Genomic DNA, 70311 nt, shown 5'->3' with positions numbered 1-70311 from the left:
CCTGGCCCATGAACCTTAAACCTCGACATATTGATTCATGGAGAGGATAACCACCCTAGAAACCTCGAGAGAGTGGTTATCAATTTGTTATCCTTAGTAAGTGAAGTTTTAATATCTCACGACTTGAATTTCAAATGAAGGATCAGGCAGTTATCACATCACTTCAAACAGAATATATCAGGAGCTCTATTTACATTGCCCACGTATGACCATTAGGGGGTCCTCTTTCACACTAAGGAAATAGCCATATTATACTGACTTAGGGATAGGAGGCATTCCCACGAACCCCTAAGACCTGTCTTTCTTTGGTTGTAAGTGATCATGTGGGAGGAGCTATGAAACACATCAATAACAATTGGTGTCGTCTGTAAGATTCTTATTTCTTAGCAACGTGGTTTTCATATGCCTGCCACCATGCGATCTCAAGCAACAAGGGATCAGGAAGCCACTTCGGTCAATATGGAAAGCAGGATAACGGAGTTGGAAGACAAGTTGAAGAAAGTAACATTAGAGCTGGAGGCTTTACAACGAGAAAAATAAGGTTCTTAAACGAAGAGATGGAGCTTCAAGAAAGAATGTTGCACCAAGTTAGGTGGATAGAACAGAAGGGGAGTCCAAGAAAACCTCCTCACGAAGAAGAGGCAAAGAAAATGCACCATGATTTGCAAAGTTTCATGGATAAGTATGAAGAGATGGCGAAAAGAATAGGAGCATCTTCTTCGGTGGATCAACTGCTGACTAGCACAAACCTGCCGTACAATGGAGGAATTATGGCGGTTCCTCTCCTGCAAAAGTTCAAAGTCCCAGCGATGGAGATGTACAACTGCACCAAAGATCCCATTGAGCATCTAGAGACTTTCAAGGCCCACATGACCCTTCATGGGTATCCAAGTGAAATTGCATGTCGCACCTTCCCGTTGACTCTGAAAGGGGTTGCTTAAGGGTGGTTTGAAGCCTTGCAGCCAGGATCTGTGGATGGTTCCGACCCAGTTTATGGCGAGTCAAAGAAGGAGGAGATCAGCTGGGTATTTGCTAACTGTCAAGCAGAAAGAAGACGAGAGCTTGAAATTGTACCTCGCACGGTTTAATAGGGAAAGGATGACGACTGATGATCAGGACGAGAAGATAACATTGGCAACTTTACTAGGAGGAATATGGATAAGGAGCCCGCCCCTTCATGGACGAATTAGCCAGGAAGACTCCAGCCACTTTGCTTGAGTTCATGGACAAAACCGACGACTTTATCAATGCAGAAGATACATTGCGGGCACTAATGACACCCTGACACTCTGAGATGGAACGATCAGAGGACGATGTGAAGAAAGGAACTTTGAAAAGGGATCGAGATGGAAGCTCAAAAACAAGCCAAGAAGGGTAAATATGATGAAAGCCAAGAGACGAGCAAAAAGGCAAACTACCCTCGAACTCAGTATTCCAGTATGAATGTAATGTGTAGGAAAAGGCTCGGGAGTCCTGTCAAGATGACAATCGAGGGCGATAGTTGCAAAGATTCTACTCTTATCACAACACCAGTGGACACCGTAAGGAGGACTGCCTAACATTAAAGTAGATGATTGAAGAGATGCGGAACATTAGAGAACTTGAGAGGTTAGTAGCTCAGGCCACCCCCCCCCCCTAAGGCAAGGACCAAGCGAAGGATAGGTCGAGACCAAAGGCATAGGCAAAGCGAAAGCCCTATGGGCAGAGGATACGTCAAGAAGACCAAGATCCAAGACAGAATGCAAACCAAAGAAACCTCCCGCTAGGTGAAATTCGCACGATTGCTAGGGGATTCGCAGGTAGAGGACCTACTTCTTCGGGCGAAAAACTTATGCCAGGTAAGCTAGGTACAAGGAAGTTTTTAGCATGGGAAGACCAGAGAAGCAACCCAAACGGCAGTCGCCCATCACGATATCCTTCGGCGAGGATGACTGCAAAGGAGTGGTTTACTCACATGATGATGCTTTGGTAGTCACCATGTTAATAGCCAACTATACCACCTGGAGAATCTTGGTAGATAATAGGAGCTTAGCAGATATCTTATTCTGGGACCCGTACAAGAAGATGGGAATTGGGCCGGTTACGCCTAGCCCCTATGACGTTAAAAGGTTTTTCTGGCAAGATAACTCAACCTGTGGGATCCATCGCCTTACCAATCACAATGGGGTCTAGCTCAAGCACAACCACCAAAATGACAGACTTTCTTGTAGTAAGAACTCGTATAACTTACAAAGCCACAATTGGTCGTCCGACGCTGAATGCGATCAAGGTGATAACATCCACCTATCATCTAAAAGTGAAATTCCTTCAGAAGCGGGCATTGGTGAAGTATGTGGCAAGCATGTGTTAGCTCGAGAGTGTTATGTACGAGAACTTCTACAAGGTGAAAAGGAGGTAAAGATGACCAAGAAGGAAAACCAACGCACTGTGGACTTCATCCTGCCACCACCAAAAGAAAGAGCACCCAAGGTGGAAACTAGAGATGAAAGTGCATTAAGACGAGGTGAGACCCACAAGCCTCTAGAATTAGTCACACTCGACTCGAAATACCCTGAAGCCACTATCAGGATCAAGACCAGGCTGAGTAAGGAGGAAAGGCGACGGTTGAAGAAACTCTTGGTAGAGCACAAGGATGTCTTCGTCTCGAGTCATGACGACATGCCGGGAATTGGCGAAGACCTCATAAAGCATTAGTTGAGCATGAGCCCTAAAGCTCGGCCAGTCAAGCAAAGAAAGAGGAGTTTCAGCACCGAGAAGTATGCGGTATTTGCCGAAAAAGTGGATCGGCTGCTAGCAGCAAGATTTATCAAAGAAATTCAGTACCTCAAGTGGCTTTCAAATGTAGTACTGGTAAAGAAAGCCAACAACAAATGGTGAATGTGCATGGATTTTATGGACCTCAACAAGGCTTGCCCCAAATACAATTTTCTCCTACTACGGATAGACCTTATTGTAGATTCAGCAGTGGGACATAAGGTGTTGAGTCTCATGGATGCATACTTGAAGTACAACCAAATTAAGATGAGTCGGAGAAAACGTTTATGACTGACCGAGGGCTATAGTGCTATAAAGAGTAGATAGGTCATAACATGGAGGTTTACGTTGACGATTTTATAGTTAAAAGCAAATAATCAGGGTTGCATGTCAAAGATCTAAGATAGGCTTTCAAAGTGCTAAAGTGTTATAAAACGAAATTAAACCATACCAAGTGCGCATTCAGAGTTTGGTTGAGAAAATTTTTGGGCTTTATGGTTTCAAAAAGATGAATTGAAGCAAATCCTGAGAAAGTGCGAGCCATCACCGAAATGAAATCGTCAAGGAACTTGAATGAAGTTTAACAGCTAACGGGAAAAGTGGCAGCACTTAACAGGTTTGTGTCCCAATCGACGGATAGATGTTTGTCGTTCTTTCGAGTATTGCGGAAGGCTCAAAACTGGGACAACGAATGTGAAGAAGCCTTTGCATAGTTGAAACATTATTTAACCAACCCTCCATTGCTAAGTCAAACCAAGCGGGGGGAATCCCTATTGTTGTATTTGGCGGTCACACCGGACGCAGTATCAGTGGCTCTATTGTGAGAGGAAGAAGGGGTACAACAACTAACGTATTACATCAGACAGGCCTTAAGGGGAGCAGAAACCCGATATCCAAAGATTGAGATGATGGCTTTGGCAATGGTAACAGCTGCCCGACGGCTACAACCTTACTTCCCATTCCATAAAGGTGGTAACGAGGTCATCCCTTCAAAAAGTGTTACAACGGCCAGATATCTTGGGACAATTGATAAAATGGGCCATAGAATTAAGCGAGTTCGATATCACGTACATTCCAAAAATGGCAGTGAAAGGGCAAGTTTTAGCCGATTTCTTGGTGGAGTTCTCCAAGTTCCACGAAAAGGAACCACATATGCCTGTTGGACGACCATGCCAGTTAGAGGAGGAATAAGAGTATACATAGTAATGGGGAGTGAGACTGAAAAATATTACTCCATAAGATTCGGGTTTAAGGTTACTAATAACGAGGCCGAGTACGAAGCGCTACTGGCATGGCTGGCGATAGTCAAAAACCAGGGAGTAAGTGAAGTAGAAATCAAAGTAGACTCACAAGTCGTGGTAGGTCAACTAACCGAAGAATACTTAACAAAAGGCGAAAGATTAAGAAAGTATTTACAGTTGGTGCAAGAAAAGCATGATCGGCTTTGGTATTTCCAAATCGCACGAGTTCTGTGATCTGAAAATTGGAAATCACACAAAATAGCATGAGCTACGTCGGCGAAGGAAGATGAAGCTTTGCCTTGAAATGTAATCATACGAGTATTGGAGATGCCAGCCATCGGGGTTAAAGTGTTATAGATAAGCGCAAGCACGCCCAAGTGGGCAGACGACATTATTAGAATCCTGACGATCGGAGAATTCCCAGTCATTAAGGAAGAAGCCAGAAAGGTCAGAAGCAGAGCAACTTGTTTCACAATAGTGGAGGGCACATTATATAAGAGGGGATTCTCAAACCCCCTCTTAAGATGTGTGTCGAAAGAGGAAGCCATGTACATCATGGAGGAAGTACACGGGGGTGTTTGTGGAAACCATGCAGGAGGAAGAGTCTTGGATGTAAAAATCGTAAGGGTTGGGTATTACTGGCCAAATGCCTTGAAAGATGCAAAGGAGTTCACCAAGAGATGTATGTAGTGTTAGTTGCACGCCCCTGTCTCGAGCAAACCACCCGAGGACTTGGAATCTGTATTTTCCCCTTGACAGTTTGCTCAGTGGGGGATAAACCTGGTAGGCCCTTTACCAAGTTGCAAAGGGAGAGGTAAGTCTATTATCGTCGTCATCTATTACTTTACAAAGTGGGCTGAAGCTAAAGCTATGATAAAGATAACCTCTCAGAATGTCACAAAATTTCTGTGGAAGGCAGTGGTGTGCCGATTTGGGATACCCCAGAGTATCATCTCTGACAATAGCAAGCAATTTGACTCTGAGCACTATTAAAGCAGGTGCACTCAACTTGGAATCAAGGTCAAGTACTCATCTTTAGGACATCCACAGGCAAATGGTCAGGTTGAAGCAACGAACAAGACGATATTAGGAATGTTAAAGCGAAGGTTAAACAAGAAGAAAAGGGCATGGGTGGAAGAGTTTCTAAGAATCCTGTGGGCATATAGGACAATGGCCAAAACAGCAACAGGGAAGACACCTTTTGCCCTAGCTTAAGAAAGTGAAGCAATTGTACCGGTCGAAGTAGGAACTCCAAGTCACATGACACACAATTTTAACCTCGACCAAAATGTCCGGGTGCTAGAAGCAAACCTGATCAAATAAAAGAAATGAAGGCTGACACGGAGATCAGGGCAGCCACCTACAAGAGGAAACCAGAGCAATACTTCAACAAAAGGGTTAAGCCAAGATCCTTCAAGATGGGGGACCTGGTCCTCAGAGAAATCGGAGTTACCACGGCAGAGGAAGGGAAGCTCGGACCTTGATGGGAAGGGCCCTACGTAGTGACAACTAGCAACTGTCCGGGAAGCTATTGCCTTAAGGATGTCGCTTGAAGAGAACTGCCACACCCATGGAATGCAGAACACTTACAGAAATATTTCACATGATTTATTCCATATAATTATTTTTATGCAATAAAAGATGTGGCAGGAGTTGTGGCTATTCTCCAATGTTTTGCTTTTCACAATTCTTTCTTATGCGGGTTACTCGCCCATAACTAACGCGATCGAGGCATTCTCCTGCCAGACTTAGGCGAGTAACATGAGTTTACTCACCCATGACTTATGCAGTCGAGGCGTCCTCCCGCTAGACTTAGACGAGTAACATGAGTTCACTCTCTCATAACTTACGCGGTTGAAACATCCTCCTGCTAGACTTAGGGAGTAGCAAGAGTTTACTCGCCCATAACTTGCGCGGTCGAGGCATGCTCCCTCCAGTCTTAGGTGAGTAACATGAGTTTACTTGCCCATAACTTAAGCGGTTGAGGCATCTTTTCGCCAGACTTAAGCAAGTAACAAGAGTTTACTCGCCTATAACTTGGGTTGTCGAGGCACCCTCCGACCAAACTTAGGTGAGTAACATGAGTTTACTCGCTCATAACTTGTATAGTTGAGGCATCCTCCGGCCAGACTTAGGCGAGTAACACGAGTTTACTCGCCTATAACTTCTGCAATCAAGGCATCCTCCAGCCATAATTAGGTGAGTAACAAGAGTTTACTCGCCCATAACTTATGGGGTCGAGGCATCCTCCTGCCAGACTTAAGCACCACAGTTAAGCAGCCTAAATACGCAAAGAAATTATACGGCGACAGCCAAAGGTAGTAGATATGGTGACAACCAAAAGTAGTAAATCAACACACGAATGACAACATTAAAACATTCCTTAACAAATACAATGTTCATGAACATCATTTCGACATGCTTCCTAAACTAAATACAGAGATAAAGAAAGTTTTTCAAGAGCGACAAGGAGGAAAGGCGTCTGGCATGGTGTCTCTCCCAAGGGAATAAAAAACATGGTAAGTAGAGGAATTGGCACGAATCGACTTCCAATCCAAGGCGCGAAGATCTATCTCAGGATGGTCAAGTAGCAATTTCCTCAGTTGTTTGATCTTGAGCTTAAATCCAAGATCCCAAGCCCGGCCTTGAACGGTATAGGTAGCTATTAATTGAGGGAGAATGCAAGTAACTTCACTCTAAGAGCGAGCTAACTCGACATTCAGCTCAATCACTTTCATCTTCGATTCTGATAGTTGTCTCTTGTTGGATTCCAAGATCTGGTTCAGTTGCAAATAATGTTGGTCATGTTCTTTCAACTCCTTTTTCACGGCCGCCAAATCCTGTTCCACATTGAATTTCTCGCCCTCTGCTATGCTCAGCCGAGTATTGGCTTCTCGACGCCCTTCCTCAGAGTTCAACAGGAGAGCAGCATAATCAGTTTTCGCCTTCTTAAGTTCCTCAACCTCTCTCTCCATTTGGTTGAGGTGTGCGACTTGACTGTCCCGTTCAGCTCCACTAGCTTCTGCTTAGCGTCGACACCAACTGGACTCCTCTGAGGAGCTCGCCACCTCCGATCTAAGCGAATCGACCTAACTAAGCAAGGAGGCAACCTCATCCTCGAGCTTAGGAGAGCAGGACTCAGCTCGGGATTAACTCATCTGCCATCGCCTCCTACTCGGATCGTGCGGCGAGGACAACCCTATGAGCACTGCCAAAAAAGGATAGCATGGATTGAACCTTGACATACTGATTCACGGAGAGGATCTTCTTTTCATACTAAGGAAATAGTCATACTATATTGACTTAGGCATCGAAGGCATTCCCACGAACCCCCAAGACCTATCTCTCTTTGGTTGTAGGTGATTGTGTGGGAGGAGCTACGAAACACGTCAATAACACTTTCTTAGGCCATTGCCTGCTGTAGAATTAGGAAAACATCTTGGCTCCACTTTCAAAGATTTTGGATTCAAACAAGTAGCATGCTTCGTAGACAAGTCCAAATCTTTAGCCTTCAACTTTTTCCTTTTGGCCGAAACTTTTTTTTCCACAATACTTTTTCTGTCAAATGGTTGTATTGACACTTCCTGTTTAATACAATCAAACAAACCCACATGATTTCTCAACCAGCAAGACCGACCAAATCATCCTTCAACCATTTGCTAGAGCCTAGAACTAATGTGATTGTAATTGGTATGCTGACACATAATTTTCAGATTCAACAAATATCCATTTTGAAAAATTCAGTACATCGATATACACACTTTTCATATTTGCTCTTTCAAAACCAATGCAAACATATAATGTTCAAAGTCATCATCCATTGATGACCAATCCTCTATGTAAATGATTATAATCACAAATGTCATAGTAACAAATGGAAGATAGGTAACTTTCAAAACTATCAAGTTTCTAATGAACTATAATTGTTAAGGTGGCTACTGCATATCCAAAGAGCTTCCTATCTATCTATAATTGTTAAGGTGGTTGCTGCATATCCAAGTTTCTATGCTAATCAAAGCTAAACACATATCTCATGACAACCATCAAAGCACGCAATAGACTCTAGTGGGCATTAAACTCTAGTGGGTATTGTACATTCTTTCTATAGAGAAATAAACAAAAAAAATTATTAGTGAGGAGTTTAAATGTAGAGAAAAGCACAAAAAATCATTTTTCTTGATGAGAAAAGTACAAAAAAAATACCAAAATTATTGTGATTACTTAAGTTGGACGTGTTGGTAGCATATCATTTGATTCACTTACGTTAAGGGGTTGGGTGGAAATTAAAGGTGAGTGTCAATATAACAAAATTGCACGACAGTAAATTTAAAACCATATATAAAAACACAGTCACCTTTTATTTATTGCCGTTATTTTTCTTCTTTTTAATAATTCTCTCAACCGTGCCCACTTTGAGTTGTGTTGGCGGCCTCCTTTTACCTGACACAACATTCAAACTGAGGACCCTTTTACCCTTCTCTACAATTGCACCAATATCTCTTTGTTTTGGAAGCCTTGGTTCAGACATTGCGGCACCACATTGGGCTTTTACATCCAGTAAATGGTCAACCATATCATTGTACTGCTCCTCATCTCTTGAAATAAGTGGTACAACCTCAGCATACAACCTCATAAGATGATCATGCATCTGTGTATCAGGGTTGTCATATAAATCGTCATAACTGCTCTTAATAAGTGTGTATTTGCGTGTCAAGTCCTTCCTCCAATGGTCTAAGATATACTTAGATGGTAATGAAGTATAATGACCTTGGGCTATAAACACGGAAAAGACATGCCTACACAAAATGCCCCAAGCCTCGAATAATGCAAAAGTACACTTTAGCTCGAGTTCCTCGATATTGAAATAAATGTAAACATTTACGTCTTTGGTGAAGTTCTCAACTTGCACAGTGTCAGATACCTCATAAGTTGAAATCGCCCATCATTTCGTACAAATGAGCAGTTACAGTAAATCATTCTCATTATCTCCTTTTGCACCTCTTTGAATTTCTCATTGTACACATTCTGGAACCGCTTCCCTATTTTGAAAATTGGAATATGTAGTATTGTGGCATTAAAGGAGTTAAAGTCAGCAGATTGCTCATTCTCAACTTTTTTCCTAAGAACATTGTCAAATTGATCAACAAACTCTTTAAGTGTGATACCTGAATGTACGAACCCATCGAAAAAAGAGTTCATGCTTTCGCTTTGCTTAGGGTGCTCATACCAATCCAAAATACATCCTTCAACTCGTATAACCTACTCAACCATACATTATCATGAACGTTGTATGCATCTAGTAGCATTCTCCAACTCTCCTCAAATTCAACACGTGTTTGGAAATCATACACACCCCCGAAAATAGAGGATTTTAGACCACAATTGTACATAGAATGTGAGCCTAGATTTTCTAGGACTTTTTTCAATATGTGTCATAGACAATATCTATGTCTAGTTTCTGAGAAGATAATTGCAATTGCATTCTTCATTGCACCATGATTTTTGCTAGAGCTCGGTCATCCATACACTTCAACCACGCTTGAAACAACTATACAAATGTCTCTGTATCTTAACTAGATATCAACCTTACACCAAGAAGTATAGATTGACCATGACAATTTACACCGACAAATTGTGCAAATGGCATCCCGTACCTATTAATCAAATAAGTCGTATTAAATGTTACGACATTCCCAAAGTATAGGTACGATGCCCTACTTCGTGCATCAACCCAAAATATATTTCTTAATCTATTTTCTTCATCCAAGTTCATAGTGGCGTGAAAATCACAATGCATATCATGCATCCTTTTAAAATATTCCAAGAGTGCCACCCCACCTCCTTTGTCAAGGCAAAGTTGTCTTACCTTATCAATGAAATTTCGGCAATCTTTTTCTGTGAATTCAAAGTTCTCATAGCCTCCCGCTTCAACAACAAATGTACCAAAGCTCTATTCATCATTATCCCAACTTTGTCATTCAATTCTAGCATCCACTTAGCAAGCTAGTCTATTTTTCGATGGCATCTAAAATATCTAGATTTGTGTGAGTTCAATCCATGATGATGTGCAAGTTCTACAGTATTTAAGCACCACTCACCATTAACAAACCGAGCATTGATTTTTACCTTACATTCTGTCTTTATTGTGAGACATGGCTTCAATACATTACTACCACTACTTGTATGCTTTCCACCCTTTGAGCAACCAAGTGTTACATATTTCACTCTCCCTCGTTTAGTCTTTTGTGTCCTCACCCCAAATCCATCTTGCTTTGCATAACGCTTGTAATAAGCATTTAGTGCAACTTCATCCTTGAAAGTCATCCCAGATGAGGGTTCATCAACAAGTGTAGGTTCAGAATTTCTCACACTACCATTCTCATCAATACCCTTCTCAGCACCCATCTCACAATCTTCTTCTGACATTTAATAACAAGCATATATAGTTAAACAACTAAGAATTCAATAAGGAATTTTTAAAATTTGAAATCTTACAATTGACTCACAAGTTTGAATAGTGCAATCCACATGCTCAATATCATGCTTGCTTGAGTGGAAACTTGTACCTTCATTACTTGCGGGGAGGTCCACCGTCACACCTTCATTAATTGTTTGTGAAGTATCGCCATGCCCACTTTCAGCAAATTCCTCAACTTTTCTTAATGTATCCATGCTACGTGAGCCAAATGGTTGGATAATTAGGGGTTACAAAGTGGTTAAAAGCTAATAAGTTAATTAACTTTAACGAACCTATTAAATAAAGTTAAAATTTGATTAATAATATTATGCATAATAAAATAATCAAAAAATGTATTATATATACGTGACAACCCCATATATAGAGGTAACAAGTTGAAGGAGCATTGGTGCTTGAAGATAGAGCATTATGTTTTCTAGGAGTAGCACATGGGTTTGGAGGTTGAGCGTAAGGATTTAGCTACATATATAAATTTTGATTAGCGTATGGAGTTGGACCATATGAGTTTGCAGGATAGGGAGCTGGATCAGGATAGGGATTTGGATGGGCATTAGGGGTTGGAGGGAGAGGATCAGGACTTGGTGCAAGATATGGATTTGGATGGGCATTTGGGGTTGGAGGAGCATATAAAGGTTATAGCCCAACAACAGATGTTCTGTACATATCATCATAAGCCTAGATAAAAAGCAAAAGCAATAGCATTAGTTTCAATTTGCCAACAATAACAAGAAAATGTTGACAAAAAAAACCTATAAACAAAACCAGGACCTTCATAGAGTTTGAACAATCCGCCAAGGATATGTTTGGCGAGTCATTATAACCCTGCATCTTATCTTCCGCTTTCCCCATTGAGCTTCACGCTAAAAAAAATAGCATACAATATTATCGTCGTTTAAAATGCAAACAATTTAAGAACGTCAACTTCTTAAGAAGACAATCAATTGATTGAGTGCATGACATTCAACTATTCTTATTTTCTCCCCAAACTTTTTAATCAGCAAGATGCAGAACAATTCTTTGATTGGTAACCCATCAAACATCTAAACCGAATTAACAAAACTTCAAACGTCGCAAAATAAAAATATACCAGTAAAATCTAATTGATAAGAATTTGATAAAGTCAAGATGAGAATCTACACAATCATTATTATTGAAACATAAAAATAAAAACAAAATCATTTCAAAACATCATGAAACTAAGATGTCTGCAAATCGGTAAATTCTATGACATACAAATAGGATTTAAAAAACAAAAAAAAAAAAAAAAGGTTTGCTTATTGTGTTAAAGTGTTATGTGTGTAATTGTAATATGTAATTAAGTAAATATAGCAAGGAACCTCTAAACACTTAACAATATTTTGGATGAAATTTGATGTCTTTCATTAATGATCAAGTGTAATATTTATAAACAATAACAATAACTGACATTAGACTCATTCAACCGACACTTACTGGACTAAGGAAATAATTGACGACTTAAGGGACTTAACTAACCCACTAACACATAAATCAACCTTTCTAGATGTGGCCCATGACCAAGTCCTATCATATAAAAAGAAATAAAATAAGAAATTACAAGCGTAACCCTAGACTAATTACAATTGCCCCCTTAGACATAAACTCGATTCCTAATGCTTCTAGAATCATAACATATTCTCCCCCTTCGAAAGACCTTGCCCACAAGGTCTAGAAACTTCCTCCGATGCTCACCCAATTGTTCCCAAATAGAATCTTCCCTTGTGAAATCTGATGGACTAATTCCTTGTAACGGAACTGATTTTTCGTATCATAATAAATTTCACAGTAAGTTTAGTGAAATCCCAAATAATTGGTCCCAACTGATAGAGCTAATTCACGCCTAATACAAGGTCAAATCATGCCAAAGGCAATGAGTATAAATGTGCAAAAAAGATTGACCTTATAATTGAAAGGGGACTACCTCACAACATCCCAAACTTAGTACCTGCTCTCCATTTGCCTCCACCACTGTCAGGTTGGGACTCTCATCAATGTAAATATTTGCCCTCCTTGCCACCTTCGGATCAATGAAATTGTGTGTGCTTCTTGTATCAATTAGGGCAACCACTGATTGGTCTCCTACTACACCCCATAATCATATAGTCTGCAGGAATGATGTGCCTGAAATAGCATGAAGGAAAATTCCTAGCAACTCTCCTTTTTTAGTGGGCTCTTGGACGATTCCTATCACCTGTTTGGGAATACCCTCAAGTACTTCCTCTTCTCCTTTTGGTTTTAGTCCTTCCGACAAAAATAATTTAAGTGCTCAACACCTATGCCCTGATTGGAATTTTTCATCACAGTAATAGCATAGTCATTTTTCTCGTCTTTCTTGCATTTGGGCTGGGGAGATTCTCTTAATAGTTATGGTGGGTCTTATGTTGGGGATAAGTGGTGAGTTGTTAGCCTGTGAATTTCTTGCTTTACGACTTGGTTGAGGTGGGGGTAGCCTTAGTATGGGTGCAGGTGCAGGTGTAGGTATTCTAGGGAGTATTGGGTTGGGGGTAGGTCGGTAGGTTTTTGGTGTTTGAACTTATGCCACACCTCTTCATCCTGTAATCTTGCAAGTCTAAAAGCAGCCGACAACGTTGTAGGCTTAAACATGGTCACCACAATCTGCAACTCATCTCGTAGCCCACTTAAAAAAGTAATGATGCGAAACTCCTCAATAAGTCTACTAATCCTATTGGATAGTATCTCAAACTGTTTGTATTCCTCTACTGAGTTTGTCTGGCGGAGCTATGTGAAAGCCCCAACCAGATCCTCAAAAGCCAAAGGCCCAAAATGGACCTTGAGAGCCACCACAAATTCCTCCCAAGAATGAACTAGACTAGAATCCATCAACCAACAATACCATGAGAGAGCCTTACTTTCCATATGTAAGGAAGCAATTTGCAATTTGTGTTCTTCCGGAGTATTACAGTAAACATACAATTATTGGGCCATGAGAATCCATTCCACGAGTTCCAAATCATCAAACCTTGGATAATTCAGCCCAAGTGTCCGCACTTGAATCCCTGTATTTCCATCAAACAGGAGATTATTACTGATTTTCATCACCAATCCAGATGAGCCCTTGCCTAAATTATTAGCCCTTATTGTAACAACCAATTGATCGTAGTTAGCTGTCAAATTACTAATATGCTTCAGCATCGTCTCCAGCAACTGTTGTTGTCGCTCATGTTCCTCTCTCAATTGAGTTATCTCGCCCTCCAGAATAGACACTGCATCAGTAAGTTGAGCGTGACGAGTACTATCCGCCATTGCATAGGAACGTGGTTCTAAGACCACTTGTTATGTGCCTAATTATAATATATAATTAAGTAAATATAGATAGGCACTTCAAGGGACTTGACCTCCAAACACTTAACAATATTTTGGATGAAATTTAATGTCTTTCATTAATGATCAAGTGCAATATTTATAAACGGTAAAAATAACTGGCATTAGACTCATTCAACCCATACTTATGGACTAAGGAAATAATTGACGACTTAAAGGACTTAACTAACCCACTAACACATAAACCCACCTTTCTAACGGTGGACCATGACCAAATCCTATAAGATAAAAAGAAATAGAATAAGAAATTACAAGCATAACCCTGGGCTAATTACAATTGACTCCTTAGACATAAACCTGATTCCTAATGTTGCTAGAATCATAACATAAAGATTAAAACTTTGGACTGAGTTTTTTTACCCCTATAAAAAAGTAGTACTAAAATCTGAAGTTTATATGTATTAGATGCATATTATACATTATATATAAACACTAAGGTCTATTAGCCTCTCTCTCATACTTGCAAGAGAAATTTGAGTCTAGATTTGTCTCATCTATTAATTGATATTTTCAGTAGCAATGTAGCATATTTCTTGACATACCTCTATGCATGTTAATAAAGGAATTAGATTGTTATTAAAAAAACAAAAACAAAAAAAGGAACTAGATTTACCCAAATTGCAAGAACTCGTGGCCAAAACTTTGCAATCCAATTTGGGAAGCTTCTCAGCAGTCGATTTCAATGGCAGTCTCAGCAATGCTGTGCAGTCGATTTCAATGCCCCTACAAAAAGAGGGATTTCTGGAGAAGAGAAGAAACGGCGGTTGGGGTGGGGGGTCCCATACGAAACAAAAAGGAGAAGGTGTTTTGTATGTGATGTTAGAAAAATGAGAAAATTAAAATTTTATTATTTTATTATTATTTAATCCAAGTCATCAAAAAATCTTCCACATAGTATTGCTTTTTTTGCTCAATAATTTTTATAGAATTTATTTAATGTTCTTATCAGACCTTGAAATTCGGTGAATCACCGCGGATTTAAGTGATGCAATAAACATTGAACCGGCCCAAACCCCCCACGCATCTGTGGAAACTGCAAATCGGGTCGTCGAAACTTTACTGTTCGCATTTTCAAAATCATGTAAATCATGTACTGTTCGTCGTTGTCTATTTTTTGATAAATTTTTTATTTTTTATGATATAATATTAAATAATTAGAAATTATTTATTATATTTTATATATAAATTTATTATTTAATATCTCGCTTAAAATGATGAGAGGAGTGAATGATTAGCAGATTTTTTTATCAGGAAATCTGTCCCTGACGGACCTCTTTGGTTCCTGCTGCGACATTTAATAGCTTTACTCGCTTCCTTCCACACCGAGAAATCCAAGACTCGAGCCTCAAATCTTAATTCTCAGTCTCACAGGTTTGTCATCTGTTCCCCCCAAAACTCCCTTCTTCTTTTGGAAAATATTTTGCGATTTTACACCTTCCGTTTGCCTCGAGTTTTCTTATTGTCTTTACAATTTGGAGTTTTTTATGCGATAGATAATATCTGTACACCTTCTTTTCGATTGGCATGTGCAATGTATGAAATTATGGTGGCTTTCCAATCAATTAGCTGGATAATTTTTTCGATCGGTTTGGCTGCTGATAATTCGTCCTGGAAAATAAATGAAAATTTCACCCTTTTTTCCAGCACTTGGTTTGCGCTGTCCGTTAAAATGTACTGCCATCTTTCTTTTTTCGTTTGATCGTTTCGGAACCAAGCAAATGATAATTGTTTGTTTCTTTAATTTATTAATCCGTTGAACATATAATTGGAATGAAACCCCGGATAGACGCCTCCCTGATCTGAAAAGAGTGGCTAGTTTACCAAAACTTTTTGAATTTTCTTTTTCATCAAGAGAGAGGTTTTCTTTGAAAGAAATTTTTCTTAGAATGCGATTTTTATCTTCATAACTCTGTGTTTCGATATGCTGAGTGGTCTCGTGGGAATGTGGAAATTGAATTGAGTTCATCGTGTTCTACATTTTTGGATTTCAAATCGTTTTTTAGATTTTTTTTAGCAGTTGAGTTTGTTTATATATCTTACTATTTTAATTCTTGGGATATCTCCAAATGCTGAAACTTGAATCCTATATCCTTTTTGAGCCCCAATTTGATTAGGATTTGGTTTTGCTGCTTATGGATGAGATAGGGAGGTAAGGAAAAATCAAGGTTTCATTAATGTAATGGAGATTTATTAGTCTATATGAAGAAATGGATAAGCTTTACAACTTCAAATCCTATGTTTCCTATGATTTTGCATATTTTATCAATAAATTACAGGATAATTTTCATTCAATGAATCATAAGCCAGGGCACTTAGTGTCTTTTCTGTCATCTATCATACCACTGAGGATTTAGCATAGTCAAATTGCAAAAACTGGTTTAGGTATTGAAGCCCCAAGCATGTGGTTGGGTTGTCAGGTTCTGCAAAATGCTGCATGTTTGAGGCTTATGGTTCTTTTTCACAACTTGCAGGCTTTCGCCCATGCACAGTATTGCAATGGAACATCTAGATAGTGGATCAGACAGTGTCAGTCAAGTAGAATTGACTGAACCACCTCTTATATGTGGACTTCCAGATGACATTGCTCTTCTCTGCCTAGCAAGAGTTCCTCGAAAGGACCATACACAGCTCAAGTGTGTCTCAAAAAGATGGAGAGACCTAGTTTGCAGTGAAGATTGGCATTCTTACCGCCGAAAGCATAAACTCGATGAGACTTGGGTTTATGCACTGTGTCGAGACAAGTTTGATCGGGCTTGCTGTTATGTGTTGGACCCCAACTCATCAAGAAGATGCTGGAAACCCATTGAAGGGCTTCCACCTCGCAGCTTGAAGAGAAAAGGGATTGGTTTTGAAGTATTGGGAAAGAAAGTATACTTATTGGGTGGCTGTAGTTGGTCTGAAGATGCTACCAATGAAGTCTACTGCTATGATGCTTCAATGAGTTCCTGGAGTGAAGCAGCTCCATTGTCAACTGCAAGGTAACACTCCTCACTTGCACTGCACACTGGTAAATGTCGTCTTCTTCACATTCAATTGAGCTTAACCTTCTGAAAGCCTACTCTTTATGGAATCTGTGGAAGTCGTAAGATTCTGTTCCTCATGATTAATATCATTGGATCAGTGGCATTAATTTTGTCCTAAAGATATCGGGTGTCTTTGGTGCTTTTTTAATACAGATTATTTCACTTATAAAAAATGTTAATATCATTGGCTAGCTGTAACCTGTTGACACAGTGAGACATGAAAAATAGGATTGATTGCTATATCTTTTTCTGCATCATGTCATATATAAGAACAATATTTTCTTTTTTGAATTTCTTTTGGGTCAGAAGTACAAATCATCCAATTTTCAGCATCTTACTTTCAAAATTGGGTGTTTAAAGAGTGTGTGACTCTTGTTTATGAAGTGCTGAATTCGATAGGGGCACTTTTGCACTACAACTAGCAGCCCCATTCTTATTATTAGTAAGATAGGTTCGGAACTCTTATTATTAGAGAAAGGAGAAAGGGGATTCCCTTGTCAATAAACCAACTTACAAATAGATTTTTTCAATCTATATTGTGCAGTTGGGTTCAAGTTTTGTTTGCTTGGATTTAAACATTTGGGGAGGGGTGTAGTAACAATAAAAGGCACAGTTACCTACCCTCCCAAAAAAAACCTCCTTGAATGGGCTTTCCAACATCTTCTTGATGAGTTTGGGAAAGAAAAAGGGTTGGCAAGAATTCCCTTTGTAAGTCCTATTTTGGAAGCCCTTGCATTTTTTTTCTTGGTTGGGAAAAGTCCTTTTAAAAGCCCTTGCATTCAATCTTTGATCTCTGATATCTCTCTCTCTCTGTGTCTCTCTCTCACACACACACACACGATACAATGTCCGCTTGTTGGATCTGGCCTTTTTCCCTTTCTGATTTGGCACGAGGCAGTTTGATTGACCTCAAGAGGACGATGAAATTCTTTTCCCTGTACTCATTTAAGTGATTAGATGAATATTACTCTTTTAATAGCTATCTCCCAATGAAACTCTGGTCAGAGATTGTTTAGATATCAAGTTTATTTTTATTTTAAGTTAATTCAATGGTCAAGCATGATGCATGTACACTAGTATGTGTTTCCCTGTAACTTTGTTTCTTCCTCAAAGATCATTTTCCTTTCCCTGGCGCTGGAAGACTGGAAATCATTTTGAAGTTTCATGTATTCAGGTGTTATTTTGCTTGTGAAGTTTTAGATGAGAAAATCTATGCAATTGGTGGGTTAGATTCAAATTCAAGCAATCCGCAGTCGGTGGATATTTATGACCCGCATACAAATGATTGGAAGTCTCAACCAGACCCAAAAATTATTCCTGAAATTGAAGATTCCATAGTCATGGATAGGAGGATTTATACTCGCAGTGGCACTTCTGCTGTAACTTCTGATGTGCATGCAGTGGTTTATGAACCATCAAGTGGCAGGTGGCAGGATGCAGATGCCGATTTGGTGTCGGGATGGCGGGGACCGGCAGTTGTTTTGGATGGGACCCTGTACGTATTGGATCAGAGTTCAGGAACCAGGCTGATAATGTGGCAGAAAGAAACCAGGGAATGGGTGCCAGTTGGTAGGTTGTCACCTTTGCTTACAAGACCACCCTGCCAGATAGTTGCTGTTGGGAAAAGCATTTTTGTTGTGGGAAAGGGGCTGAGCACCGTGATCGTCGATGTTGGCAACGTGGGGAATATTGGTGGGGTAATAATAAGTTCTTCTATACCGAAATTAACTACTGATGATGATGTAATTAGCTGTAAATGTTTAGCACTTTGATTCTATACGTGAAAGTGGTTAAAATTAACTGTTGTTTGATAATCTGGATATATTACGCTATTTGGCGGCACATTGGAGCACATTCGACATTTGTTTATACTTGTTTAAAAAAATGTCTCTCGTGTTTTGTATTGATCACTAAGCTGAAGGGGAAAATAGCGATATTAGGCGTTCGGTAACCGGTCTGTTTCCGAAACCAACGGCTGTAAAGTGTTGTCAAACGGCAGCTTCCCTATCCAAACCAACCGCTGTAAATTTGTAAAATCAATTCAACAATTTCCACTGAGAAATGGAAAAGAAATGTAATTTGACTACTAATCCATTGAGGATGCAATGTAGTTTCATCATATATTTAAGAAGCAAGCAACAGAAGAAAGAAAAATGGATAGTGTAAAATATATAAACATCCTTCAATACATAGCATCGTCTCTTCATTTCTTGTAATGAATCAATGGGTGCAAGGGGAGCTCTGTGGATATTATCAAACACAATATGGTACAGACCGAAAAGCAATCCCTTTCTGGAGTAATTACAGTACAAGGGAAACTCTGAAATCCATTGTAGGAGAGACAACACTTTGCAGTATATCCCCATCACTTCCAACGCTGGATGCCATGTCCCCATTTAGCAAATTAAGTGGTCAATCATTTGAACACCCTTGACATTCCTCTTCAAATCAACTGGTATATGTAAATAAAGCAAGCATGATAAAATTGTCAGCTAGTCCCTTTCCTCTTGAATGCAGGATGCACAATTCCATTGTAAGAATCCAATTTGTCAATCTTAGATAAACACTCTTTCATCCTCTTCAGAACAACAGGCATAGCTGAGACATTGTTTGAAATTTTTTCTTTAAGCAACCGTATTTTCTCAGTAGCCTCTTGATCCCCTTCCAACTGTTGTGCCCCATCACTAGAACTGACCTGTCCTGCATCTGTATCACAGATACAAGGTGAGTGTCTCAAACCACTCCAGAGGGAGTAACTGAACTATAAACAATAAGGAAGTCACTGAAGCCTTAAAAAGCAAACACCATCGGATTAAAGTTCAATTCTAGTTTAAGAAGTTTGCTTAGGAAATATTTTAGATATTTTAGTAGGCAAAGGAAGAAAGAAGAAAAAAACTGTTATTAGTAATTCTAATTGCAAGTGCTACATTCTGGGCTACCATAGATAACATCTGCACACGATCTCAAATCTGATTTCTTAAGAGCAGAGTTATGAGCAGGCACGGGATTTAGTAGGACTGAGAAAAGGAGTCCCTTTTTGAAGGTCAGCTTGGTTGCTCTTAGAATTTCCACCTTCAGAATCAATTCTCCAAATTCCACTTCAAACCCTGTCCACCTCATACAGATTACATCACATCCAACTATTTATCACGCATTCCATCCTTATTCCAATACTCTCAACTAAATAAGAAATCAAATGAAAATACCCAGCATCTTCCCTAAACCAAAATTAATAGGTACTTCATATCCCCTAAACAAATAATCCCTCTAATCTCCTTTCTCCCAGTGAACGTCTACAGTTACATTTTCTGGTGGCTAATGGCTAACCAGGCCTCTTTGTTTCAAAGGACGGATAATGGCTGAGCTACACAATCAATCAACCCTACTCGACTTCTACAGTTAAAACCTTCAACAAACTGAGTTGATCTTTTTTGATAGGTAAACCAGCTGATTTGAACTAAAGCATCATTTTCACTTGCACCAAGTTTTTGTTGTTAAGTAATTTTTTTTTCCTCAAATTTCAATATTAATCAATCATGTTCTTTTCGAACTAAACCTTTTTTATCATTATTTCCCATTTATGACTACAAAAGAAAAGGCTGAAAATTCCCCCCTTCTTTTTGTACCATAGAAAATATGCCAAGACGGGAAATTTTCAATTGTTTTCACAAAACTTTTTCTTTTACGATTTTCAGACTTTCATTATACAAACCAAGGTAGCCACATTTGCAGTCACGTGAGCCTATTAGCCTAGAGCCTAATACACCACTCCACCGAAAAATTTTCTTCTACCTTTAATTTGGGAATAGCAGAAAACATGTAAAAATAAAAAAAGCATCACATTTTTTTCTCATTCATTTTCTCGGCTACCAAACAAGACCATGACCGAGTACCACCGTGCTAAATAAATATAATTACGCAAAAAATAAAAGCTAGAAAAACACGAAATATACCAGAAATAGGACCTCCGGATGGGGCTGGTTCCAACCCATTAGGGAAAACGGGTCTCTGAGCTGCGAGGACCGAAGAGAGAGTGGTCCGGAGCTGATCCGGGAGAGTGGCTCTGTAATCGAGAATCTTTTGCGCCATTTCCATCACATCGGACTCCAGCTGCTCCAGCTCATCATCCTCGCCCTCGGAGTTCCGAGCGTCTTCTCGAGTTCCGAGTGTTTTGTTCAACAAGGCCATGATGTATTGGACTTGTTGCAAGCCACCACAAATTCTCTGCGTGACAGGGAGAGAGAGGGAGAGAGATTCTGCGTGCGTCGGTTGGAGGGTAACTGAAATTTTGGGGGAATTGGGGTTTAATTTTTCTTGCAACGTGGTTAGGGTTCTAAGAAAGAAAAGAGGCCTTATTTTGTTTCACAAGCCTTCAAACAATTTATCTCATTTTAACATTCAATCGTCGTTTAAATATAAATATTTTTTAATTTTTTATCTAATTATTACAATTCTATCAAACTTTCAAATAAAACATAAAAAATAATTTAATTTTTTAAAAATTTCAAACAAAAATTATATTTTAACCATCTTTCTAAATATATTTATTATCTCATTGTTCACACATATAATTAAATAATTAAATAATTATGAATATTTTTTTATAACTCAATTGCTATCAATGATGAGCAAGAGGATTTGAATTAATTGGAGAGACGACACATAAAATAAATCTAAAGACATTTATAATTAGTATTAAATATACAATAAATATTTTGAAATGGACGTGAAATATCTTTCTCAAATCCACTCTGAATCAGATTAGTAGGGCTGTATTTGGTCAGGGAAAATTGAAATGCACTACTGTTTACAATCTTTTTATTATTATTTACAAGTTTTTTTTTATTTACAGAATATTTGAAATCATCTCTTAGTTCTAAAAACTCCAAAGATGTTTATAATTCAAGAAAATGATGGGTGGAGGAACATGGGGATCTAGGGCTCCCAAACTAATGGGCTATATTGAAGGAGAAATAATTTGTTTAAGTCTAAATAGACAAGTCTTATACAAACTTTTGTACAAAAGTAAATCTCATCTTAAAAAAATGTAAAAAAAAAAAATTATTTTTTATTAATGTGACGCACTATTTTACAAATGACTTGCATATAACTTGTTTATTTGAGACTTGTAACTAATAACGATCAATTGGGGGTGTATAAATAGGAGAGGGTATATTAGTAATCTCACAGGTCTCTTATACACGTGGGTAGGCATGGATGCATGTGGAAAGCAGACATCTTTTTAGATATTGAGGTGATTTTGATCTACAGTCATTCTTCAAATATTTTGATCTACAATCATTCTTCAAATATGAAGTAAACTGTAGCTCAGTCATTTTATTTTTTAATGAATATTTCTCACCAAACCCACTTCTCCTCTCTCCACTTTGTTTCTTTCCCACACATTTCTCCTCCCCCCCCCCCTCTCTCTCTCTCTCTCTCTCTCTCTCTCTCTCTCTCCACTTTAGTTTCTTTCCCACGCATCATAAATTTCACATTTCCCTTTTCTTCCCCCACACCAATCGCCACTATTAGCTCCCCCAGCAGTATCCTCATCCATCATCGCCGTTTCAACTCCGACTAAACCAGTATCACCTTTGTCAGTGGCATCCCTTCTACGGAGCCCTCTCTCTGCCCCCATTTCAAGCAACACAATTGGATTGAACATCACCACTGCCCACACACGACGGTTTCATTTGGTCTTGAAGGCACCACTATAACACACCTAATGGGTAGTGTTTGGATAACTAGAAAATATGAGAGAAAATGTAAAGAAAATGGTCAGATTCGACATTGACCTAACCTCCAATAGAAGAGAGGTTGAGAACAAAATAGAAAACAATTGTATTAAGATTCTGGATGATTCCTCAAAGCCTAATTGCTCATTACATATAATCCACATATTGGACCTAGCCTAAACTAAACACAAGATAATAAGACTAAAATCTACATGCAACTAGTTAATGCTACGAGCCTAAGCTCATTACCTGTTACAATCAAAAGGCCCATAAAATAATCTAAAACCAAAACATGGGTAGAAAGAAGTAGAGTAAAAGATAAGGGTGGCCCATGGGCTTGAGCTGAGTCAAAGTTAGTTAGGCTTGTTATAGCCACCGCACCACCCTTTCTTCTCTCTCTCTTTCTCTCTCTCTCTCTGATCCCACTTTTTCTCTTTCTCTCCCAGTTGGATAAGGTATTTGCTGTTAAAAAAATAGGTCTTTACATTTCTTCTTCCTCACACATTTCTTCTTTAAAAAATATGTTTTTTCTCTCCAGTTCATCCCCATCTCCATAAACAACTCAATCCAAGACAATCCATTTATTCCTCGTCGCCAACTCCTTCTTCGCATTGCTCACACCAAAGCCCCTTCTCACATGTGAGTTTTCTCTTACTCTTTTTCTTTTAATGTTTCATGTTCTTGGGTGAAATTCCTTGTGTGAATTTTGGATTAAATTCGTGAGTGAAATTTGGGTGAATCTAGCTTGAGCTTAACTACTAAAATTTGGGTGAAATTTGTTGGAATTAGTGGGTTGGTGGGAATTAAAGAAGGGTCGTGGTCCATGGCTGAAACAGAGTAATGGACCTGAGGTTTGTGTTGTAAGGTAACAAGAAATTTAGTTGAGCAAGCTTGAATACAATGATGTAGCTTATATAGAGAAAAGATTCTAACTAACTAACTATAAGCACCATATCCTAGATGACAACTGTAATAAAAAACAAAGGAATGAAATGAATAAGAAATTATCTACGACAACTTTGTACAATAAGCATTTAGATAATACGACTTGTAGCTTATCCTTTATCTTCTAACACCCCCCGCAAGATGGAGAATAGAGGTTAATTATTTCCATCTTGGACAAATGTGATTGTAAAAGGTAAGCTAGTAGAGCTTTAGTGAAAGTGTAAGCCCATTGTGTTTGAGAGGAGACATGGGCAGTGGTGATACTTTCATCTTAAATTTTATCTCTAATTAAGTGGCAATCGAGTTCAGCGTGCTTAATGCTCTCATGGAACACCAGATTTGTAGCAATGTGGAGTGCGACCTGTTGTCACAAAAGAGAATACGACTTGTAGTTTATCCTTTATCTTCTAACACCCCCCCGCAAGATGGAGAATAGAGGTTAACTATTCCCACCTTGGACAAATGTGATTGTAAAAGGTAAGCTGGTAGAGTTTTAGTGAAAGTGTCAACCCATTGTGTTTGAGAGGAGACATGGGCAGTGGTGATACTTCCATCTTGAATTTTATCTCTAATCAAGCGGCAATCGAGTTCAATGTGTTTAGTTCTCTCATGGAATACCAGATTTGCAGCAATGTCGAGTGTGGCCTGGTTGTCACAAAAGACAAGGGCAGCTTGTGAATGATGAATTCCAAGATCTGTGAGGAGATATTGAAGCCAAGTTAATTCTGAGCAAGTGGCAGTCATGGATCTATACTCAACTTCAGCAGAAGAATGTGATATCACAGTTTTTTTCTTGAATTTCCAAGAAACCAATGACTGTCCTAAAAGGATGCAATAGCTTGTAGTTGAGCAACGAGAGTCTGGACAAGAGGCCCAATCTGAATCACAATATACTTGGAGTTGAAGTTGAGATGAAGAAAATAGAAGAATGCCTTGCCCAGGAGTTGTTTTAATGTATCTCAAAATTCTGTATGCAGTAACTAGATGAGTAGAACTAGGCTTATCCATAAACTAACTTAACAATTGGACAGCAAAACAAATATCTGGTCGAGTTATTGTGAGTTACAATAGCCTACCAATAGCCTTCTAAAAATGCTTGGATCATGTAAAGGTGTTCCATCATCTTTGCTAAGCTTGAAATTTTGATCTATTGGAAGTTTGAGTAACTTACATCCTAGCATGCCCGAATATGCTAATATGTCTAAAGCATATTTTCTTTGACATATATGGAGTCCTTTAGAAGACTTAGCAATTTTTAAGCCCAAAAAATAACGTAGACAGCCAAGGTCTTTTATTTTGAACTTATAATTGAGAAAAGTCTGAATAGAGGCAATAGAGGCATTAAAATTGCTAGCAACTAAAATATCATCTACATAGACTAATAAGGCAATGAAAGAGTCTCCTTCTTGTTTAGTAAACAAACTGTAATCAGATTTGGATTGAATAAAACCAAATTCAAGAAGGGAGGATGTCAACTTGGAATTCCACTACCTTGATGCTTGCTTAAGACCATAAAGACTCTTAAGCAATTTACAAACTTGATGAGGTTTGCCCTTATTGTATCCAAGTGGTTTCTTCATGTAAATTTCTTCTATCAAATCAGCATTAAGAAATGCATTGTTTACATCAAATTGATGTAAATGTCATCCTTTAATTACAACAACACTAAGCAAACATCGAACAGTTACAAGCTTAGCTACTGGTGAGAAAGTCTCAACATAATCTATGCCCTCTTGTTGTGTGTAAACTTTAGCTACTAACCTAGCTTTTAGACTTTCCAAAGTACCATCTGAGTTGAATTTAACTATATAGACATACTCAGTCTATTGTTGTTTTCCCTTCAGGTAAATCAGTAAGTATCCAAGTTTTATTGGTTTCCAAAGCCTCGAGTTCAACCTCCATAGCTTCAAGCAGGATCCTTTATGGCCTGCCTATAAGAGCTAGGCTCGGTTTGCAATGAAATGGAAGAAGAAAATGCTTGAAAAGCAGGTGCAAACTTATGGTATGACAAACAGTTAGTTAAAGAAGAAAATTTACCATTTGAGACGAGCATTCTTGGAGACTGATTGTGTAGAGTGAGTACGCAAAGTCTGTTGACAATGAAAGTCCTTGAGGTATTGAGGAGCTGTTCTAAGTTGAGTGGATCTTCTAAGTGCAGGTGTTGTGGACAAAGGAACAATGGGGTTGAGGGAAGCAGGAGGACATAAAGAGATGCAGTCAGGATTAGGTGAAAATGTGTTATCAGGAAGAGAGATAAGGGGAACAAAATTGGGGGGTAGGGTAGTAAGAGGAGAAGCAGGTGAAGAAGATTGAAACTGAGGTGGGTAAGATAAGGAGGTGGAAAAAATAGGTAATTGAGAGTTCTATGAAGAAGGTAGTGGAGATGAAAGATTGTTTTGAAATGGGAAAACAAACTAGTGAAAAACAACATCACTTGAGATGAAAATGGTGCTGTTGTGAAGGTCCAAAAGTTTGTACCATTTAGTGCCAAAAGGGTAGCCAATAAAAACACACTTACAACCTTTAGGTTGAAACTTGGTTCTGCCATGTGAAAGGGTAGCTGCAAAGCATAAGGAACCAAAAATCCTCATATGAGCATAAGCAAGTTTTTATTTGAAAAGAAGCTCATAAGGAGTTTTATTATTTAAAGTTGGTGTGGGAAGCTTATTAATGATATATATGGCTGTCAAAACAGCTTCATTCCAGTAGGTTAATGGCAAATCAGATTGAAATAAAAGGGCTCGAGCCAGATTAATCAAATGTTGGCGTTTCCTCTCAACAATACCATTTTGTTGAGGGGTTTCGACACAACTTGTATGATGAATAATTCCTTTTTGATTAAAAAATTCCTTCATTTGAAATTTAGCACCATTATCACTTCTTAAGATTTTAATCTTCACTCCAAATTGTGTTTCAACAAGATTATTAAAAGATTCAAGGCATTTGTTTCAGCTTTGGTCATAAGTAAGTAAAGCCATGTAGTTCTTGAAAAATCATCTACAATTGTTAAGTATTTTGAAGTATTATGTGCAATTGTGGAGCAAGGACCCCAAATGTCACAATAGACAAATTCAAAAATCCGAGAGGAAAGGTGACAACTATCAAAAAAAGGTAGTCGATGAAACTTTGCTAAAGGACAAACAATGCAAGGTGTTTTATTAATGGAAGAGCTGTGAGTCATTACAATAGGATCAGAAATTAGGTTGAGTCTAGTAGAGGATAAATGACCAAGGCAATAATGACATAGGTTGGAAGTGGTATCATGTTGTGCTGCAGAGGCAGAAAAATGAAAATCTGTAAGTTGTTTGTATAATGACGTGGGAAATGAGTTGACAAGATCTGTGGGAGAAACTTCTGTGCAGAGGAGGTGGTATAGACCATGCTTAAGCTCACCCTTCGCAATCGTTGTCCAAGAGTGCAGGTCCTGAATAAAACAGTAAGTAGAAAAGAAAAAGAAATAACAGTTAAGAGATTTGGTTAATTTTGGTATTGGAATTAAGTTGAAAGAGAATAAAGGCACACAAATAACTTCTCTGAGAATGATGGATTTGGTCAATTGAATGGTACCAATGTGTGTAACAGAAACTGAGCTTCCATTGAGAAGTTTGACAGAGTATGAAACACAAGAAGTAATTGATGTGAACAAGGAGGTGCTGCAGACCATTGTGTCAATAACCCAACTTGTATTGGAGAGATTAAGTGGACTTGGTGTGTGTGTAGAGAGGCAAGTAATTATACCAATCATCTTGGAAGAAGAAGCTGGATGGAGAGATGGTTGAGCTGAATGGTTGGAGTGCAGAACAGTTGTTGAAATGGGAGGATCCTGAGGTTGAAACAAAGCTAACAGTTGCTGATATTGAGGCTTTGTCAGCCTCACCTTGTCATCACCAATATCTTCTGAGTCAGTAGCAACATACAAAGTAGATTGGTTAGCATGAAAACTATGATGTTGTTTAGTGTGGAACTTGTGGCCTAGGGGTAACCAACTAGTTTGTAGCATTTCTCTGTTGTGTGGCCAGTCAAAGAGGTGGTTCAACATTGCCAAATTTGAAGCAATTTTTCATAGTATGGCCTGAAATTTTGCAGTGGTTGCAATAGGGTCGATCTTTCTTAGGTGGATGGGGAACTCTTGGAGTGAACTTCGAAGGGATGTGTGGTTCCTTAATAGCCAATGCCATGGTCTCAGAAGAAGGGAATGAGAATATATTTGATGGTGTCTTTCTTGCAACTAAACAAGAGAAAACACTTTGTAAACAGGTGAGATGGGGTTCATGAGCATAATCTAGTCACGGATAGGGGAGTAGGAATCATGCAGGCCCATTAAAAATTGAAGAACAAAATCACGTTGATATCTGTCCAGAAGGATTTTCATAGTGCCACAATTACAGACTGGGATAGGGTCATATATAGCAAGTTCATCCCAAAGTGATTTCAATTTTTCACAATAGATACTCACCGAATCATGGTCTTGGGAAAAGGCAGCTAAAGCCATTTTCAGTTGGGAAATTCTAGGTCCATTCTGCTAAGAAAAACACTCTTGAAGGTCCACCCATATGTCCCGAGCATTATCAACAAAAATAACACTCGATTTGATAGAGAGACTGATAGAATTTTGGATCCAGGAAATAACCATATCATTACAATGCTCCCAAAGGTCAAGTAATGGATTGTCTGGATCAATGGGTTATGAGAGGGAGCCACTTATGAAACCGAGCTTTTTTTTTACTCGAAGGGAATGACGCATGGTGCGGGACCAAGTTGCATAGTTGTTGGTGGTAAGGAGGTCAGCAATAAGGGTGTTGGCGGGGCTATCGCCGTGGTCTAGGCGGAAGGGGTTGGTTGGGTCAGAGAGGTCTAGGTATCGGGACAAGATGTTTGTATTAATGTCTGAGCGAGTTTTAGGTGGGCTAGGTGGGGTTGATGGTTTAGGGGTCTCCATGAATATGTGCTATCACAAGCTCTTGATACCATGTAAGGTAACAAGAAACGTAGTAGAGCAAGGAAGAAATAGAGAGCCAGTAATGAAGATGGAAAAGATTTTTGTCAATTCCTCTTATTAGCTTGAATACAATGATGCAATTTATATACATAAAAGATTCTAACTAACTAACTGCAAGCACCATAGCATAAATGACATATGTAATAAAATACAAAGGAATGAAATGGATACGAAATGATCTACGACAACTTTGTACAATAAGCATTTAGATAATACAACTTGTAGCTTATCTTTTATCTTCTAACATGTGTTGCTGGAAATTTGTTGGGAAAGAAGTACGAACAGAGTAATGGAATGAGAGACAGGAAAACGAAAATGACTTCACCTTTGCTTACACTACGGCCAAGGTTATTATTTTCTTTTAATGGATCAACTATGTTAAAATGCTTCGGTGGAAATGTCCTTGTGTTAGGCTCGTAGCTCCTTGAGGAAACTAGAACATTTCTAAACATCGCTTGAGAAAATCACTACTGAGCAGTAGATCACTGCCATCATTTTCAGGTGTTTCAGCTGCAAAAAGGACCAAACAATGACTAAGAGGCATCTAAACCAAAAAGTGTGCCATGCATGCAAAATGATGTTGCTCACCCATGAGGTTAGGCAGTGAGGATATGCAAACTGGACCATTCAAGTTGATGCAGTAGTTTTATAGGAAGTAGGAAGTTCGGATGCATAAAGTATCAACCAATAAAAAAAAAATCCGAGCATTAGGCTATAATTGAAGAACAATAGAGGCACATGGTACAAAGTATAAAGAAACTGTTGGAAATTATAGGAGGATTAATTTTTTGTGATTCTTAATACGCCTAGTAAAGGTATATATAATTTTTTTCTTAACAAACTGACCTAGTCGATGTATATAGATGATGACAGTTATATGCAAAATTGTGTTTTTGATTTTGTTGGAAACTGGAATTAATGATATATTATCATACATACATTGTTTTATTTTTTAAGAGAAAATATTTTTTTCGAGTATGTCAATAAGATTCGCATGATATGTTTATTGTAATCCATATTATTTAGATGTTTATGCTTATAATTCTCATATATAGAGAGGTAATGTAATGACTTAAAGCAAAGTTGGAGGAACATCTCATTAAGCTTATATTTGAAAAGTAAATGTTACACATGAATCTTATTAAAATAATAATTCTGCCCTTCCAAGTTGTTTGTTAATTTAAATCTCAGACTTTTTGTTAGATATGAGCTCTTATACAATTTGTAACAACTCAAGGAAACTTTAAAGCATGTATTTAGGGTTATACACCAAAAGAACTCATTGTTACAATTAGAGTCCTTGTAGTTATTATCAATTGTAAGAAGTAATATGAGATCTCATTCATACTTGCTAAAATAGTCCAAAATTTTATATGATACCTGAAGAGAAAAATATGCTTAGTAAATTCACATAGGATGAGCATGGAAACTGTCAAAAGTTAGGAAACTTCTTGGTTTTGTGCTAATTTTTGTGGGTGTTGCTGTTATATTTTGTGGGTAAAAACTATAAGTAAAAGAAACTTCTTGGGTTTGTGCTAATTTTTATAAATTTTGGGCAGCAACTATATGCTTCTGTTGTTATATTTTCTGGGTTGTTGTGTGTGGTTAGCAACTATGAGTTGTTGTTATGTGTGTGCAGCATCTTTTTGAGTTATTGTTATGTGTGTATCATATTTTTGAGTTGCTGTTATGTGTGGGCAGCAATGTGGTCAGCAACTATGAGCTATTATTATGTGTGTGCAGCATCTTTTTGAGTTGTTATGTGTGGGTAGCAATAGTGGTCAGCAACTATGAGCTGTTGTATGCTTCTTTTTAAGCTGCCAGTTCTTTTTCTCTCTTTGTAAAGCTTGTGATTTTATTTGTAGTTGTCTTGAGAAGTTTTGTTTGTAGTTGTAATTTTATTTTATCTGTAAATTTTGGGCAATAATTGTGTAAGTGCTAAAAGTATAGATTGTTGGATTGTGAACAATAGTGGTAGTGTTTAAATGATAGTAGTAGTAGCATAATTTGTTGCTCAACTAGAAATGTTTGTGGGGGGAGTTGTGAAAATAAAAAAGAAAATAATTATTGGGGTTTGTTGGGGAGAGTTGGAGATTATAAAAATAAAAGTAAATAAAAAAATTAAAGAAATAAAAAAAATTGTATTAAAAAATATATTTAAAAAATAATAATATTTTTTTATTATAAATAATGAAACTACTAATTCATAGAGTGGGAGTTTTGAGTCTTTAATCAAAAGTCAAAAAATAATCATATTAGCTAAATTTTGACTTGGAGATAGCTATTTCAATGTGAATGCTCTAAGAGCACCAGTTATGGGCTCAACAAAGTTAAATTATAGTCAAAGAATAGCTAAAGTGCAAGATAATGTGCTACAATTGGCTCAACAAATCAACAATGATTTTAATTTCAAGTTAAATCACTAGCCAAATTTATTGAGCCAAAAAGCTAGCCAAATAATTTTTTTAGACTAAAATATTCACTTGAGTTGAAGCGAATAAAATATTTGAGGAAATGTTATGTTTTATAGTGAAATAATATAGCCGTTGGAGAAATATAGTTATTGGAGAAATATATCCGTTGAAGAAATATAAGTTAAAAAAATATATCCGTTGAAGAAATATAAGTTAAAAAAATATATCCGTTGAAGACATATAGTCATTGGAATAATATAAACGTTAGAAAATTAATAGGTAGTTTTTTAATAACGAATAAATATTTAAATTACAATTATAACTAAAATAAATGAAAAGTTTAAAATCAATATTTTATTAAAATAGTGAAAGATTTGTTGAGCCTGTTATTTGATAATGTTAAAAAGTAACTAGTTAAATTTATAAAAGTGAATTTCTTAATCAAATTTTAGCTAAAGTTTGATGAGCCATAACTAGTGCTCTTAGACTAATCCAATGCTAGCAGATTTACCCACAATTCTTCATATTCGACTAAGCACTGGCATTTAGCTAAGCCAAGCCAGTGCTAAGTCCACTATCATCTATTCTAATTTCTGTCTCAGGAAAGTGAAGACGAGCGTGCGGCAGAGGGAAGAGAGAAGGGCGAACCGGCGGAAGTGAATGCCACTCTCTACTATCTTTTTAGCCTTCGGAAAGCTGACTCAAACCCCTTAAAGGTATGTTTTCCGAAGGCAATAAGGACTCTGCACTCAATGATTTTAGATCACTCTACCAGTTTTGTAACTCGTCTTGCTTTGGAGATTTCGCGATATGAATAATTATGTTTTGATACTGCAAAGTAACAGATTGTTATTGTGAAATTAGTTTCTCTGGTATTTATTGTGGTAAATTTTAACTTCACGTTGAGAGTACTAAAGTAGCTATATTTGCCAACCAGACTTCGGATTGGGGCGTTATATCGGTTGCAGACTTGGCGCTCGAACTGTGCATTTTCTCGTTTGGTTTTTCTCCAAAAAACTAGAGAAAAACGTTATGCAAATTCAAAGACTTTCAATTCCAAATCACACTCTCACACCACCAAATTACTCGCCCTCTCCTCATATTTTCCCGTCCTTCAAACTTGTCTCCAACCCAAGTTCTCAATCCGGGTTTTGCAATTTATTCATTAGGGTCCCCAAATCACGAACTACTTTGAAAAAGCGTACTGGTTTGATTAGGGTCAGATGTGGAAGAATGGCACAAGATAATGATGATGGGTTTTACATGAGGAGGTGTGTGGAGCTTGCCAGGAAGGCAATTGGGTGTACCAGTCCCAATCCCATGGTGGGATGTGTGATTGTCAAGGATGGGAAAATTGTTGGGGAAGGGTTTCACCCAAAAGCTGGACAGCCTCATGCTGAGGTAAATAACTCTCTTTTATTTCTTCATGTCTAAAGAAAATGAAATGTACTTATTCAGATATTCTGTTGTGCGTTTTGTGGTTTTTTTTTTTTTTTTTTTTTTTCTCTTCTCTTTTCACATTTGCTGATGTAAATAACATTATAATTATTTGATTTGTTTCATCAAATCAATTAACAAAGACTTGACTGATGGAGTATAATGTTTAAACACAAAACTTCTCAAATTTATCTATTTAAGTTTGTATTTTATGGTAGTAAATCGTTTGTTGAGAGTGAAGTTTACATATATAAAGAGTTCTTTGTTTCTGACATGATATAGTAATTAGAGGGAGAATAATATAAGTCTTGTTGATGTACAACCTTTGCTGTATATATGGTATCAAAAGATGAAATTTGCAGGTGTTTGCTCTGAGAGATGCTGGGGATTTGGCTGACAATGCAACAGCATATGTGAGCTTGGAACCATGTAATCACTATGGGAGAACTCCTCCCTGCACTGAAGCCCTCATTAAAGCCAGAGTGAAAAAGGTAGTGGTTGGTATGGTGGATCCAAACCCTATAGTGGCTTCGAAGGGGGTGGACAAACTGAGAGATGCAGGAATTGACGTGAGTGTTGGTGTGGAAGAAGAATTATGCAAGAGGCTTAATGAGGCCTATATCCATCAAATGTTGACTGGAAATCCCTTTTTAACACTCAGGTAAAGTTACCTTTTTTGAGATGATCTCCAGGCTGGTTGTTGAGTTGCATTTATTTTTCTGGTTACATTATGGTAATCTGGATACATTTCTTCTGCTGGCTGGTTGGATTTATATACAAGACATCTGCATGTACTGGTTGTGTCAGGTACAAGGTGCTTGTGGTTTGTTTGAGCATTGTATTTGTGGCATACTCGTGTTGGGGCTTTGCAGCTTAGCTGCTGCATGCTCTAGCAGGTTGTATTCCTTGTGGTATTGCAGTGTTGTAACCTCTAGGCATAGGAGCCTACCTCTTGTTCATGCAAAGTCGGGGCTTGTTTAATGAACCTGAACTTCCCCAAAAAGTTGCATGTTTTTCCTGTAATGGAAATAATGTCTGAGCTCATGAAATAGTTGGTTAAAGCCTTCAATTGGTTGTTTAAAAATGTTGCTTGTTGGTTCTTATATTCTGAATTTACTTACAACTTGCATTTTTAACTCAATTCTGTGTAAATATAAAAGATTAAGTTCAATTTAAATGACACTGTGACCTGCAGATACTCTCTCTCGGTTAATGGCAATGTGTTAGATCAGCTTGGCAAGGGAGTGAAAGAGCCTGGTGGCTACTACTCACAATTGTTGCAGGAATATGATGCAGTTGTACTCTCTCCCACCTTATTAAATGATAAGTTCTCCATTCCGGCATCCCAAGAACCTGGAGCCAAGCAACCCCTTTGGATTCTAACACCAAGAACTTCTCATCCTCCAATCAAAATTCCAAGCCTTTCCACTGAGGAAACTGCTAAGATGATAATCTTCACAGACAAAAATATGGATGTACAGCAGGAAACGGTTCTACAGGGAATTGAAACAGTGGTTTTGGATCAGATAAATCTGAAGGCAATTCTGGAATATTGTAAGCGCCAAGGGTTTTGCAGTGTTCTGCTGGATGTGAGGGGGAACTTTGGGGATATTGAAGAGCTTCTCAAAGAGGGTATCGAGCAAAATCTATTGCGAAAAATTGTGGTGGAAGTTTTGCCCCTTTGGCATGGAAGTAATGGCGAAAATCTGCCAGTGGCAATAAAGAGTATAGATAAAAGATTAAAAATAAAGAATTTACAGTCCAGAACCTCGAATGAGAATGTGGTGCTCGAGGCTTATCTTTAATGTAAGTGACTAGAGCTCATTTGAATTGTAACAAATGTGACAAATGGTAAAAGTTTGGGTTTTCATCTTCCAATTGATTGAGAGAAGGAAAAAATTTAGCTTATTGAGCTTTCCCACCTCACTTTTGTTTACAATGGACAAGGCCAGCATGGTTCTCTGATCTCAGCATGCTGCCTCATTAGCAGATGTATTTCCTCACATTTGTTTCAGATGTTTGAAGATGTATTCTATGATTCTATGAAATGATAATGCAGGGGTTTACCTAATAATTTCAGAGGGCAAATTCGGCTCAGCATGGTAGCTATTGAATTTAAGTCTAGTGGTTAAAGCATTGACAAACTTTACAGGACTAAGAATGCTTGGTGAGAGGCTTGCCTGTATAGTTACATACTTTGTAAAACATTATAAGAAATTGTCTCTATTTGAATTTTGAACACACAAAATCAGAACTAATAAATAGCCGTAATGGGACGGTTGGCACAAAGAGGCAACTTTGGAAGTAGAAATGACCAGAAAGGGATTTGGGTCTATGATTTTGGTTTAAACGAATTACAGATTTTTACTTAAAGTGAACTGCGGTGTTTTGGAGAAGTTTTGGTGATTTAGGAAAGCTCTCTAGGGAGAATATGGGCAAGAATCTGTGGTAGAAACTTGAGATGTAAACTGTAGGAGTGTAGAAAGGACTACTGGTGAACAAATTATGCTACAAATCCTTGGTGAGAGCATTTTGCCTGCTGCATATTTCTTTATTGAAAGTGATTGTAATACTAGGAGACAGACAGATCAGGGATGAAGTTACTCTCTATTCGTCTGGAAATCTCATGAAGGATTCTGTTAGCCTCATTCTCTTTCTTTTTCTTATGAAGGAAGTAAAGAGTAAGCAAGTTGACAAAATACCCTTGATAAAAATAAAAAACTTCAAAGACCAAAAAGAGAATTTTTAACTTTTTATATTGACTTTTTTATTGTGTCAGCGTTTAGTTTTTGGTTTTGTTTTTCATGCTGTTATTTTTTTATCTTTTTAATTTTAAACTCTTTAAACCTTTTCTATTTGCTAGGTTTTTTTTTTAATTTATTAATTTTTATCCTTTTTTTTTTTTAATTTTGATTGTTTGATTTCCTTCTTTATTATTCTTACTATTTTTTATTTTTTTAAACTTAAAAGAGGTATTTTGTATTTTTTAAGAACTTTTAGGAATAATTTGTTTGTCTTTGTAAGGGGTAGTTTAATTGTTGGATGGAGGACTCTTCTCACCCACATGGTGGCCGCGAGCTACCCCACTAGTTTGTGGAGGGCCTGGTTTCCCCTCCACAAGATGACCACAAGCCGCCTCAAGCGGAGACCTTCTCATAATGAGGTGCTTACGAGTCACCTTGCAAGATGGAGGATGTCACCTCTCCCTTCAACCCTTGCAAGATGGAAGGAACCGCCTCTCCTTCCGGAGGGTAGCCATGATCTCCATGGTGACGGACCATCGACGGGTGGCTCTCATCGGTAGTGCTACGTTTAGGTAGTAAGAATACTTGAGAAGTGTTGAGAATGTTTATGAATAGTAATAAAAAAGTAGTGAAAAAGTAATAATAGAATAATGAATAGTAGATAAAAAGTAATGAATAGTAAAAAAGTAGGTGAAAAGTAATAATAAAGTAAAGAATAGTAGTGAGAGTACTTGAAGTACTCTTGGTACCCAAACATACTCTAGTCTACCCTAAAGATAAGAAGTCCCCCTTTGAACATGATGCGGTGTAAAGTCATGTTTTACACCAACTAATAAAATAGTGACACGTTATTCTTTTCATGATTTTTAAATAGACAATACCGCATGAGATTTTTTTCCTATTTTTCAAATAAGACTGGGTTTAAATGTTGAGCTGAGTTCTTTATGAATAGTAATGAGTTGAGTAGTAGATAAAGTTATGTGAGGTCCATCTAAACTGAGTTTAAAGTATGTTTGGATGTTAAGATGAATTTAATATTTTTATGAAAAATTGAAAAAGGTTCTGGATCTCACGAAAAAAAATATTTTAAGTTGAAAAAAGGTTGTAGGTCTCACGTGTAAGAAGGTTTTGAGTTTGGATGAATTTAGTAATTTAAAAATTGAATGTTTAGATGTTAGACTCAATTTAAAATTAGACTGAATTCAGTTGAGTTTAAGCTAAGTTTGGGGACAAACGCAGCCTAAATCTCCCAGCGCTTCATACCAAAAGCTCTCATCTGTGTTTAAGTCTGAGTTGCTGCCAGCAGTGATTATTCTCGTCGACAACCCTCCAAAGCACCTTAGATCAAATTTATGCTAGTCATAAATTTTCTAAATCCAATTATAGATTCCAATTTTCTGAACTTACATTTTTTTCAAGCAATCAAATAGAATCAAAAGCAAGTTCATCGACAAGATCAAAAGCAAAAATGGAAAAATTAAAGGAAACCTTGAATGCTTGGATAGCATAGCTAGAGCCTAGAGCAAAGAAGGGAGGTGGGCAAGTTGTGGCTCATGTTTTCCAAGCCATCGAAATGAATGAAATTATGATAACCAATTATCATTTGATTAAGTTCGATGAGATGAGATGGTTTTAAATAAAAATTAAAAATTGAATAAAATATTATTAGAATATTAGTTTTTAATATTATTATTGTTTTGAGATTTGAAAAAGTTGAATTGTTTATTATATTTTGTGTGAAAATTAAAAAAAAATTATAATAATGAAATAAGATGAGATGAATTGAAATAGTTTCTCAATCAAAACGGAGCCTAACTCTCTACCCATATACCAAATATCATGATTTACAAGGGAAGACACTGGTGAAATGTTTGCTTGCACACATATCTCATATTGGTAGTGGCTGAAAATGAAGTAGATAGAACTATCATAGAAGAATGAGAGTTGCCTTCATTACTAAAGATTTGAGCTCTTATTTGCACAGCTTGACAAGTATAGTGCTTGAGAGGTGGTTTTCGGTTGAGTTTCTTCTATTGAAGAATGCGATGTTCAGCAGTAAAGACTTTTAGCCCTTTTTCAAAGATGGAGGACTTCCATTAAAATCAAGAGCTACCAATACCAAAGGTTTTTTAGCCCTTTTCTAGATATTTAGATAGTTTTTTTTTTTTTTTTTTTTGCTAATTCAGAGAAAGAGATAGCAAGAGACAGAAAGAGTAATGCTACTCATCATCTCAATTTCTATCATCCTTCCATCATTCTATGATGTGGCATTAGGTGATTAAAAATTATTTATTATATTTCACTTATAAACCTATCATCTAATGCCACATAATGGAATGATGGGAGTTAAGATGATGAATATATTTTTTCTATAGGAAATGAGATATTCAACTTGTAATTGGGGTCTAATCCCGTGTGATAGGCTCCATCTTCAAAAGCAATGAAAGAATAAGGTGTCAGCCTCTTATTGGGTGGTGTGAAACATGGCTTTACACCACATCTGTTTTGAAGATATTCTCTTAAAGATAAGAAGACACAGAAAATAAGTAATTAGAAAAAGGGAAATTCATTTGTTGGTCCAGAGGGTTTCAACTTTGAAAAATGATAAACACATATCACTTCTCATAACACTTTACACAACAATGTTTTAAACCAGTCCCTCCATCTAATTTTTGTTAATTATATGACGAAAAATACTAAAAACACACAGGAATTGAACTATCATAGAAACTAAAGAGGCATTTTCTGCTTTTGAGGCACAAGACAATGAAATCTATCCATATAAAAAGATTGTAATACATGCACTGTTAGTAATTAATCTCCTTTGGAGCTATGGAAATAATCTAAAACCAATCAATAAAGAAACTGATAACAGCTCATATTGGAGATTTAATTCTATTAACACATTACTATTATATACATATATACACCATAATCCAAAGCAAATTTTTGGGACTAAACCATATCATATCTACATTCTTTAATGCTAAAGCCCCACCACAGTATGTAAATTAGATGACAGAAGATGCAGGTAACCAGCCACCACCGCCACAAACAGGGAAATCTAGAGGCACTATGCTCTGTGGCCAAAATTGTGAGGGAAAGTTGACAGACAATTCACCTTGCAGCAACTCCAAAGAACTGTAAAAAAGAAAAGGGTTTCCAATCCATCTAAGAATTAGGCCAACCATTTGGTGAGTGCTCCTTAGAGTGATTCCTTAACTTTGCAGTCAGCTGAGCTTGAATTATTTTGTCAGTTGCAATTGCTTCCTGAATGTTGTTGTGAACCAGCTTGCAAAGGTCGTCAAGTGCAAGCATTGGAAATGGCTCCTCAATCAGAACACCAACCTACAGAAACCAATTCTCATCGTGTTAGAATATCAAATCTGTACTTACGACCCGTGTGTTTGGGCTGTGCTTCATTTGAAAAATATGCACGGGAGAGAGAAAGAGAGAGAGCATGTTACTAAAATCTATCCTTCAGACTGCCATAACTTCACATTACTATTAGTTTCTATTGTTCCCTTGCCACATCAGTAGTGTCAGGGATAAAATTTAGTTATAACGACAGCATTTCCATAATAATGAGAAGGAAAACTGATTGAAATCCAGAGTCATTCTTACTGTTCAAGAAATTAAAAAAGGCAACCACATGACAATGAACTTCTCTAGCACGTAAATACAATAACACATTAAATGGCAGACAGCAGAGGTACACATACTTCTTCTATGCAGAACAATGATGCAGCGCTAATGAAAGTAGCGGGAACCACAATCCAATGGCAATCATCCCACAGTATGATAGGGAGGGTGAGATGCCAGAGGACCAGAAACCTTGAAGTCAAGCGAGTGTAGGAAAGTGGGATAGGTATACCCACAAGTTGTTCACAAACACCAATTCCTTCGTGCAAACAAGAAATCTTTGACTCCTGCATCGCATGTAGAAAACTAAGATGTCGATTAAAAAAGATATTAAAGAAAGCATACGGCTTTGGGGGAACTTGAGTGTACATAACTGCATAACCATATCCAACATCATGGGATGAAATAAAATATCCAATAGAAAAAAGCAGAAAAACACTCTGGATCACTTGTAGAAACTTTGGTGGTTGAAATGGAAGGCTTAGAAAACTTATTTAACCCAAGAAGAAAATTACCAACAAGTTTCTCCTTGATTCCTCCAACTTTAGCAACCGGAGGCTTTGAGAGATGAACTCGATAATGCAACAGGGCCGATGCTTTGAATTGAGTACTATTTCTAGATCATCTACTTCAAGAAAATTTTGGAGGTCTTGCCTAGCATTTGAGCCATAAATCACATGACACTGCATTTAGACTGTTCACATCAGTAAGTTGTGTCACCAACCTAGACGTAAGCAAATTACAATCGCTAAACTGTAAGGAGAAATGAATCTGAAATCTTCTGTTAAGCGCAATAATATCAAATTCATAAATTTGCACATCTTCTGAATAAGCGAAAAAAAAAAAAAAAAAAGCATATGTTTACTGGTCGCCGAGAAAACCAATTAAGTAGAGCATGATACCAGCAACAGCAAGAGGAAGAAAGTAAAGGGGAAAATTAGAACCAACCTTAAGCGCAACTGGAAATGCCATAATATATTGCAAAAGCGCCTTCTTGAGCGGCGCATGATTACCCGAAATATCAACCCCAGAAATCACCTGCGTTGCTAAATCGTTGGTCACCGAAATCACTTTGGTCCATGCCTTCCTCCCCTCCTCAAACCTCGAGTACGACGCCTCGGTCCGAAACACCAACAAGAGAGCGAGCGCCGGTGCCGTCAACTGGTACGGCAACGACGAGGTCTTCAAAACTGGGAAGAAACCCGGCAACCAGTGCAACGACACCGCAGAATTATAACCGGCGATCAACACAGCGAAAGAAGTGAAGGCGATCACGGGCGGCACCAGCGACAGAATCACTCGCGACGACAGGCTCGAGAAGACGTGGCGCAAATGGCGAAGCGAGCTCCGATGGTGAACCCATTGTTCATGGTTGTAGAGGGTGCGGCTTTGCCGCATTCCGCGCTCTTTTACGCCGTCGGCCCAATCGGGTATGATGCGGAGGACGGAGATCAGGGTTTTGGTGAGATCAAAGGAGGGAAGTGGGTTGGGGTTCTGGGGTTGTGAGGAGGACTGGAGTTTGAAGGAGTGGGAGGTTTTGGGTATGGAGGAGGGAAGGGATAAAGGGTGAAGCTTGGGGAAAGATTTGGGAGCAAAGGAGGAAGAAAGAGAGAGTTTGGAGGTGGGTTTGACGGGGTCTGATGGTTGAGTCATTTGTAGAAGTCAGAGACGGACAGAGACAGAGCATATTATGTTGTAGGGTTTCAGATTTCTGAGTGAGAGAGAGAAGAGTACAGGGAAGGACACACAGTGAGTGGATGGGTTCGTTAGAAACGGTTATTCTGTGAAGGAGGTTTTTACACGTTCTTTCTTCCTTGTCTTTTTCGTTTTTTGGATGGATAAAATGGGAGTGAGGTGCAAATTTGCATTGAGGGCGGGCATCGTGTACGTGTATATTTAAGACGGTGAGCATCAGAGAACCGCACCGAAAGTCTGGAACTCATGATCTTTCGTTCATTAAATTATATGAAATTAAGTAAACATAGAGTTATGAGATTTAATTTAGAGGTACACCTATTAAAAATACTCGGGGAAAATTTTAAGTTTTATGAATCAATCATATTAAAAGAAATTTGATTTTTTGAAAATTAGGTAGTCTCTTATAATTTAGGACCATGCTAAATCTACCGAAAAGAGATATCGAGAAAAGTCACCGAATGTGTAATTATTTTTTTCCAACCATTTTTTAAATTCCCTTAAAAACATTTTTTATTTCAAAAAATCACGAACTCATTAAAAACACTTTCTTAACAATTAAGTTAAAAATAAAAAAACCATACGCACACAAACAGTAGTCTTTCTCGATAGCCACTCTCGATAGAAATAATTTATTGCTAGACCAAAATCCTTAATTGTATCATGGATTTAAATATAAGTTTTATTGTCCATGAACACGAAAGAATGTCCTTAAAATTCTTGATGACCTTGAGAGGGCGGAAGAAATACCTAAATTTCAAACCATCTATAAAACAGGTTCACGACAAGGGACTAAAATTTTCCTAAATTCTAAGGAGTCTAGAGAAATAGATATATAAAATGGATCACACAATATTTAATGTTATCCGAAAACTACCGGGATAATCATAAATGTTGTGAAACTTTGTATGTCTCATTCTTCAACTCTAGACCTTTAGAGATGGGATGGTTACTCTGTGGGATCCATGTGGGAGAGCTTAGCCACCATAAGTAACTTCGTATCAATTTGTATAATGAGATAACCAAACGAAAGCTTTCATGCCATAGTGATAGATACAGGTAGTAACACAAAGAAAACGAAAATGCTGCTCTTTCTAAGCAAGCAAATTTCATTAAAAAAAGAAAATATGATACATGAGGAGGGGTGAGGTTTCCCAATAAACACCCCAGTACAATAACCACCGTGCAAAAGTGATAGAAAAAGGAAAATAAAATAGATTTTGAGACACCTATGCCCTACAAAGAGAGCATCATCTTAAAAGATGGTTTTTAAGTAAGCCACCGTTGGAGGAGGTGTAAGCTATGAATACACTGCAGTTTGTTATCTTAGGATATTTTTTGGAGAGATCCGTAATCCATTTTTCAATATCATCGGTTAGGAAAAACGATAATATAGTAGAAAGACCGGCATCGGATGGATTGATCTGTGGCGGATCATCTATCTTCCCATGCCTCTATAGTGGCACGTGGAGGCCACACGCAGATGGTTGGAAAGTGAGGTGGGATAGATTTGAAAGATAGTGAGGTGGGGAATCTGCTGGTACGACGCATATAGCAAGCGGAGTCGTCGGGACGCAGCAGCATGTGGAGACCACGCACAGAAGCAAGCCACACGTGAGGGTCACGCACCGATAATTTTGGTGCGATTCCACGTCATCACAGTAGATCGGTGACGCCGACAGTAGGCTACTACAGAAGCATATTCACATAGTGGTAGTGGAAAGAAAATGGAGATGGACAGGAGGGTGGAAAGCATATTCACAACTCTCACCCTCCTCTCCGGCTGAGACGCTCGGAGTGATTTGGACTTTCTAGAAAGAAGGAAGAGCTTCTCTTTCTAAAGAGAACGAAGAGGTTGGGAAGTTTTTGAGTGTCTAAATACCTCCAACACTCCCAGAAAATTTCACAAAATTTAATAACTTAATGACCCACCAACCAATAAGTTATTATCCCCCTCAAGTCTTGCACCTCAAACATATGAACGCTTTTTTGACACGGCCCTCAAGATTTTCTCATACTCCTCTTGGATTGAACTATAAAAGTTGGTCTGAAAATGCAGCCTTCTTATTTCATCAAAGCAACCTTGGAAAAAGAAAGAAGAGTAATACTACAAACCACACCATCTAGCAATTCTTTAAATTTGTTATTTCATACATAATAGTTGATCTAGTAAAAGATGGACAATGCTACATTAGTAGAGTAATGAGAGTCAGATGAGAGTATAATATATAACATTAACTCTAGAGAACAGCAAAACCCAAAAGGAAAAAGCTTCAACAAAATGTACATGCTCTCCAATCCGTAGCATGTAATGTCAACATGATGTAAAGTTTTGGTTTCAGCCAGAGATCCGAATATATGAAATCCATGAGACAAAATAAAAGATGTGCCAAAGGCCCAAAAGAACTACGTTCCATATTACATACAACTTTCAAATACTCGACAATTCTTGTAAGAACCTCTCTAAAACCCATAAAGTTCCCTATACAAAGTGAACTGCCGTTAACTAAGGATGCTCCTTGGTGCCACGGGATCCCAGCTTCCCCAATTGACCCTCTTGAGACTCCTTCTTTGGTCCAAATACGTACTCCTTAACAGAATTTTGTGCTGACATTATTGCCTTCTTAATCTGCCATTGAAAATTTGTTTCATCAAGAAGTCCAAAAGAAAAACAAATCTTTAATGTTGTGTGCCTATGTGTGACTGCACACGTGTGTGTTAGAGAGAAAGAGAGAGAGAGAGAACAAAAGAGGAAACAAGTATATCAGTTCATAAAGATTGATACAAAATCAACATGTATAAAACACAGAAGTAAAAGCAGCTGAAAATCTACAGGGAAAAACTTCAAGTGATTCACTAAAGATTTTGAACCCCAAATGTCATCTACCAGTACTATTATGAGAAATTTGAACTCAGAAACTACCACTAGCAATATTTCACACAACCCAAACGCCTAAATCCTCCTCAGGAGGGAAAATCTAATGGTAGCTGAAACTGCAAGTAACACAGATTTCTATAAACATTATTGAGGTATAGTAGTGTTCATCTAGCACTACATTTCCAGGACAAGTTCCTAAATTTTCTCTTTTTATCGATGCTTAACCTTTCTTGCTATCAGAATATCACAATTAGCATATAATTAGAAAGCATCCTCGCTTCTGATGGTCATATATCAAGGTTCTGGCACCTGTAATGCTTGTGTCAGGAATTCCATTCCATGCCCCTATTATTCAAGGCAACCACGACAAGGTGAAACAAAAAGGTTGCATCAATATATTTATCACTTCCAAAAATAAAGGTCCTACAGTAAACGGGGTAGTAATCTGTAGAACCAAGATGAATCCTAGATTAAACTAGTCAGTCTGGTCAACTGAGGACCATTTCAGATGCTATATAATCCTGACTTTCAGTCTCCAGTACTCTTGTTAGCTAGGATGAGACTTTGCATCGCATTTGCCATGCAACCAAAAAAAAAATAATGCCCCTTTACAAAATTCTGTCTCTAGAGTGATTTTTAATATTAATTAGACAAACATGTTGCAATCAATCATAGTTTTGGTAGTTCTTTCATTTCGCTCTTCAAGTTTAAATCATTCCACTTATCCTAATGTTGCACCTCAGTACACTAGAAGCTACTCAATGATTCCCATTACACATCATGACCAAGCAAAAACGTTTTCGCGTTAGATTCCAAATGTTTTACACCCCCAAAGAGATTAAAAAGCACAGAGTACGAACAAAAAAGGGATTGATCACTTCTTCTCAAGAAATCCCCATCACTATCAGTTCTGGTTGATCAATACTAAGAATGCTGTGCCTCTTAACTCTTTTTTTCCCCTTTTTATTTGGGGTGGGGGGAGAGGCTATCCTGTCTCTGTGTCTCCGATCTTCCATATGTAGGCCATCGTCTTCTTGCTAAAGTTTACCTTGTAAGATCCTCCCCACATGGATCTTCAATGGACGCAACCAAACCATTCATATCACTTCGTAAATCTCATCCCCAATTTGGACCCATCCATTATGACTACAAATATCTGTCTTTCAACATCTTCATCATAGCATTCAATTATTCTCACTCTTGAAAATCTGACATTCTATACAAGGCATGGCTAACAATACTCTAGGCACTGCAGTCTCTCATAGGCAGCACTTGTTCCACCCCCAGTATCCAACTATCGCATTGATGTATCTATGATGGAGATCAAAACTAGTTGCCCGAAGAAAAAAAAAATCTAGGTTATATTTTTCTAGATTGAAATGGACAAAGGATAAAAATCCTATATCCCCAAATTTGCACCATAACTAGAAACATTAAAGAAACCCAATATATATATATATAAACCCCAAATTGTGAACTAAATAGGATATCCTGCACAGAAAATATCAAAATTTGCAAGAAATATGCTGCAATTGAGGAAATAAAGGCAAGTGTGAATAGAGATGATATCAAGTAAAAGAATCCAGTATACATAGAGAAAAAATTGCAGAAAACCCATATCATAAATTCTAAAACCAACCCATCCAAAAGCTTATGCTTCACTCCGATGCTAAGAAATTGCAGAATTACACATGTATAACAACAACAACACAGTTTCATTTCATTTATTTGCAACCAAATAACCCTTTGAGATAAATAAGTAAATAAAATTCTTATAGAAAAAGAAAAACATACAGGATCGAGAGCGTTCGGTTCTGAGCCATAGTCAGCGGTCAAGAGAAAATAGGAAGCAGTGACAGTTGCCACCATGGTTGTCCTTCTCACCAGTTTGTCTGTCTGTGAATTCATCATGCTTGTTCAACTCCAAGTTTGCACATCAAAGACTGTGATACACGCAGAGAGAGAGAGAGAGAGAGAGAGAGATGCTTTTATATGAGAAGTAGAAGAAGAAGGTTTTCGAAGAGCTTGGTCTCTTCGCGGCGAAACGGTCCCGACGTTTTGCAATAGATAGCCCCGTTTGGATATAAACATCTCGTCTTATCTCATTTAATCATTATTATTTTTTTAAATTTTTACATAAAATATAATAAATAATTTAATCTTTTTAAATTTTAAAATAATAATAATATTAAAAAATAATATTTTATTCAACTTTCAACTTTTATCTAAAATTATTTTATCTCACTGCCCAAACCGACGTCAATACATTCGAAATAATGAGTAATATTAGATACAAGCTCTAAATAGATAAACTTCATATAAACCTTTTATAAAATAATAAGTCACACTAATAAATAATAATTTTTTTTACACTTCTTTAAAATGGGGTTCACTTTTTTATAAAAATTTATATAAAACTTATTTATTTAAAATTTGTACAAATCATTTCTTCGGGATATTATCAGGTCGTTTCGAGATACTCATCTTTTCACGTAATTTTGTTCTGTTTAGATTTCTTTTTTCCAAATAGCTTATACTCTACTCGACAGAAATTAGAAGATAAGAATTCATAAGAAGACGAAGAGTCGCAGGCATTCTCTTAAATCATATTTAAGAAACTTTTGACATTATGTTAACGACGTATTCCACATGCTTTTGAGTCAGATTCCAACAAATCAAATTTTTGATTTTTCACTTGCATACTTAAGCAAACACGAAGAGTGAGAGGTCTTGGCAGTGGCTGGAGAGCCTTCAATGCTAAAATCAATATATCTCCTTAGTAGTTCATGCGTAAGCTTAAATGAATTAGATAGAATTCTTCGTACTAGGAGATTGACTTTTGTACTAGATTTATGGAGGGGATAGCTCGTTCCTGACTTTGAAGAGCTTATGTCATTTCCACTGTTCATTTAGTCATAATCCTTTAATGCGGCGTAGAGTCTGGAGAGTGGCGCTATAAATGCAGCGTGGCTCCCTGACTCACTTTACTCTGTAGGCGTTCCATATTAAACCTCTTCATGTCTACTTTCAAGAGATTAAGGATTCTTCATATTTCCCGCTCACCTACCTGTGCAGGTTCCCAAGAGTAGGGTGTCTTCGGGGTGGTGTCAGGATGACAAATCTCATATGTCCCTTCCATCCGCTTTCCCTACACGTGGGCTGCTTCGAGGGTGGGTTTTTCTTGTGGGTTGAGTACTCTCCAGAGGCCCACTGGCTCCTTTTAGAGGAGGCTCGTTGGGCTTGACTGGGTTTGGTTGGACTCTCTATCTTACTTCTCCAGTAGTCTCTCGTGAGCTTACTTTAAAGGCCGAAATGGGAGAAAAACCCCCTTACAATTATCATAAATTTATATTTGAATTTAGATTCAAAACCTAATATATATCAAATTACAAAATTACATGAGAGTAACCAAATGATTTTTAATCAAGTCGTCCTATTCAAAGGCTTGCTACTTATGTCACACTGCACACCGGTGACATGGTTCAACTTAGTATTTTTTTTTTAATAAACATCAAAGAAAAATTTTACTTATCATCCTTACAACACACATACTTTATTATTAATATTTTTATTTTTTCTTTAACAAGCATGTGATGTAGAGATGATTAGTAAAAAAATTTAATTAGTTTAGCAAAAATAAAAAATAATAAAAAATAAAAATTATAATATGTGTGATGTGTAATGTAGGCAACCGGAGAGCCCAACATCAAAATGTATGGAAATGTCCTAATTTGTGGTGATTGTACCCGTTCTTTCTCCCAAATCTCCCCTGCCGCCAATACTACTCAGAAAGCCTCATCCCTTACAAAACAAAGAGGACCATCCCTGAAAGAAAGAGGTATGTTAAGCATTCTCAATGGGTTACGTAAAACTCATGCTTTTGTAAAATTTGAAGGAAATAATTCAAAATAGCTCAACCAATAGATTATGTATTTTATCATTAATATCCAATTTGCTACAGAACCACCTCTACATCTATGAGATACTGTACACACTTGTATAAATATTTAATTCATTTCTCTCTCTACTTTCTATTTTTTCTTTACTAAGTACATTTTATTCATTTCTCTCTCTACTTTTTACACATTTTTACCTTATTTGAAATGAATAAAATATAATATTTAAATGATATAAAGAAAAAATAAATAAGCTGATGTATAGTATATTGTAAAAGTTAGCATGTAAAATAAAAAAATTGAGTTTTTATTGACAGAATCAAATCCCACAAAATTAGCAATCTCTTGATATTAGGAAATTTGTCATTTAATTGTAATTATTTAGGAAATTTGTCATTTAATTATAATTATTTCCTTTTTAATAGTTATCATAGAAAGGCTAGGTATGTATCTATATATTTTAGACGTTTTTATATTGTAATACATACTTTTCATAAATAAAGAGTTCAATTCTTAACATGGTATCAACCAAACAACGTTCCTAAGCCTCCAATCTCAACCCCTTCCATGGCCATTTCCTCCAACCCCCCTTCTTCCCCTTATCTGCTTCATCCATCTAATTCCCCTAGCCTCATTCTAGTCTTTGGCATACTCACCAGAGATAATTATCCCAAATGGCAAAAAGCTATGACCCGTGCACTCAATGCCAAAAACAAACTCAATTTTGTTGATGATACCCTTTCCCCCACCCGCCACAAATTCTCCAAATTATACTCAATGGAATCAAACTAAGGACATGGTCCTTACTTGGCTTCTTAACTCCATCAATCCCTCCATCGCAAACTCTCTCAAATTCCATACTAATCCTCGTGAAGTATGGCTCGACCTTCAATCTCGTTTCTGTCATGGGAACAACACGCAGGTCTATCACCTTAAACGAGAGTTATCCTCCCTCTCTGCACCAAAATACCACCTACATCCATGAATACTACAACCAGATTAAAAAACTTTGGGATGAACTTAGTCACCTCCAAAAATGCAGTGATCTTAAAGAATTTCAACAACAAGTAAAGGATGAACGAGTTTACCAATTTTTGCTTGGCCTCAATAATTCTTTCTTTCAACTGAGAACCTGGATTTTGGCACTGGAACCCCTTCCCCCCATCACCAAAATTTTCTCTATTCTATTTCAGGAGAAACAACAGTGACTTTTGCAAATTCGAAATCCACCATCCGAGCTCCATAGCTTCGCCGCCCACTCCAGTGGCTCCCCAAAACCACCATTCAAATGCTCGGAATGTGGCCGGAACGGCCACACACGTTATAGGTGTTGGCGCCGCATCGGGTACCCTCGACGCCGTGAACCTCGCACGAAGTCTCCTCCTTCTCTTCTCGGCAACCACCACCTAGTCTGATGCCGATGGCTCATCAGGCCTCTTCCTCCACCACGAGCTCGTCGGTACCTGGTCTCACTCCCAATCTCTACCAAAAACTCTTGGATTTGCTCAGCTCACCAAACCCATCCGCAAATTTCATGGGTAACGTCTCTTATACTCTCTCTTATACTCAAGGTCGAACATGGATTATTGATAATGGAGCTAGCCACCACATGTGCCATGATCGGACCATTTTCTTTGATCTTACCCAGGGGTTCTTCTCTTCCCATTGAATGTCTAATGTCTATTTTGTCCCCTCATTTTATCTAATGTCTATTTTGTCCCCTCCTTTCATTTTAATTTACTTTCTGTACCCCAACTCACCTCTAATAATACTTGTCTTGTCTTTTTTTCCTCTACTCATTGTTTCTTTCAGGACCCACAATCGACGAAGCTGATTGGAGCAGGTGAGCTTTGCAATGGACTTTACGTGTATCGACCTCAACCCGTCACAACTCTTTCTACTCAGACTCTTGCTAATAAGATCATATGGCACCAACGCTTAGGTTATCCTTCTCGTTTAAATATTCTCAATTTTTTCAATAATAATCCTTGTCTTATTTCTTATTGCGATATTTGTGCTCGTTCGAAACATACTCGACTTCATTTCCCTTCAAATACTAATAAAAGTACTTTTACTTTTAATCGAATTTTTTTGTGATATATGGGGTGGTTACAATACTTCTTCAATTTACGGTGCTTATTATTTTCTTACCATTGTTGATAATTTTTCTCGCTCCACTTGGATCTATTTCATGCGACATAAATATAAAGCATATACTCACCTCATACATTTTTTTGCACTTATCCAGAATCAGTTCAACACCATGATTAAAATTATAAGAACTAATAATGGACAAGAATTTCTATCCCACAAATTTTAAAATTATCTTCATGACCACGACATCATTCATGAACATACCTGTGTTGAGACTCAGTAACAAAATGGTGTTGCGGAGCACAAACATTGGCACCTTCTGAATGTCGCTTGTAGTCTTCGATTTCAAGCACATTTGCCCTTAAAATTTTGGGGAGAATGTTTTCTCACTGCCGCTTATCTTATTAATCGCACTCCGAGTCGTATTCTTCAAAATAAATCCTCTTTTGAACTTCTCTTCAATACCCCACCAAGTTACACTCATTTACGCGTATTTGGATGTCTTTGTTATACTCAAACTCTTCATACTTCCCTCGACAAATTGTCACCTCGTGCCTCAAAATGCGTCTTTCTTGGGTATCCCGGTCAACATAAAGCTTACAAGCTTTACAACCTGGAAACCTAAGCTATTTTTTATTCTCGTGATGTTACTTTTCATGAACAAATATTCCCATTCCAAATCTCTTCTTCTCCTCCAGATCTATCACTACCCATTATTCCTCTCCCCGTTCCCGAACCCATAACTTCTCTTTCCCCTTCTACTTCTATTCCCGACTCATCCCCACCTCCACCATCTATTCTTTCCATTCGTCCTAGACGCACCACTACTCGACCTGCATACCTTCAGGATTACGTCTGTTCGACCATACATACGGAGTCCACTGTATCCTCATCAGCTTCAGGTACTGCTCATCATTTATCTGCTTTTTTTTCCTATTCTCGTTTTTCTCCTAATCATCTTACTTTTTTAACTGCTCTCACCACATCTATTGATCCTTACTGTTACTCCACTATCATCCGCCATCCTCATTGGCGCGTGGCCATGGTTGCTGAAATTCGAGCCTTAGAGGATAATGCCACTTGGACTCTGGAACCTCTTACTCCTGGTAAGAAACCCATTAGATGTAAATGGGTTTTCAAAACTAAACTCAAAGCCGACGGATCCGTCAAGAGGTACAAAGCTCGATTAGTTGTAAAGGTTACACTCAAGTTGAAGGTCTTGACTACCATGAAACATTTACTTCTGTTGCCAAAATTACCACTGTCCGCTGCCTATTGGCAGTTGCTGCCACCAAAAATTGGGTCATTCAACAACTTGATATCAACAATGCTTTTCTACACGGTGATCTTGATGAAGAGGTCTATATGACCCCCCTACCTGGATATTGCCCTAAGGGGGAGACTTGTGTGTGTCGGCTTCGGAAATCTCTATACGGCCTCAAACAAGCCTCCCGCAACTGATTTTTTAAACTAACCACTATACTTCTTGATATAGGTTTTAATCAATCTCTGGCAGACCACTATTTATTCACTCTTATCTCTCACACCAGTATCACTATTGTTCTTGTTTATGTTGATGACATCTTAGTTGCTCGCAATAATATTTCCCAGATTGATATTTTCAGGAGCATTCTTTCTACACACTTCAAAACAAAAGATCTCGGCTCCCTCAAATATTTCCTTGGTTTTGAAGTTAATCGCTCTCAGAAAGGCATCTTTCTTAACCAACGCAAGTACACACTTGATATCCTGACTGATAGTGGTCAACTTGGTGCTCGTACCGCTCACTTTCCCATGGAACAAAATTTGAAACTCACAGACCATGATGGCTCTCTCCTCATCGACCCTAGTTCCTATCGACAACTGGTTGGAGGTCTCATCTACCTGACTATAACACGTCCTGATATTGTTTTTGCAGTGAATATTCTCAGCCAGTTCATGCATGCTCCTCAAGATCCCCACATGCAAGCTGCCATCTGCGTTCTTTGCTATCTCAAAGGTAGTCAAGGTCAAAGCATTTTTTTCTTCTTATCTAGCAATTTGCATGTTACCGCTTACACAGACTCAGATTGGGCCAACTACCCCACCACTCGAAGATCCACCACAGGCTTCTTCATTCAGCTCGACAAGAGCCCCATTTCTTGGCGAACAAAAAAACAGACGACAGTGGTACGTTCCTCTGCTGAAACTGAATATCGCGCCATGGTAGTCACTACTTGCGAACTCACCTAGTTGAAACAGCTCCTCACAGATCTTGTTGTCTCTCATCCTAAGCCTATCAATCTTTATTGTGACAATCAATCTACTCTACACATCGCTCACAACCCTGTCTTTTGTGAGCGCACCAAACACATTGAGATTGATTGTCACATTGTTTGTGATAAAATTCGGGCAAGCCTCCTTACAACCGTTCACACTTCTTTTCATGAGCAACTCATAGACATCTTCACCAAAACCTTGGGACATGAACTTTTCCAACACTTTCTACGCAAGTTGGGCATTACGGATCCCCATGCACCAACTTGAGAGGGAGTATTGACAGAATCAAATCCCACAAAATTAGCAATCTCTTGATATTAGGAAATTTGTCATTTAATTGTAATTATTTAGGAAATTTGTCATTTAATTGTAATTATTTCCTTTTTAATAGTTACCATAAAAAGGCTATGCATGTATCTATATATTTTAGACCTTTTTACTCTGTAATTCATACTTTTCATAAATAAAGAGTTCAATTCTTAACAGTTTTGATAATGTATTTTAAAGAATAGGATGAAGAAACCATTAGGAATATTTTAATTTTTGTAGTGTTTTTTTTTTTTCCTATAAAAGGGTAAATAATCATAGCGAATAATTTCCACTAGAAGTTATGAGCTGACCTGAATCCGCATGAGGATTAACTGATTTCGTTCATGAATCATGAGGATGAACTAATTTCAATCTCTAGATGAAATTCCCACAAAATTCAATCTGATATTTCCGCTTGTATTTTGTTGGATGTACTTATGTTTCATGGCAAGGAGATAGCTTAAGTCGAGTCTTATTTGACACTAATGCTAAATAGATTTACTCTGTAGACTATACAATGTAGATGATAGAATTATTGTTAATTGACTCTAATACTAAATTCTTATTTGAAATAGCTCGATAGGCAAACAAGAATATAGAAGGCCACCAAGCCTTATACATCAATGTCATCACTACAACTATAATAGTTGTTTCCCTTAAACCGCTTTACTTTTTTGTCTTTGAGTGTTTATCTTTTTTAAAAAATTCATCTTTATATTTCTGTCATTATATTTTTTTTTATTTAATTTTATATCATTTATTTGGTTATTATAAGGATATTACGGACCTGTACCTCTATTCTACCCACCATTTATGATTCCTCCAAATATATATCCAAATATATACCCAAATCTATATTCCTACCCATGGGGAAGCCAAGTAGATGGATTTATTTATTTATTTATTTTCCATTTACAGTATTAATCTTCTTATGCATTTATATAATTGTAGCATCCATTAATGTCAGCTCTTGGACCAACCGCACTCTACTATTCGTCGAGTAATCTTGAAACGTTAAAAAGTTTTGAAGAGATCACACAACGTGTAAGTGATTTGTCCACCATGCCTAATAGTGCAGAAAATGAGAAGAATGTTATGAGTGAATCACATGCAAATGATCATAGTTATCATATTAATAATGGAATTACACTTTAAATTCCATTTTTCACAACCAATGTCTATAACAAGCATATTAATCTTAACCATTTTCTATGCCTAAATAGAGGATAAAGAAACAGCATGTGGCGTACAAGTAAAGGTCGAGGTGAATAATGATAATGAGGTGTCTGACATAGTTGATGAGGAACAAGTCGAGGAGCTAAAATCTGGAATGACTTTTACCGTTGAGAAAGAGTTTTTTACGTATTACAAACGATATGTCGAGTAAGCGAGTTTTGGTATAATGACAAAATACAACGAGAGGCAAATGTGAGTATTAAGTATGTAACAACTGGATGTGCACGTGGCGGCAAGTATAAACCTAGCCATAGCACCATCTCGAGGCCACCTCCAACAATTAAAACAAATTGTAAGGTCAAGGTAAATGATCATTTGGTGAATGAGTTATAGGTTTTGATTACCATTAAAATTGCTCACAATCATACCGTAAACCCACGAAAGTCTAGATTCCTTAGATGTAATAAGTATTTAGATGAATATGGTCAAATGATGCTTGATTTGAATGACAGAGCAGTATTCGAATAAACAAAAACTTCAATGCTTTTGTTGTTGATGCAAGGATGTATGAGAATCTTGAACTTGCAAAGAATGATTGTTGAAATTTTATTGATAAAACTAGACATTTAAGGCTTAGTAAAGGAGGTGTCAAAGCACTCTTGATAGAAGGAAGGAGATAAATGATGGTTTTGTATCTGTTATGGATATGAATGACGAGTTTTAAGGTAAAAAATGTGTTTTGGGCTGATGCATGCAATCAAGTATCGTACAAGTATTTTGGAAATGTTATCACATTCGATACGATGTACCTAACAAATAAGTACAGTATGCCTTTTACTCCCTTTATGGTGTGAATTATTATGGACAATCAATAATGTTAGGAACTAGTTTGATTCCAAGCAAGGACACAAGTACGTTTGTATGATTATTCTGAACATGGTTGAAGTGCATAATATTCGAGCTCCTAAAGCGATAATAACATATTAAGATTAAGTAATGAAAAATGCAACTGCAGTTGTATTCCCAAATGCTTGTCATAGATACTATCTGGTCAAAAGAAATACATAACAAAATAGAAATCTAGAGTTCTTCTTTCAACTACAATCGAATTTGCAATCAAATGAATGGAGAGCATTCGTGCTTGATTAAGACAATAGAAATGTACATTCGTGGAGTAACTAATCGATCAATGCCAAAGAAATGTTGAATCTGGTATAAGAGAGAGTGGGTTGAACTTCAGACAAGATTCAGGATGAAGAGAGAGAGAGAGGAATTTCAGACGAGGCTTGCCATTGTTTGAAATGCAGACCTGTGCACGGCGAGGGGCGGAGCTAGGAACACAAAGGCTTCCTTTTATATTAAATGCATTAGAGTGCAAAAGCGCCAAGCAATCATTTTGAAAAAGAGTGAGATTTACTAATAAACAATTAGTTTTTTTGTGTATATCTTATATTTACTCACTTTTTTTAAAAAAAATTACACAATATTTACATATTCTACGATTGTAAATATCATTTCCATTTTCCTTTTCTATTGATAACCTGTGCCGTGGATTAAAAGATCAGATCCACCACGTGTGATGATGTATGGTGTAGGAGTTATGAATTGGCCTTAGAATAAATTTATTGTTTTTAACCACCACACTTTGTTTAGATGGTTCTATATGTAAAGAGTAAATAGTGTATTTAGATTTTTTTTTTTTTTTTTTATATGGATCAATTATAATTATTTCAACCGTCTAAAGGCTCTCCAACCAATTTTTAGAGTGCCGATGATATGATATCTTGTAATATTGTGAAAATATCGTATATTTATATTTCTAAAAATTATTTAATTCCTATAACTTCCCATCAGGTTTGGATTTATAATTTTTTTAACCTCACCAAAAATTAGTTAAATTTGTGTAAAGTAATCCCAGATATATCATACATTTTTAGAATACGCAAGTCATTTATTTAAAAAAAAAAGTGTGGTTCATAGTTAAAAAATAATTTTTTTATATACATATATATTAAATTTATTCACTTTTTTTTTAAATGAATGCAAGGAATTTATTTACGATAACTATAAATGTCATTTTGTTTTTTTTTCCCCCACCTTCAACAATTCGGCAGCTTATAAAATTCCATAAAATCTATTTTTAATATTTTGATATGATAATATTCGAAATTCTTTTATCATTGTTGATACGACGTGACGTCGTGAACGAGGGAGTTTATGCTGGAACATAAGAAGGAAAATGTACGTAGCCTCCTTAAATTTCAAAATTATATTAATATTTTTTTAAAAAAATATTTTAAAAAATTATTGCTAACAGAAACATTCGTAAAAAATAAAAAAAAAATAAAAAAAGATAATTACAATGATGAGTATACAAACACAGCATAAAATGAGAAAATAAATAAATACAAAATTTATATAAAAATAAATAAATAAATTTTTAATAATAAATTCCTCTCGTCTTCAAAGCCCGGCACTTGCGAACTCACTGTTAAGAATATTCAATTTGAGAGTGAGACTTGTGAGAGTTTAGGTGTTTAGCAAACCTTGCAACTGAACTCAACAAGAGCATCAATGGAAGAAGCTGTGCCTGCGCAGACAACACCGACGCAAATCTCAAACCCTCCAACCGCTGCTCAGTGCCCCCTCCACAACCTCCTGCTCCCACTCCTTCCCTTCCTCCTAAGATCAAGAAGAGACCGCTTGACAGTAGTAGTATTCATATCCAAAACCCCAAATACTTCAAGATGCGTGCCATTCTTAAAGAGCTTCGACCTCATTTTGTTGAGGTACTGTTCGAGCCCAGTAGCTAGAGAAACTACACTTAATTTCATTTCTGGGTTTTTTTTTTAAGCATGATTTGATGGTAGTTTTTTCCCATTTTAGGACAAGTAGATACTGGAACTAATTGGGTTCTTTTGTGCAGAATTTAATGTTATATTAAAGATCTCTAGTGGTTTCATTGCTAGGTCGATTTTGTATGCATGTTTTATCCAGTGTTTTTAGTTTTATATTTTTGTTCAGATTATAAAAACATTCCTTTTGTTCGATGGAATGATATATTGAGAAAATTTTCGCTCTTTAATATCCTGTTTGCAATTATAATGGAGATCTTTAGCGAGTTCATTTCTGGTTTTCTTTTCTTGATGCATAATGATGCGATCATTTTCTTCCTCTTCTTAATGCTGTGTGTCCTTAGTAGCTATGGAAATTTATGTGGGAACTGGGACACAATTGACATTTGAGATGGTAATATTGGGTATTAGAAGGTAATCTAGGTGTTATGTGTTATTTTTCTTCTTTTGTGAATGAATTGAAGGTGCTTGAGATGAGATTGTGAAGGTAGGAATCACATGGTGTTTAAGATCAGTGTGCTTAAAGAAAAAAGTCTTAATATGACCACCGAAAGGCGTTCTTTTTCTATTCATGTGCAGAACCTAAGTAGGTTTTTCGTTTTTTGTTTTATTGTGGCTGTGAACTTATAATTTCAAGTAACGATAGACATACAACCGTTTTTACAACTCTTTTAAATGAAGGGATGTGTAAAATCTGAAATTCAAAAGAAAAAAAGAATTTTGTAGTTTTTATGAAGTGAAAATCATATTAGTTGGTTATAAAATAGTTGTAGGAATATCATTATTATATAACCTAACCTATTAATTAGAATGCTCATATAGGTGAAATATGAAGATACAAGATCTATTTTTCCTGACTGAGATATCTTGCATATGATGTGTTACCTGGAAACCACTTGTCAAAAAAAAAAAAAAAAAAGGGATGGGCTGTGCATATAGAATAATATGCATTGGGCAACACGTGCACACACATGCATGTATGTATGGAGGAATATATATAGAAATGTATGTAGGTATATTTATGCCATCAAGGCCAATGGGTGTCAGGCATGAATTACTGTGCAGTGGACTATCTAGGCCAATGGGTGTCATCCTAGTTGTGATAGCAGTAAATGCAGATGGTAGAATTGTTCAATTATCAATCTTAGATCTTCCTACCAAATGGCATCCCTTCTTCCCCAAACTAGGGATGCAGGGCGAGGTCGATGGTTTAATCCTGCTTGTGTGCTTGACTTGTGGTTTCGGTTTTCCTATAAAAAAGAAAAAGGAAAAACAAAAGACCTTGAATTTCAGTAAAGAGTTTCATTGTGCTAAGCTGTGAATCTTCCTTGAAATGCAGTTAATAAATGTGATTGTGCATTTGAAGTGAATGTCAATGTTTTGTATAATCCTAAATGTGGAGGGTCGATAATTTTGAGATTCCTGTAAAATATCCTGGTTTTAGCATTGCTCTTGAAGAAAAAACGCCTACTCTGACTAAACCTGCTGGTGCGGTTTCGAAGTTGGAAATTCTTTTTTGTTTCACTCTCTATGGCCAATCTATCCATGAAGCAGAGTTTCAGATAAAAATGCTCATTTCAAGACAATGCCTCATTAATAGTTTGTGATTCAATATAATTTCATACTTAGATATTTGGTCCAGCTGACCTCGACAACAACACAATGAGCATTTTTCTCTATCATTTCCTCTAAGTGCTTTCATAGATGCCTTGACTAATGGCGGTGAAATTACAATGTTGTTACTATGTAATTTTCCCAGCACCACCATGCCCTAAACTGTCCTGTATATTATTTCTTCTGCACTTGACTCTCATGTACTGTAAATAGTTTTTGCAAATGGAATAATGGATTGAATTCTTTTTTTTTTTTTTTTAAAGTATGGATTGAATTCATCCCATGCACAAAAGAGTTTTTATCAAATTCAAGATTATAGGATTGAAAGAGTTTTTCTTTCTTTTATGATAGGGATTAAAGGGAGGTTCCTGACATTTCATGATGGGATATTGTCATATTTGAGGAGATGATAGTGCGCGGGGAACTGCTTCATTTGCATGGTAGATTTTATCAAACATGATGGGTCTTATTTATTTTTATTTTTGTTTCATTTGTTATCTTGAAGGTTATGCGGACCCCTGACTTCCGGAATTGCAAGGCAGCTCATGAAATACAAGAACGTAAGCTTATCAAAACACTCTAATAGTTATTCAAACATATATATATATATATATATATATATATATATTCATCTCTGTGTTGGTGCAATTTGGCTACCCAATGATTAACTCTTCATAAGAACAACAATAATGGCTGTACATTTTGTGTGCCTGTTCCAATCTTGTACAATGCCACAGTATCTTTCTCACGCGGTGTTCGCTTTTGTATACTTCCTATGTACTTGGGCTATACCTATTTACTTGATTCAATTAATTTTTTCTTATAGAAAAAAAGTATCTTTCTTATTATTATACATATTAGTCTTTAATTCTATGTGCACATTAGATATGTAAATGCAAAGACTTATTCACTTAGGCATGGATGAAGATTGTGACATCCAAGTTGGTGTGGCTGATTCCTATCTTTAGGATACTTAAGAAGCTTGTGACAGGTTGTCCCGTAAATCTTTTGCCAACTCATGATAAGCTGATCCTTGAGCTCTGCTAAAGTTCATCACTATTAGCTGGTTGTCACCCTATGCTAGAATGCTGTTATGCAAACATAGTATTAAGATGGATTTTCATCCAAAATGAGGAGCCATTTAGTCTTATTCATGACTGTAGGATACTGTTTCTTCAATAATGATATTGTATCCTGAGCTTCTTTGGTTCCATCTATACATGTGCCCATTCTCTAAAGCATTCACTTCCAGCCACTATTGGATACTGGGTTCCTAATTTTAGAATCAAGTCTATGAGATATTCCCCATAGCTATTGATATGGCGGACAGGAAGAATGCAGTTTTGTAGCTTCATGAATTTGCTTATGACTTTACCTGCAACTTGCAGAGATGAAGGTTCTGATGGAACTATACAAGGCGATCACCACAGAAACAGTTTCTGTGAGTAAGAACATACAACAAGAAGGCGATACCTTGTCAGGTGAAAACCGAGATGGTCAAAAGCTGCGAGAGCAGCCCCAGGATCTTAAGCCAACAATGGAGCAGCCTCAGCAAGACGGGGTATTTTCAAAACCGTCTGAGAAAAAGATCCTCTCTGGCCTTGCCTCTGAGAAGCAGCAGGGTACTGAAGATGGTCAAAGTCATGGGAAATATGTTGTTGGAGGATCAGCTTTCGGCTGGAATTTTGTCACTTTTCCAGGCAACGAACCAGTCTATTATGGAGTAACCAAAGATTCATTTCGAATAAGTAGTTTGGCGAAGTAATTTCTTGTGCTAATTTTTTCAACAAGGACCTTTGAAAATTTCTGGAACCTACCCCCTATAATGTAAGGGAGTTCTCAACGATGGTATCCACCAAAAACAATGGGCATGGTAGTGTTCTTGCAATGATTTCATAATCCAGTTACTTGCCATGGGTATCCGGTAGAAGTACTGCAATACAATTTGTATGTCTCCCCCATAAACGTATATTTCCTGCATATCCTTGTTAATAAATACGGACTTACATAAAAAATAATAATTTTTTAATAGTAGACTCCACTCTTTTTCAAAGTGACTGCACGACGCTTCTACGACTGCATGTAGCATTATTCTGTATATTCTCTCTCAACATGTATCAAGGAGAAACCATCAAGGCTGTTCAACGGGAAAAAATCTGCCTGCCACAAAAAAAACCATATGTGCTCATTTAGGGTTGGTTGGATTCGAAGATGGAATGAGATGAGATAGTTTTAGATCAAATATAAAAGTTGAAAAAATATTGTTAGAATATTATTTTTTTTAATATTATTATTGTTTTGAGATTTAAAAAAGTTAAATTATTTATTATATTTTATGTAGAAATTTGAAAAAGTTATAATGATGAGATGATATGAAATACTTTCTGAATCACGGGGTGAAGGGTGGATTTCTCCACCTTGAACTAGGGGTGGCAATATATGACACGATCCGTTAACCCAACACGAACACGACACGATAAAAACGGGTTAGGATTTACCCTTAACGGGTTCGGGTCAAAACGGGTTGACCCGTTAAGACACGATAGCTTAACGGATTGATAACGAGTCAACCCGTTATAACCCCTTAAGAAAGTTAAGTTACAATTATACCTTTATACCTAAAAAAATAAAATTTTTGGGATTTTAATTTAGATATTTTTATTGTTTAGATTGTAATTTTGGACTTATAGTTAGTTTTATATTTTTTATAGATATTGTGATTTTAATATTTATATAAAATTATGCTAAACTTAACTAGATAAAATGGGTTAATTTTGAGTCTGTTTCAATCCATTTACATAAACGGGTCAAAACGGGTTGACACGACATGATCTGTTATGTTAATGGGTCGTGTTAGGGTTTGAGATTTTGACACGATAAGTTTAACGGGTCGGGTTAGAGTTGACTTATATAGTATAATATACATATTTTGACACGATACGAACACGATCCGTTAACACGATTTGACATTCCTGGGGTTGATGATTTCTAGAACCGATCCCCACCGGAGTCTGTCCACTCGCGCTCACAATTTAGCAAGATTACTTGCTAAAATACTTTTCTGCTTACTTCCATCATAGGCTCTTTGCTTTAGCTCTTTTATGATTTATGCTTCTCCAACCTGCTTTTTCATTCAATGATTATCCCATCAACTTTGCATGCGAGATAAATTCATATTCCCAAATGAGACAATACATACAGATACCAGCAGCAAGACAGAAACCTATTTAAACTAATGGATTGCAAAAGGAGATTTTGCTTGTGGCTTTCTGACCCATGACAATGGAAGTCTGATCACCTTGAATAATTAAATGATACAGACAAAACAAGATGATCAAAGTTAAAAAAGAAATGAAAATGTCTAAGGAATTAGGAATAGAAGTGACTGACATTACTTTTTCTGTAGCCAAATGTGGTTTAGGACTTGGGACTCCACGCAAGGCACAAATAATCTCAAATGACAGACCAAGCAAAAACCCATGAAAGCAGCAGTGCCACCAAGAAGTTCTAAATCTGGAGACAAATGAATTTTATTTCTGCAATTGTTTAAAGAAGACAATAATCCAAAACCAACAATTTTACATCAGCAAGAAGAAACCAGGCATGCTATCTATACAAAAATTACAACACGTTGAAAAATCTCTTCACACTAATTTTTCACCTTTTTTTTCATTTTAGTGGCAGCAGATGCAAAAGCACAATCAAAGAAATTGTAAACACAATAACAATAAACTTTCTAGACCACACATAAAAATTTGCAAAAAACCCACAACCATCAAAATATTGTTTGTCCGAAATCCAATGACACTCGGTTCTCAGAGAATTATCTGAGAATAAGTTAGTGCCATATGGAAGGAGTGCCCCGCCTGGAAGCAAAACCTTGCAATCAATAACAATTGTAATCTTCATATGTGGACCACCACAATGAGATGAGTGAGAATGAGAATTTCCACTTCCACATTCACTTATGTCCAGCAGGCTCATTCCTCTTTGCTTCAAGAATTGCACCCTCCTTAAGAGCTGCTTGCGCTTCATTCTCCATTCCAAGTGCAGCAAGAGCAGCAGACTGGAGATAAGAAGCAATGTGCCATACAGGGGAAACGATCTGAGCTTGCATTGCATCAGTCAGAGCTTCTTGAGGCATGTCACCCATGAGATAAGATAAACTACGGCGTGCATAAACCGTTGGAGAAACCATGGTTCCACCATCAACAAACTGCAAGTCAAACAAGAAACAATCAGCAAAGTTCTAAATGATACATGCATCTTAATGGACAAACCATATGTAGCATGAAATATCCCATCTACATGAACAAGATAGATCCTGAGGAGATACCAAACAAGGTATTCATTCAAAGATCACTCAGATAAGAATACGTTATGTCCATCACAATAACTTGTGCACAGGAATTTTTTATTGGTCAACTCAGGATTGTAGTCATCAGAACAAGTACAAGGAATATGCATCAACCTTCAACCTGCAAACAACTGCTACTGAAGTTCCAGAAAACCTCTGGTCGTAGATAAAATAATTCTACAATATCTAGCCAGCCCATTCTAAGAAGAACATCACCTGTGTATAATTCTCAATTGCGGCTCTAAAATCTTTCTGATGAAAAGCAGTATCACCCTTTTTCTTTGAATTCAAAGTTTCCTGCATTTGGTCGGTCCACATTTGAAAAGAGAGCTGCACCATGATATATGAAAAGGAAATATATTATCACCAATATTACTAGTTTCTTTGCATGTTAAAAGAGACAACTGGAGTACAGATAACTAATGCAGATGGTTAAAACAGAAATGTCTTAAACAACGAAAATTACAGAAATAACTTCACAAGCATAGTTGAAATGCTCAAAAGCCTGGAAAGCCCAAGAATGAATAGAGAAACTAAAGTGTAGACAGGGCTAATCATGTGAAAAAATGAACCTAATCTCATTCATTATCATTTAAACTGTATACAGAACCTCATTTGCCACTCCTTCGTCATCTTTGTAGCTAATACTTTCCAAGACCTCATGTATGGCAGTCAAGTCCCTTCTTGAGCATGCCTCACCAAGTGGAGACAGGGGAGAGAATGAAGCACTATGTGAAACACCCATCAACACATGAGAAGGAACCTGCAACGAAGAAATTTTTATTTCAAAAAAAACAATGACAATAATATTGAAATAAAATAAGGGAGAGCAATGGCACAAAAGGAAGTTCTATGAACTGATACTGCCAAATGGGGAGTGTTTCTGAGTGTCTGTTTGCACAAGGAAATATCACCTACAGCCTACATGAAGTATGCATCAACCTGCAATTGATGGGTTTGATTCGGTGGGTTACTTGGGTGTCCAAGAAATGTACAAGTCATGCTTGATTTTTTACATGCTTGAAGAAAATCTCAGAACAAGGCGATGACAAAAAAGTACACAAGACATGGCCCTACAATGATAGGATGTCCTGGTTTAAGCATTTAAACCATATTGTTGGGCTGATTTATTCACAGATGAGATTTTGGGAAAGCTGATTTCATAAACATGTATGGCGTATTCACTTGACAAGAGGAGGAGGAAGAGGGGGTTATAAGCCTTGCTTAATCAAAAGATCTTTGATTCTAAGTCTTGGCTTCACTGTATCCTCTCTTTTGTTGGCATGTGCAAGCTCACATTCTATTCAAGCCCTTTCTTCAACAAAGGTTGTTAGTAGCTGATTCTATTTTGATAAGTAATCATAGTTTTAGTAAATGGATGCTTGCTAACGGCTGATGCATTCATGTTTCTTCTGGTGTTCCATTATAGATTTTGTTGAGCAGTTATGTTTTGCATATAAAATTAGGAGAACTTGGTACACAGTGATCTAAGAAACAGATTTCAGATCAAGCATAGAGAGATCCACATTATGGGAAATCTTGTTGTTCCTCACCTTCAAAATAGGCCAAATTAAGCAAAGAGAAGAACCATTCCAATTATACTATCATGATATCGTCCAAAGTTTGGACCCTTTCCAGCTATATTATACATTTACTACCTTCTTTGGAACCATCCAAGACTAAAAGAAGATAATTTTCTAACAACTGGAAGATGAATCATTAAATGGTCAACTCACTCTCCACTACACTTACACATACATCACTACTTCACAGGAAAGGATGTAATACCAAGACTCATAATCTCAAATACTTCAATACTAGTTAGGCCATATTTGTTTACCAGATTTTTTTTCTTTCATTGCTGGCTTTAAATTAAATTCAGTATTATGGTTAGTCAGTAGACTCGATACATCAGTTACTTCTATCAATCACACTCATTTTTAGTTCACAGTTGGTATCGCTTGGCATAAACATATTCCAAGATGTAGATTGCTTGGCCTGTTCTTCAGAAACTTCCAAGTGATGAATCTAAAGACTAGACTCTCTTACAAAAAGAAAAAAAGGGTGGTATGATAGTTCCCTTTGTTCCTTGAGAATAAAATGCCTAACTACTTGAGAAACAAAAAACAATTGACCTCTGTTTCCTTCTGAAGTGGAGTCAAAGCAGCCACTAGCGACTTTGGATTCGGCCGTTCTCGAGGTTCATACTGCAAACATCGGGAAGCCAAACGTACCAACTCAGTCCCATCATCATCGGACAACTGTTGTTCCAAGCAAGAATCGGTCAGCATCTGAAGATTCCTGTCCCGAATAAGGTCAAGGGCCTGGAACAAATCACTAAACAATTATTTAAGGTGTTCACATATAGCTGCGCAAATATCGAGGTAAAAAATTAAAACATTTTCACTCTAAAAAGGATCAATGGTAGATATAATTTTTTTCTTGGACTTAATTTTCTTCTTCTAGAAAAACAAAATACTTACAAGCACTTACATGGCTGGGAGGAATATGCTTCCCACTGATAAGGTCAAGCAAAAGAGTGCCAAAGCTATATATTACACTTTCTGATGTGACTCTCCCTACAATGGAAAAGGCACATGAACTTCAGAGTTCAAATCATACTGATTCGTAATGTGTCAACTATAATATGAACTTGCATCATGGAAGAGCACAAATAGAAATAAATTATAATGATGATGACTCGAAACCAACAGCATTAGACGACACTATGTTCTTTAACAAAAAAAGTGAAAATTCAAATGTAGATGTAGACTAAGCAGATTGTCACCACCCTGTAATTCTACAGATGTAGAGAGACAAAGACAGAAATAAATGGCAGCTAGAATCATCAAGAGCTGTTACATTCTAAAAAATCTAAGGTTATTTGCATGGCACAAAAGTAATTAGATCACCAGTCAAATGAGCATTTGGAACAGCTTTTTGGCAGATTATGAGCATGTTATTATAATGCATACAGTCCTTGACAATAAGCAAACATGATAACCCAAGGGCCAGAGATGTACAGAAGAGTAGACGGTATTTCTTAAAATGCCAGCTTATGTTTGATAGTTGATGTAGTCGTGCCAATGAGCTCTAGTCAAATGACACTCATGAGGGTGCAAGCATAACTCAACAATCGGCAATGAAAAAATGCATCTTGCATTTGCACTGGAGACCAATGCATCATGATTAATGTAGGCCACTTCACAAGATTTTCATAATGGAACACAACACAGCTAAAGCGAGGTCACCATAAAAGATAGCTACTCAAATTCATAACAATCAGGATCTAAATAATCCATTCAGTTTAATAAACATCACTAGGACTGAAAACATTTCTTCTTCACCAAGGATACATACCAGTTCTGAGATACTCAGGAGGGGTGAATGCCAGATTGGTGCTATAACTTTTTCCATCCCTACTATTTTTCATCAGGCCAAAGCTTGAGAGCCTAGGATTAACATCCTGCGAAGTTCTAATAAATAAATAGAGGAATACATATAGAATCAAAATAAGATTGTACTTGCAAATAAAGGGAGTGATAAGATAATTACCTCGTCAAACAAAATTCTGTAAGCATTAAGATCATGATAAAGGGCACGCCCTTTGCTTGTACAGTATTCTAATGCTTCAGCAAGATGTAGAACAACCCTTAGTCGCATTGCCCATTTCATAGGTTGCGTTTCCCCTGATTGAAGAAAGCACATCAACAGCTATAACAGAAACTGGACTGAATTCAATGTAAATAGTGAAATTCCTGCTAGTAAAGTTGACATGCAAGTGAACTGCTCATCGAAGTATGGTTGACACCCTTTCAGCAATTAAGAAAATAAAGTTCTCATTCAATTACTGTTAGCAGCTTATTTGGGAGTAGGTAATTAATTGTGGTGGAAAACAAGCACTATCAAAGTAAAAATGATAGTCTCAACAAAGATTCCATACCAGCACAGTTTCCAGGTCACCTCGACCTGGATTGTGCTGGCTTTAATACACTATATTCTTAAGTGTGAAATTATTATTAGAAGCAGATGTCAACATGATAACACAGTCCAAAGTTGTCAAAATCTATAAGCCAGATTAGGTAGAAGGCATTGAAGATATATCCGGTTCTAACTAAAACTTAACAGTGAGATTTAAAATAGAAAATCTAGAAATGCAGGACTTACAATGAAAAAGGTGTTTTGCCAGAGTTTCGTTAGGCATATATTCTGCCACAAGCAACCGTTCATCATTTTCACAACAACAACCAAGTAAATTTGCCAATCTCAGGTTGCGGAGCTGACCAACAGATCTTGCTTCCTCCTATAGTTATGAACAAAAATTGTCCGAGTTATTTACTATAAATCTTCATCTTTCCCCTCATCAACAACAAGTGTACAATGCATGGTTTATAACCGCAAAATGAAATAATCATATACAGTACAAAAATGGAAAATGGCTAATTGCCCAGAAAGGGACTAATATTAAAGATTGTGAAAAGACTGTGAATCAAGTTAATTAACGTTAGAGGTAGAAAATAACAATGATCTACCAAAAACTGCCGAACATCAGGCCAAGCCATCCTATTGAAGCGTTTGACAGCAATCCTCATCTGATTTTCCAGCTTCCCTTTGTAAACAACATTTGGAGCTTTCTCTCCATGCTCAGATACAATATTTTCCACTGCAAATCCTGAAGTAGCATTTTTAAGTTGATCAAATGTGAATTCCCGGAATCTAGGCAAGTGGCTAAGCTCGCTCTTCTCCTCATCCTCTGCAACAAACAAAAAACCAACATCAATCAATCACGTGCTCATTAGCTAGAAGAACAGAGACAACATTGAAACCAATTCTTGTACCCACCAACATCAGGCACTTCAAGAACCGATGCCTTCACTTGTGAATTCGAGCAACAGGGCATGAGTTTGGAGGACTCACAACCCATCTCCCAGAATCAGATGTTACTTGGTAAAAACCTTTTGAGTTATAGTTACTATCTGTATAATAAAACAGACTCTTGCACATCCAAGCCGCCCAGCTTCACAAACACTATTCGATCTTATTGCACCGTAAATAGATTCGCTTTTTTATCTTCTTGACTGGTTGAAAAGCTGCCAACAACAAATTGAAATGGAGATTTTCCACTCAAACTCCTCAGAGCCACAATGCCTGGAAATAAATTTAACAGCTCAGTATACGCGGATAAATATGCACCGAAAAATGCAAATTGCACTCACAATGAATGCATTGCAGATTAGATTATTCTGAGTAATAAAAAATAGTACTCAAGCAAATTCTCGAATAAATCAGTAACGAGAGAGAGAGAGAGAGAGAGAGAGAGAGAGAAGACAGAATACTGCAGGTGAATCTGTTTGAACCCAAGACCAGTTTTGCCATAAAACTTTTCTGGCTGCATTTGCAACCATAAAACACAATCAAAACACTGCATGAAAAGGTTCTTTTTTTTCAGTAATCAGATTTTTTCTCCCTTTCTTTATCTGCCAAATATAAAATGCTACCCAAAACACCAACTTCAATCTGTCCCCTTTAGTATTATCACAAATAACTCAATCACTTAAACACAATCTAAATCAAAAGATACGTGTGTATCATTTTAATCAGCCTCCCCGCACAGAGACACAAAAAAGAAAAAGTAAAACGAAAAGGATCACTCCAAAAAATCTTCCTTACCGATTCAAACCAGTGAGACTGAACGCACGAAAACTCCACGACCCAGATTCCAAAACCAGAAACACAGAAAGCCCCAGCTTCTCAATCGGCCGGAAAAGTGGTTCTTCTCCAATTGCTAAAATTAAAACACTAATCAACCTTCAGCTCAATCCAGATCAAATCAAGCAAAGTATACCCCTTTTTCTCAATCAAATCAACGACTCCATAGGCTCCACATTTTCGCTTCAAAACCTCGTTATCATAAAAAGTAACCGAACCGATCCCCTCCTCTAGCCACTTACCACACCAAGAATAAATCCCAGATTTTCCAAAACCAAACTATCCTTCAACTCCTTGATTCAGCAAAATTAACAAACTCGATAAAAGAATTTATGAAACTAATTAACAACTAAATAAGCCCAAACTAGAAATTGGCAGTCGAACAATTCCAAAGAAGCTCAAGATATGTGAATCTCTATAAGAAGAAGAAAAAAAGAAGCTGATGTTTGAGTTTTCTAACCCTTTTGCTTGGGTTTTTTTTTTAAATAATCTTCCGCTTTTTGATAATTTAAACAAACCAATTATTACCGACACCATGTCGCGAAGATTATTCAAAGTGCTGGAATTCGCTTATTATTTTAAACAAGAAAATATTTTTAAAATTAAGTTTATTTTATTCTTGATCAATAAAAAAAGTTTGAAGTTTGTTGAATTTGCACCGCCAATTATTTTGGATTATGTGGGATTTTGTCTGGGGGGTAGCGGGGCCAACGGGGAAGCCATAGTTGGAGGCTTGGAGCTCTTTAATCATTCCTCTATGCCTCCATTACTCCCGCCGTAATCATTCCCATTTTGCGACTTTAATTATAAAAGAAAGTAGATGAAGCGGCACCGTTTTATCTTCTCCAAGAGCTTTTTTCTTTTTCTTTTTAATTATTTTCAACGCACGTAATTTGAAGAGAAGGTAGATACTGATGGAAGACAATTCCATATTTTGTGGGGATGGTGCAGAAGATGTGTTGCATGCTTTATATCAATGTCCCAGGCTAAGGCAGTGTTGGGATAATCAATGCCTATTTTTGCAACTTAAGACAAGTTGTGTTGATTTTGCTGATCTAGCTAGAAAAGTCCAAGCTAGAGGTAGCAAAGAGGAACTGGAGAAATTTTTTCTCATTGCATGGGGGTTTTGGTATAGACGAAATCAGAGATGTAAGAGAATAAAGAGATTAATCCTACTGCAGCAGTACACATTGCATTATCCTCAGGGTCTAAGCATAAACAGGTCAAGTGTGTTGAAACGAAAAGCAAAGGAACTTGGACGACTCCTCAACAGGGATCTCTAAAGCTAAATGTTGATGGTGCTATCTTCCATGATCAACAAAGAGCAGTGGTGGGTGTAATCCTTGGAGCTAAAAAGGGAGAAGTTCTGTTGGCAGGAAGTAAAAAGGAGTTTGAAGTGAATGATCCAATAGAAATTGAGTTGTTGGCTATTTTAAAAGGCCTGCAACTATGTCTACATAGTGGGATTCCTAATCTGGTTATAGAAAGTGATTCTTTAGTTATGGTTCGTACAATTCAGAACATTGGTGCTAATTCTATGTCAAGTCTTGGAAATGTGATTAAGGAGATTCAAGAGTTGATGAAGTCCTTCCACCAATGCCAAGCATGCTTAGAATATTGATGATATAAGTGTGTGGGAGGGGTCATATCCTAAGTTTATAAGTTCTTTTATTTGGATTGATAAACATTGGTTGTAATGTTTATTCTGATTAATAGAAATCTTGTTATAAAAAAAAATAAAAAAAGTAAGAATATTGCTACGTATATTTACAATTTCTTACGAGACTCATTTTATCAATTTTTTTTTTCATAATTTTTAACATATTAATAGCTGACACGGTAAAAATTAAATTTTTTATAATTTTTTCTCAATTACAATTGACATTTCTCTTAAATTAATGAATCATAGCAAAGGTTTTCGACACTAGACTTCAAGCAAGTTGCGGTGGTTGAAAATAACAAGAAAATGAATAGCAAATATCCGTGGAATACTTTTGGATATTGAAAAAATAACAAAAATAAATCTTTTTTCAATTCCCATGCCAGTTCATTTCTCTAGAATGTGGTGTAGAATAGTCATTTCTCTAGAATGTGGTGTAGAATAGTCAATCCATTTCATTGAATTTTTGTATAGTATGAAGTATTTATCAACTTTTTTCCAATACCCTTCAAATTTTGATACGTAACTTTAACTTTTTATTTTTCAAAAGTCAATCCACTTCTTTGTTCAATATTGATTTTGAAACAGTCAATCTATTTCTTTGATTTTTAAATCTCATTTAGATACAGAAACACTCTTAATCCATCTTATTTTAATATTATAATTTTTTTAAATTTTCATATAAAATATAATAAATAATTCAACTTTTTCAAATTTCAAAATAATAATAATATTAAAAAAAATATTCTAAGAATAATAATATTAAAAAAAATAAACAACAATAATTTAAAAAAAAAATAGTATACACATTGATGACATAAATAACCGTTATACTATACTAACAATTTTAAAGTAACAAATATAAGAGACGATGGATAATTCCATGTCATCACAATAAGATTAGATTGAATAAGATTTTAGATAGGACTAGACAACATCCCAATTCATATGAATAAGTGGGGTTTGAATAGTGAGATGAGATGGTTTAAGATGAAAATTAAAAGTTGAATAAAATATTATTAGAATATTTTTTT

General features: G+C 36.9%; 7 protein-coding genes and 1 long non-coding RNA gene across 11 annotated transcripts; 4 read left to right on the top strand and 4 right to left on the bottom strand.

The window, feature by feature from the left end:
* The first annotated feature begins 14784 nt into the window (after positions 1 to 14784).
* On the top strand, positions 14785 to 37451 carry LOC121253927. Its single transcript, XR_005938534.1, has 4 exons — positions 14785 to 14795; positions 30414 to 30424; positions 34542 to 34556; positions 37342 to 37451. It is a non-coding gene; the product is annotated as an uncharacterized LOC121253927 (long non-coding RNA).
* On the top strand, positions 15056 to 18705 carry LOC121253905 (F-box/kelch-repeat protein SKIP4). Its single transcript, XM_041153835.1, has 3 exons — positions 15056 to 15204; positions 16305 to 16811; positions 18031 to 18705. Exons 2-3 carry the CDS (start codon positions 16315 to 16317, stop codon positions 18626 to 18628), a joined length of 1095 nt encoding a protein of 364 aa, XP_041009769.1. The 5' UTR covers positions 15056 to 15204; positions 16305 to 16314; the 3' UTR covers positions 18629 to 18705.
* LOC121253916 lies at positions 18916 to 21232 on the bottom strand. Its single transcript, XM_041153841.1, has 2 exons — positions 20810 to 21232; positions 18916 to 19562 (listed from the first exon to the last, which is right to left on the bottom strand). The coding sequence occupies exons 1-2, from the start codon at positions 21042 to 21044 to the stop codon at positions 19345 to 19347; spliced, it is 453 nt and encodes a 150-aa protein (XP_041009775.1). The 5' UTR covers positions 21045 to 21232; the 3' UTR covers positions 18916 to 19344.
* LOC121253882 (riboflavin biosynthesis protein PYRD, chloroplastic) lies at positions 31455 to 34463 on the top strand. Of its 3 annotated transcripts, none has more exons than XM_041153826.1 (4): positions 31455 to 31668; positions 32170 to 32353; positions 32752 to 33050; positions 33585 to 34463. In XM_041153826.1, the coding sequence occupies exons 2-4, from the start codon at positions 32186 to 32188 to the stop codon at positions 34192 to 34194; spliced, it is 1077 nt and encodes a 358-aa protein (XP_041009760.1). In that variant the 5' UTR covers positions 31455 to 31668; positions 32170 to 32185; the 3' UTR covers positions 34195 to 34463. The 3 variants fall into 3 exon arrangements, with proteins under 3 accessions (XP_041009760.1, XP_041009753.1, XP_041009746.1); XM_041153819.1 differs by having other exon boundaries at positions 32122 to 32353; XM_041153812.1 differs by having other exon boundaries at positions 31890 to 32353.
* A 539-nt stretch (positions 37452 to 37990) lies between the features above and the next one.
* On the bottom strand, positions 37991 to 40543 carry LOC121241397 (UPF0187 protein At3g61320, chloroplastic). Its single transcript, XM_041139155.1, has 4 exons — positions 39724 to 40543; positions 39291 to 39458; positions 38856 to 39062; positions 37991 to 38481 (listed from the first exon to the last, which is right to left on the bottom strand). The coding sequence occupies exons 1-4, from the start codon at positions 40426 to 40428 to the stop codon at positions 38305 to 38307; spliced, it is 1257 nt and encodes a 418-aa protein (XP_040995089.1). The 5' UTR covers positions 40429 to 40543; the 3' UTR covers positions 37991 to 38304.
* Positions 40544 to 42742: 2199 nt separating this feature from the next.
* Positions 42743 to 45433, bottom strand: LOC121242671. The gene is made up of 2 exons (XM_041140592.1): positions 45143 to 45433; positions 42743 to 43099 (listed from the first exon to the last, which is right to left on the bottom strand). Exons 1-2 carry the CDS (start codon positions 45257 to 45259, stop codon positions 42977 to 42979), a joined length of 240 nt encoding a protein of 79 aa, XP_040996526.1. The 5' UTR covers positions 45260 to 45433; the 3' UTR covers positions 42743 to 42976.
* A 10115-nt stretch (positions 45434 to 55548) lies between these two features.
* Positions 55549 to 59442, top strand: LOC121240942. Of its 2 annotated transcripts, XM_041138467.1 has the most exons (4): positions 55549 to 55871; positions 57903 to 57960; positions 58057 to 58111; positions 58940 to 59442. In XM_041138467.1, the coding sequence occupies exons 2-4, from the start codon at positions 57958 to 57960 to the stop codon at positions 59314 to 59316; spliced, it is 435 nt and encodes a 144-aa protein (XP_040994401.1). In that variant the 5' UTR covers positions 55549 to 55871; positions 57903 to 57957; the 3' UTR covers positions 59317 to 59442. The 2 variants fall into 2 exon arrangements, with proteins under 2 accessions (XP_040994401.1, XP_040994395.1); XM_041138461.1 differs by lacking the exon at positions 57903 to 57960 and having other exon boundaries at positions 55551 to 55871.
* A 1623-nt stretch (positions 59443 to 61065) lies between these two features.
* LOC121266511 (serine/threonine-protein kinase BSK3-like) lies at positions 61066 to 68391 on the bottom strand. Its single transcript, XM_041170361.1, has 11 exons — positions 67579 to 68391; positions 66751 to 67056; positions 66441 to 66661; positions 66076 to 66211; positions 65464 to 65597; positions 65269 to 65374; positions 64402 to 64487; positions 64044 to 64232; positions 62519 to 62671; positions 62125 to 62238; positions 61066 to 61767 (listed from the first exon to the last, which is right to left on the bottom strand). Exons 2-11 carry the CDS (start codon positions 66830 to 66832, stop codon positions 61513 to 61515), a joined length of 1476 nt encoding a protein of 491 aa, XP_041026295.1. The 5' UTR covers positions 66833 to 67056; positions 67579 to 68391; the 3' UTR covers positions 61066 to 61512.
* Positions 68392 to 70311: the final 1920 nt, after the last annotated feature.

This window comes from Juglans microcarpa x Juglans regia, chromosome 1D (assembly GCF_004785595.1).
Source record: "Juglans microcarpa x Juglans regia isolate MS1-56 chromosome 1D, Jm3101_v1.0, whole genome shotgun sequence".
Lineage (NCBI taxonomy): Eukaryota > Viridiplantae > Streptophyta > Magnoliopsida > Fagales > Juglandaceae > Juglans > Juglans microcarpa x Juglans regia.
Note: the sequence above shows the minus strand (reverse complement) of the source record. Positions and strands in the feature narration are given on the sequence as shown.

Bases quoted from the DNA above. Each gene is read 5' to 3' on its own strand.
- LOC121253882 (XM_041153812.1), top strand. From the start codon at position 31,985: ATGCAAATTCAAAGACTTTCAATTCCAAATCACACTCTCACACCACCA. The intron at 32,354-32,751 runs GTAAATAACTCT...TGAAATTTGCAG, and splicing joins CTGGACAGCCTCATGCTGAG to GTGTTTGCTCTGAGAGATGC. The intron at 33,051-33,584 runs GTAAAGTTACCT...TGTGACCTGCAG, and splicing joins AATCCCTTTTTAACACTCAG to ATACTCTCTCTCGGTTAATG.
- LOC121242671 (XM_041140592.1), bottom strand. From the start codon at position 45,259: ATGATGAATTCACAGACAGACAAACTGGTGAGAAGGACAACCATGGTG. The intron at 43,100-45,142 runs GTATGTTTTTCT...TTTCAATGGCAG, and splicing joins AACCGAACGCTCTCGATCCT to ATTAAGAAGGCAATAATGTC.
- LOC121241397 (XM_041139155.1), bottom strand. From the start codon at position 40,428: ATGACTCAACCATCAGACCCCGTCAAACCCACCTCCAAACTCTCTCTT. The intron at 39,459-39,723 runs GTTGGTTCTAAT...GTCTAAATGCAG, and splicing joins CATTTCCAGTTGCGCTTAAG to TGTCATGTGATTTATGGCTC. The intron at 39,063-39,290 runs GTAATTTTCTTC...CATGCGATGCAG, and splicing joins AATCAAGGAGAAACTTGTTG to GAGTCAAAGATTTCTTGTTT.
- LOC121266511 (XM_041170361.1), bottom strand. From the start codon at position 66,832: ATGGGTTGTGAGTCCTCCAAACTCATGCCCTGTTGCTCGAATTCACAA. The intron at 66,662-66,750 runs GTGGGTACAAGA...TGTTTGTTGCAG, and splicing joins TCTTGAAGTGCCTGATGTTG to AGGATGAGGAGAAGAGCGAG. The intron at 64,488-65,268 runs GTATGTATCCTT...TTTCCATTGTAG, and splicing joins TCCTGAGTATCTCAGAACTG to GGAGAGTCACATCAGAAAGT.
- LOC121253905 (XM_041153835.1), top strand. From the start codon at position 16,315: ATGCACAGTATTGCAATGGAACATCTAGATAGTGGATCAGACAGTGTC. The intron at 16,812-18,030 runs GTAACACTCCTC...TCATGTATTCAG, and splicing joins GCTCCATTGTCAACTGCAAG to GTGTTATTTTGCTTGTGAAG.
- LOC121253916 (XM_041153841.1), bottom strand. From the start codon at position 21,044: ATGGCCTTGTTGAACAAAACACTCGGAACTCGAGAAGACGCTCGGAAC. The intron at 19,563-20,809 runs GTATATTTCGTG...TCTGTGATACAG, and splicing joins ATCCGGAGGTCCTATTTCTG to ATGCAGGACAGGTCAGTTCT.
- LOC121240942 (XM_041138461.1), top strand. From the start codon at position 55,830: ATGCGTGCCATTCTTAAAGAGCTTCGACCTCATTTTGTTGAG. The intron at 55,872-58,056 runs GTACTGTTCGAG...GTTATCTTGAAG, and splicing joins TTCGACCTCATTTTGTTGAG to GTTATGCGGACCCCTGACTT. The intron at 58,112-58,939 runs GTAAGCTTATCA...TGCAACTTGCAG, and splicing joins AGCTCATGAAATACAAGAAC to AGATGAAGGTTCTGATGGAA.